This window comes from Mya arenaria, chromosome 1 (genome assembly GCF_026914265.1).
Source record: "Mya arenaria isolate MELC-2E11 chromosome 1, ASM2691426v1".
In the NCBI taxonomy this organism is placed as follows: Eukaryota; Metazoa; Mollusca; class Bivalvia; order Myida; family Myidae; genus Mya; species Mya arenaria.
Window position 1 is genome coordinate 35,760,906 of NC_069122.1, and position 72,089 is coordinate 35,832,994.

Sequence of the window (72,089 nt, forward strand, 5' to 3'; positions counted from 1 at the left end):
GCAATAAGAAACCCCAGCCTCAACTCATTAGCGATAAGGGGGTGATTATGAGGACATTATATAAAACAATCAGAAATCGGGAAATGAAAATCGGAAGAAGTATGAAGAGGATATAACGGTGACTAGAAAAATAAAAATAACAATTATTGTGAATGAGGCGGTAGAGAAGGAGCCCACAACTTCAATCTCTGAAAAAAACACCTTTAAAATGTAGGAGAGCAAAGCAAAGAATGAGAGAAAGAGCCCACAACTCAAGTCTCTGAACAGAAATAGCGCATAAAAGAGAGGAAGATCCCACAACTAGAGTCTCCAATCTATGCACCAGGAATCTTAACAAATCTGAACAAAGGGATGAATATGAAGCAAATAAATTGACATGAAAAAGAAACATGCACGGAATGCAGAAGAATAACCGACAAATTCGAGCCGACAACTCGAAGCGCGCAACAATAAACATGTATATATAAACATTTATACAACAGGCAAAGAAGTGCGTAATTTGAAAAAGGCATCAAAAGAAACACTGATACACAGCACGAATAAGTAAAGCCCATAACCTCAATGGGTAAGGCATGTAGGCGTTTAGCCTTGTAGCATTGGTATGCGGATGTATTTTTTATAAGTCTAGATTTCCAACGCCCCATTTGCTGAATTTGCGATTCCGAAAGGTCCTGTTCGGCACCAGGCGTTCCAACAACAGCGAGGTGATTGGTTAGCGTTTGTCTGGTGAACGACAATGATTGTTGTTACCTAGAAGGCATTTCTTGACTTAAAATTGATGCATAGGAACACTTAACTTCAAGAGATTGTGAGCGTTACCAATCGCCGACAAATACGTTAAGGTCGTAGATGCAGCCAATTTGGTAATGTAGCAATGTGCAATGAACGCCAGGATAGCCCGTTGAAGAAAATTATATGTTTGTGGCAGATCTTGAGCGTCTTTGGTCAGGAAGTTATTGAAGGTAGCCAAAGCTCTGTTGTATGTTTTTGCCGTATAAGCTGCCAAAGCATTGTTGATCAGCCCGTCTGCAAAGGACAGGTAACTCGAGTGGCCGAGGCCAATTGGCACAGTTTGGGCCGCATGAAAAATCTATGAGACAATCTTCTGATTCGTAGTTTACCGTATAAACTAGAGCTATTCGTTACACCTTTGAATGTATAATAAGCCCTCCGAGAGTTTAATGAGAAGAAAGCGAGGAACTACCCTCGCAATGCATTATGTGATTTTATTTGACGGCAACAAAGTCAGAAAGTTGTAAGAAATGTTAAACGACGCAAAAACACTCACATTGAAAGTTGTTTGATGGTAGTTTACATCGTGATTACTTTAATTCAAGTAATTTAATATCACACAAAGCAATTTGTTTTTGCACATTGGATTCATCAGTGTCAATTAACACATATTAACTTTTTTACCCAAATAGTTCTGGTGTCGGTAATGTGGTTATTTGAAGGTCCCGTTTTTTTGGAAAAACAAAATTTCGTCTAGCAAAAGTATAAATTAACTTTTTAAGATATGTTTATCGTGAAGAACCAGTTTCAAATGTGTGTTAGTTTACTTGTTACTTATTTTATGATCTTAGATAAAAACAGAGTCGCTTTTCAGGACTCGCAATGGACACAAGTCATTTGCATCAAATATGATGTCAACTTTAATGCTTTGAGTGTCGCTCTATCAAAGATGTTATCTCATTCAGAATGTAAAGAAAAAAGAAAAACATTTAAACCGCATCTTTGTTCTTAAGGTGCTATTTCAAATATATATTAGCCTTATGGTTGCTCCGGGATATGGAGTAAGAGGAGTCGTAACTTCAGATATGCGCCCCGCTTTACAGAACCGGAACAAATGTGGTTGTCTATTTTATTTCTTGTTTATTTCTACGACGTAACGAAATAGCTTTTCAATCAAAACGAAATTTATTACGTTATTACGAATAAGTTATACCTGTGTGTCGATATAACAAAATGATATTTCGTAATTATGAAATCAAATTATTTATTGTGAAAATAAATATGTATTTTTGCCAGCTAAATGGCTCGGTACATTTCAGGGGCTTTGTGAAATCAGTCCCAATTAAGCATTTATTTATGAATTTACAAAAGCTTTATCTAATGTTACTATGAAGTTCAATTAAAGACATCTATCAGTTATATTGTCCTATATTTAGATTTAATTATGTATGCACCAAGTGCATGTCGACCTGCACTCAAAAGACTATATACAGATACTAGCCAACATGCAAATGAGATAAGGATGCACTAGTTATTGTCCTGATTAAAGAGCAGTTTGCTGGGGCTCATTCACAAGAACGGACGGAAAATGAGTAAGTAGATCTGCTTCTTCTTTCAAACTAATGTTTGTGTCATTGTATGAAATATATTGTCGAAACACTACAACGTTACCACAAGTAAACACTTACGCCTCATCGGGGCAATGTAGTTAATTAATAATACTCAGAAAATGACATTTTGTATCAAAATTATGCAATAAGGAATGGTAGTTGTAGAAAAAACGTAGCGCCGGGTATCTTATGAAACTAAAAACAAAGCACTTGTGAATAACTTATGTAATGCAAGCTATTATTGATTTAATGGTCATCTCCATTCATGTTTAATAACTAACAATAATAACAATAATAATTCAAATGGCATATTATTATTTGTATTCGGTCATCATTGCATTTAATACCTATCTACATTTGAAAATCAAATATATCAATTAGTTTGTAAATTATTCTCGAAAGGCATATAAAGTGTGCTAGAAATAATACAAGATAATGACAATTAAAAATACAATTGTTTTGGCGTTTACATTTGTGTATATGGTGTTCATATGTTTGTGTGCCTAATTTATTATCGCTTGCCTTGTGCCCCTACACAGAGTTTATTTTCGTGTTTTTCGACAACTGCGCTTGTCCCTGTATTTTTATTGTATTTAAGATGAATAGGTATTGCGCAAACGCGTATAAATCATTATTGCTTCTGCTCCGTATAACAATATATCATGCCTCCAACATGATGGACACAACGCCATTGGTCCAGGACTGGTCACGCTGTGACTCCGTATTTTCCATATTAAGTCACATATCTTTAAATAGTACCAAAATGTCGTCTATAATCCGATTTCGATTCTGATGAATAAGTGAAACATTTTCCATACATGGATCAGAGTTAATAGTTTTCGACTTAATATATACTTACTCGTACCTTGTTGTTATTGATTAATCTTAATGTAACACATCCCTTTGTAATATGAATGTTGGTCACCTTCCGGATAAAATACAGCTGATTGAAAGCGCCTAAACATGAACGACAGAATGCTAGTGGTCCAGGATTTGTCAAGTGGTGACCCCATATATTTTCCATTTTGTGTCACTTAATTATATGTAGCCATAAATTGCCTCTATTTTCTGATTTCAATTAATAAAGGACACATTTTCCATAAATTGATAAATGTAAACCGGTTTTTCACATGATATAAACTTTACGTGGTAAGTACGTAACCATACACAAGATATAGGGTGTGCAGGAAACCATATTCCATCTATATGAAATATTTTTCCCGTATATCAATATCGTGTCACCTCTTAACCCCAAAACCTCGCAAGATGGTATCAAACGATTCATTTATGAGTATAATTCATTAGCAGGAGAGTGTGTCGCAAGTGGGTATCGTAAGATTCTATTCGAAGTCTCATTCATCAGCTGGCGTGTGTGTCGTACGTGGATATCGAGCGATTACTTTCTTAGTCTGTTTCATCAGCTGGAGAGTCGGTCAAAAGTGGGTATGTATTCAACGATTCCTTTCTTAGTCTCTTTCATCAGCTGGAGAGTATGTCGTACGTGGGTATCCAACGATTCCTTTCTTAGTCTCTTTCATCAGCTGGATAGTGTGTCGTACGTGAGTAGCCAACGATTCCTTTCCTAGTCCTATTCAGCAGCTGGAGAGTGTGTCGCACGTGGGTATCCAACTATTTTTTTCTTAGTCTTATTCAGCAGCTGGAGAGTGTGTCGTACGTGGGTAGCCAACTTTTTCTTTCTTAGTCTTATTCAGCAGCTGAAGAGTGTGTCGTACGTGAGTATCCAAATATTTATTTCTTAGTCTTATACAGCAGCTGGAGAGTGTGTCGTACATGGGTATCCAACAATTACTTTCTGAGTCTCATTCGTGAGATGGAGAATGTGTCGGTCGTTGGAATCTCCCTATTCCGTCCTAGTCTCAATTATCAGCTGAAGAGTATGTCGCCTGTGGGTATCCAACTATTCCCTTCTAAGTCTCATTCTTGAGATTGAGAGGGTGTCGGACGTAGGAAACTCACGATTCTGTTCGAGGTCTCATTCATGAGATGTAGAGTGTGTCTGACGTGGGTATCCAACTATTACTTTCTTAGTCTTATTCAGCAGCTGGAGAGTGTGTCATACGTGAGTACCCTACGATTACTTTTGAGTCTTATTCAGCAGCTGAAGAGTGTGTCATACGTGGGTACTCTACGATTACTTTTGAGTCTTATTCAGCAGCTGGAGAGTGTGTCATACGTGGGTATCCTACGATTACTTTTGAGTCTTATTCAGCAGCTGAAGAGTGTGCCATACGTGGGTACCCTACGATTACTTTTGAGTCTTATTTAGCAGCTGAAGAGTGTGTCATACGTGGGTACCCTACGATTACTTTTGAGTCTTATTCAGCAGCTGAAGAGTGTGTCATACGTGGGTACCCTACGATTACTTTTGAGTCATATTCAGCAGCTGAAGAGTGTGTCATACGTGGGTACCCTACGATTACTTTCTGAGTCTTATTCAGCAGAGAGTGTGCTGTACGTGGGAACCCTACGATTACTTTCTGAGTCATATTCAGCAGCTGGAGAGTGTGTTGCACGTACGTGAGTATCCAACTATTCCTTTCGGAGTCGTTTTCGTGAGATGGAGAATGTGTTGCTCGTGGGAATCCCACGATTCCGTCCTAGTCTCAAATATCAGCTGAAGAGTATGTCGCCTGTGGGTATCCAACTATTCCCTTCTAAGTCTCTATCTAGGGATTGAGAGTGTTTCGGACGTAGGAAGCTCACGATTCCTTTCGATGTCTCATTCATCAAATGGGAATGTGTCGGTGGTGCGTATTCAACAATTTTTTTCTGAGTCTTATTCATAAGATTAAGAGAGTGTCTGACGTGGGTTTCAACGATTCCTTTCTGAGTAGTTTTCATCATATCGCGAGGAACGAAATGTGCCGCAAGTAGATATAAATCTTACTGAGTATTGTATGTTCTTAGCGTTTATTAATACTATCTCACTTCTGTTTTTGTCTAATATGGATGGACACCACAGTAGCGCGTAAAATACTTGCGAACTTGTAAATCCAAGTAGACTTGTGCAAAGGTTCACGCAATATCTTTTGAAGAGGTGAATTAATCAAAAAGATCTGATTTTAATAAGGAATATCTAAATGTAATGATATTTGGCTTGTTGTAATAGAAATAAAACGAATACAGTTCAATGTGTCTTTGTGCGAATCAAAATTTGATGATTTTAATAGATTTTGCTAAAGATTACTATTCTAAACCAATCGTTGTAATACTATGTAACTTTGATTATACATTTCTTTTATAAATATGTATCAATATAAACGAGTCTGTTAAATTAATATTTCTACAAATAGGTTGATTCGCGAAACAAAACAAGATAATGAAAGCAATTTTGACAAATCACCTTTGGTCAGGACCAGAGTCTGGATTTTGACCTCCGAAAGAGCTTGACAAATTCTAAAATACTATGATTATTTTTATTGTATTCACCTACACAACTCTATCCCCCACTCTCTTGCTCTTTCTGTGACTCTTGAACGCACACGAAAGGTATTGTGTTTATGATTTTTATATATCTCCAGAGGTATATGTATTTGCCATTTAGTACTTTAATGTTAGATTACATTAAGTTTCATTAAAAAAAAACTGTTTTTCTATTATTATTTTGGTATTTTTCCAGATTTGTTTATAATATTGGAGAATTTTCTATTTTTTTCTGCGATAACTGCATTACCAGTTCTTATTCCTTTCTACATTTCGCATTTCTTTTTGTATGCGTTTGTGATTTCAAGAGAAATGCGTAGTTCATTTCAATAATTATAATATTAAATATGTATTTATGCTTAAATTTGTTCTTTATAAATGGACTGTAAAATTGCAATGCGCGCGCGCGTGCGTGCGTGCGTGCGTGCGTGTGTGTGTGTGTGCGTGTGTGATTTAATTTAATGAAAAACTGTTTCGATTGTTTCAGAAGTATTGGTTTCATCGTTTATATGTGTCGTCGTGCCGGGTGGTAAGAGTTTTTTTTTATTTAGAGTTTTATTATTCATCTAAAATATTTTTATAAATGATAATCGAATTTATCTAAAAAAAAGTATTTGTTTCCCCCCATATAAAAGTCATTTCTCTCTTTAAATACACACTTCCAAGTTTAATGTTTCAAATATAAGTGTCTTATAACGATTTCATAATGCTGCGGCAGAGAGTGGAGACTTACCAATTGTCCAGTTTGGTGACTAAAAACGAAACCCACATAAACCAAGGCTGGGAATTGAGTCCAGTGGTGCGCTAACCACGGAAACAACAGTTTCCGAATTACAACTTACACGACTTTATTGAACTGTGTACGATTTTATTCTTTTTGCAGTGTTTGCACAAATACCATCGCAAAATATCTTGAAGTGTCGCTTATGTTACAATGCCACGACATTAGCCAACTGTTCCTCGATTATGTTTTGTAACAATCAAACACAGGTAATATATCGTTTTTGTTAGTCAAGGTTCATATTTTTACAACGATTGTAAACCAAGTTATCAAAAAATTGTATTAATCACTCCCGATGGCACGGTGTTACACGAGACACGAGAGCGTGGTCGCGTGATGTGTGTGTGTGGGGGGGGGGGAAATGATAAGCCGGAAGAACAGCACTTGTAGGGCTCGTTGACCATTAACCAAACTCACTAACCCCAGCCCGGGAGTCGAACCCGGGACACTTTAGTGAGAAGAACAGAAGAGACGAGTGCGAGTCCACTTACAACTACATGTACCTTCGTTTGGTCACCAGGCAACACTAATTCATATTAATATATGTAGGATACTTTAATACCTCTTGGTAAATATTATACCTCTTTAGCCAGTCAGGGGGGGTGTTGACACCTGTTGCTAATGAACAGTTTTCGTCAATTTTCATGAACAACTATCGTGTATCGGTGGATGAATTCTGTTCTTCCAAAGGCTATCGTATTCTTAATATGCATCTGGGTTGGGATAACCTGGAAATATAGTTATACCACCGAGACGTTATGAATTTGTGGTCATGGGTAATAAAGTCAAAATTTAAATGCATGCAATTCCATGTCGGAATGTATCTAGTCAGTGGCGAAGGAGCAGGCGTAGGTCTTTTGCGCGATAACGCGGAGCCTGCCAAGCACAATAACACCTACTGGGAGTAGTCCAAGGTCTATATCACCTACTCCGAGCATGCTTAGATCAATAGCGCCTACTTGGAGCAGGCCCAGGGCTAAAGCGTTTTTGTCGAGCAGGCCGAGGCCTTTGGCACCTACTTAAAAAAGGCCAAGGCATATGGCACCAACTTTAAGCAGGCCAGGCCTATATCGCCTTCAAAGAGCGGGCACAGGCCTAAAGCACCTACATGGAGTAGGCCAATGCCTACAGCGCCTAAAAGGAGTAGGCCCAGGCCTATAGAATATTTGTAAAGCAAGCCAAGCCTTATACGGTCTTAAAGAAGCAGACCCAGACCGATAGCGCCAATGTAGAGCTTACCCAGGCTTGAAGTGCCTACGTTGAACACGACAAGCCAGCCTTTAAACACCTACTTGGAGCATATATGAAGCAGGCCCAATCTACAGAAAGCGCAGGCCAAGAGCACCTTCGTTGAGCAGGCCTAGGCTGAAAACGCCTACGTGATGTAGGCGTAGGTTTGAGGGGCCAACGTGGAGCTGGTTCGGGCCTTACGCGTTAACATGGAGAAGATTAAGGTCTAAACTGCATTCTTGGAGCACAACGAGGTCTAAAGCCAATGCCTGTATCGCCAACATAGAGTTGGCCTAAACCTGAATCACCTCCATTTAGCAGCCCTATGCAAAAATCGTCTACGTGTGGTAGACCTAGGCCTATAGCGCCAACTTTGAGCTAGATCAGACCTTAACCGCCAACATGGAGAAGACAAATGCTTATAGCGCCTATTTGGAGCAATGCCAGGTCTGTAGCCTTCAAAGAGCGAGCCTAAGGCACCTACACAGAGCAGGCCCAGTCTAAAGTAGGCCCAGGCTTATAGTGCCTACTTTGAGCATGCCAAGGCCGATAGCGCCTGCATTGAGCAGACCCAGGCCTCGAACGCCTACTTGGTGCAGGCCAAGGCTAATAGTACCTTTGCGGAGCAGGCCCATGCCTATAGCGCTTACTTGAAGCGGGCCAAGGCCAATTCCGCCTTCTTAGAGCAAGGCCATGCCAATAGCCCCTTCTTTGAGCAGGTCAAGCCAATAGCATCTTTGCGGAGCAGATCCATAACTATAGCGCTTACTTGAAGCAGGCACAGCCCTATAGCGCCTAGTTGTAGCAGGCCCAGGCCTAAAGCGACTTCGTGGAGCAGGCCCCGGCCTATAGCGCTTAAAATAGCTACACTTGCTATTTATTGCTATTCAACTACTGCTTTATTTATAATTTAATGTATTTATTATTTGTTATTGTTGTTTTTTGACGTCATTTGTCTCTCGTCGAATGTCAAATCGTGCCTCTTAACAGGGTTGTCGTTAATTAATTCGCTACTTGGCTTGTATCTTTTGTTTTCCGGATATGTCAGTGATAGTTCTGAAATTTCTCAGCGAATGTTGTTGTAATGTTTATATTCAAAATGTTTTTTTTTTCATTGGAAGGAATGTTACATGGAGGAAGTGATTACCTCGTCCTCTACCATTGTCTACTATGGAGGATGCCGTGCAATTAGCGTATGTGTCCCTGTTTACTTTAACACTTCAATTCGGTTTACACAACAGTTTACCTTACTAGTTTATCTCATTAAACATGCGATGTCTCGTTACATTGTTTTAAACTCGACCTTTCCTCAAACTCGGTACACGATAACAATGTGCGCTACGTCGTGCTCGATACAAGATTACGTTCTGTGCGGTTCTTCGTGCCCGGTACCCGATATTTCGCTATGCGCTTTTTTGTGCGCTAATAAAATGGTATAATACCCCTATAAGTTACCTGTCGCAATTACTTTTCTACTTACACTATAACTTTAACGTGCAGATACCTGTAGTTATGGTTTCAATTGTCGTTTGCGAAACTTCACTCCGCGTTGTAACGGTAGGCTCTTCGGAAAACATGTAAAACACCTTTCTCTGGTTGAATAGTTGCCATTTATTGTTCATTTCGTACAATCTTTTTCAAACCAATCGGCGTAGATAACACATACCATGTTTCTAAGATATCCAATACAAAGTAAATCTACTAATACCTGGATGACGTAACGTACTAAAATAAGTCTACACATACCCTAATTGTCCGACCTAATTACTATTATAGAGATGGATAAAGTTAAAGCCAGACAACTAAGATGAAATAAAATCTTGGGTTTGCTTTTCATATAACATGTCGTCACTATAAAGAAGAGTAGTTTAAGGTATTCACGTTATATTGGGAATTGTGCATCTTCCCGCATTTTCCCATCAACATAGTATTCGATTTAATAGTGATATTGCATTGTCATAAACGTGATGAAACTGTTTATACTCAACATTCAAAAGACAGCCACAGTGCCGTACAACATATGTAAAGACTGGATATGATATAACTACTTATGTTTAAAAATATAAACAAATCAAGTAAACTAAGATCGGAAAGCAGCCACTGCCGCATTCTTCTGCAGAACCAAGGAGTTCCAGATAAACAAGTGTTCCATTTAAATGTCATCAACATTGGCAACAATGTGTTGCTTTTAAACCTGAACTCACTCTTCGTGGCATTTATTTAGGATCACAAGTTTTTCAGTATAACTTCTTTTTAAGGAATCAATCAAATATGTCAACCTTTGCATAAAACCAATATTTCAATATATATTATATTTGAAACTTTCTAAAAATTAAGTTGATATTAAGAAGCTCGGCGCCGACTCATTCTTAAGATGACCACATATAATTGCTAATAACAAATATATCTGGGGCTTGTTTTCTTTACAAAATGAAAATATAGCGGTTTCATTTTGCGAAATGTTTTTGGTTGTCAATGAGACATTTTTCATGAGTCGGTTTAGCAAACGAATCACATTTGTTTTATTTTTAATATGTTTCCTTCAGCACTGTTCAGCTTCGTCGACGGCCATTGGAAAACGACAAGGTGACTTGATCTCATGCTCGGAGTATGTATTTTGAGCTCTTTTTACAGATATTTACTATATGACCTTTTGTATTGTTGTCCTTCTTGGCAAGGATGATTTCTAAATCAAAATCCAATATTAATATACACTCTTTCACAGTTCATAACATTATTTAAAAGTAGCAAATTCAATTGGGAAATACTTGCAAAAATCACCTGAAATACATACGTACGTATTCGAACACTCTAACTAAAGACAGTTGCCTACATTATTGAACTTCTTTATAAGTACTCTTGGAACCACCATAAAATGTGTTTTTGAAACGCCGCATTTGATAACTGATTTATCTCCGTAACGGGGACATGTAAGACGAACCGTTATGGAAAAAACATAAAAAATTAACAAAAAAAGACAACATGATAATTCAATTCCTTTGCGTATTTTCTGGGTTTTGCTTCGACAGATATCATTGGAAGAAAAATCAATTACCTTTAAGGCCTACTTTGATAGAAGTTACCCAGTACAGGGGGTCCAACGTGAAATGTGTTCGCCGAATTTTAAGTGAGGGAAATTGTGTTAAGCCGAATAAAATGGCGGCGTTGAAAGGAATTTTGGTGTTTCAAGGATGTATTTTCACCTGGTAAGTAAGTTATATCACCTTTTTCGCAATATAGATACGCCTACCCGGAGACCACACGTGTAAGCGTCTCTCGGTTTTTTAACCTATGTTTCTATAGGCCTTTACAAAAAAGTTATTGAATGTGTAAGCTGAACGATTGATTGTTTACAAAGTGAAAATAGAAAATTGCGTGACTTGAAACTGTGTTTTCGGCCCAAGCTTACTATTCTTGTACCTGTTTAGCTATTTCTTATTGAATATTTGCATTATTTATCTTTTCGACCGCTACTGCACTTACATGGGTATTATACGGCCAATTTGTTCATGTTTAAACACCTTTTATGTTGGGCGACGAAGTTTTATGCACTTAAAATTCGGCGAACACATTTCACGTTGGACCCCCTGCAGTAGTTTACTGAAATATATGTTTCAGGCAATTGTTGTTTAATGATCATCAAATTTTAGAACAATTTGAGAAAGAAACAGTGCTAAGAGATAATGTTAACGCGCTTTGCACATCCTTAAATTGCATTTAATTTCAAATAAAATTCTTGCAGTACATTCAAAATATATTACTTCCCTTCAATTGCTTCTCTTAAAGATTGTTATGTATATTCTCAATAGCTTAGGCCCCACTTTCTACAAACATCTAAAATCCCTTATGACAGGATTAATACTTGCTTATTTTTTTGTTTTGGTATAATCAGTGCAATGTTTACATATTCAAGTGGTGTTGGGTTTTACTTTAAAAGGAAATAATCCTTGAACAAATCAAGTTTAACTAACTTTTATTTAATACGATCAAGATTAAGACATAAATTTGGTTTAATGAAATAAGATCCTATGGTTGTTTGCTTAAGAACTTGGGGCCCAGTAGTGAGTTTTAAAGTGGTAAAGGTGTCTGTTAAGATGGGGTGTGTGAAACGTTTTCAAAGTATTCTTGGTAAAAATGATTTTAAAATAGTATCGTTTCGCAATATTTTGTTTTAATATCAATATATCGTTTGAATGAAAAACCGTTTAAAAAAATATGCATACATGTGGATTAAGATGTTACATTAAAATGAAAGTGGGAGCACTAAGACACGACCAAAACAGGTCAGATGTCATATATATAAAAATGTCGAGAACCTAATTTGAAGTCGCAGTTATAAGAGTATCTTTAAGTTTTTTTGACAGTGTGAGTTCCATTTTTATCAATTTATTTTATACAGTTATTCTTTATAATACTATTCTTTCAATGTTGTATATATCCTGGCATTGTTTCTAGTAAACGTTTAATAAGCATGTCCATTTATATTCGTTTTTTTATAAAATAAAAGCAAGATTTTATTTTTGTTTGATGAAAGATAATAACAAAATATTAAAGAATGTTCTTATATTCTTTTCATCTTATTCTGCGACATAAACGCAAGTTTCTATAGACCTCGAAATAGCCATGTAAAAGTTCTGTAATTACTCAATACCACAAAATGTGTTCTTCACTAAATTTCAGTGAATCTTCAGGAAAGAAAGCTAAGCTCATTAATTAAATGTCTACAATTGGAAAGAAATGCCTTTACCAGCATGGGAATGGTGTGGCAAATATATTTTGCTAAGTAATAAATCACATCCTTGAACGTTTTATATCATTCTAAGTTCAATTGTTATTAAGCTAAATAGATCTTATAACTGTTTGTTTTGCTCTGTGTTGTGCATACGAGTTTTCATGTTCGTTTTCTTGTTTTGCCATATGCTTTGTTGTCTTGCTTGCAAATGGGGGTCAAGACTACAAATACAATTCGAATACTTAAAGGAAATGACCAATCTGCGGCATGAGCCATTTGGCCCTTATTTATGAAACCAATCAGCATATTTAAATATTATCTCATTTCAGATGTTGCAAAAGTGGACATTTATGCAATTCTAAATTGTGCGGTTTAATGAGTAAGTATAGTCAAATCTTGAAAAATGTTCCATGTTGATCGTATATATGTGACATACGATGAGCATTCAATATATAATGTAACTGAAGCCAGCTCATGTATGATTAAGATTAATTGTAATGACCTCAATTGTTTTGTTGAAAAAAAATGGTAATAGAAGGGATCTATGACATCTGTATTATTGGTTTTAAAAACTAACGGAATTTCGTCAGATGTTCTCATGGAAAGTTGATAACGTTTGTAGACTTTGACAAGTGTCACGAATGATAAAAATAGTGTAAAAAATGTTTTCAACAACAAGCGCAGTTATATATGTAGTCGTCGATTTTTTGTTTCTTTGTTTACAAGCATGGAAAGTTAAGCAGTGATCATCATACATAAGAATAAATACAAAACATTATCTACGTTACAGATGCCTCTGATGAAAATGTATAAAAAGTTTGAAATATTTCAAATTAACACATACAATGAACATGTTTTTACTACGAAATTCAACTGCTTCAGTTATCTTCACCAGGAGTGTGTGCATATCTGTCAGTTTAATTTCTTACATTAATTTGGTATATCAAAATGACATTATAATTTGTCTGTACAGAGTGTAACACACTTTGTCGACAGAATAGCATTTCTCAGTTGTTTTGCAACATTTCTTCAGGTGCAAAAGCATTGATTCAGTTGCATAACAAACAAAGTGCCCCTCTGCCAGGTTAATGCCCATTAATATAAAACTAACAAAAGGGGCAAACACAGTGGCAACACAAAGTATGAACACAGTTTAGAGGCACGGATAAGGGCCTGAAAGACATTGCACGAGTGGCAATAGTACGAAAAACATAAACAGACCAGACCCTCATCATAATAACTGTATCACTGAATTATGAGATTGGTGCCTTGGAATAGTCAGTGGATCACGAGCTTACTGGACCACGAGATTACCTAGGGTTACTAGATCAAAATATGCCTGGAGTTAAAATAATTTATATCCGCATAACCTCACAATTGATCCAATATTAATTAACAATTACAAAATAGTTCATATAGGCCAAACGCATACGGGGTGAACTTTGAAACAATGAATAACATAGTTACGTGCCCTATGATGAGGCGCTGGCATTTCTTTACCTCTAAATTAAAGGAACATTAAACTGGTTGGAGTTAATGGCAACAACAATATATATTTCAAACCTAAGTAGAACTCTACAAAATGTTGACTTTAAGGATATTATAAACAATACTTCCATATTGTGTTTAGTGTAGCTACGAATTGAATTCCCTATCAATTCAAATTCAATTTATTTATTTATGGGATAAATGATTTAAGTTTATAAACAGTGTTTTCCCAATGATATATTTATGGGATGTCTGACAGAACGGGGTAGGGCAGGGAGGGATGTCCACTCCCATTTTATGACTTTTTTAGTATTTTATTAACATGGTACAATTTGCCTATTTTTCATAATCTTTTAAGGTAAAAAAGAGTAATTCAAACGAACTCAAAACGATCCGAAAACACAGTGAATGCAAAGTAAATGCAATGTAATGACTTCTAATAACAGTTTTAACCAGGAAACGTCTACTTCCATCCGTCGTCTGCTTCAGATCTCCGTTGCTTGGATGGCTGTGAGAAATAAGATTCTAAAGGACTTTATTCTAGGCTTATTTATTTTTTATTTTTCATTTTGACCTTTTGAAGACGAATTGCCAGTATTTGGGAACATTGACTATCGCTTAGTTATGATTTTTATAAGATTTTATAAATTTTGTATAAAGGTCAACAAACAAATAATTAAAAAGATCATTAGGCAAACTAATTAAATCTTCATTCTTTGATTCAAATTAATACACACATTTCACATTCAGTGCGCTGCGCAAATTAATCTTTTAACAGACAAACTGAACGCAGCAACGCTCATAAGTCTGACAATAAATGGATTGCAAACTTTACAGCATTCCTGCAGGTAAATTAAAGATTCGTTTCACGGATTACTGCATACTTTTATGACATTTAGAACACTTGAATTAAGCATGTCGGAACAATTAAGGCATGTCGGGATTTCAGCTCTGCCTCTGAGTGCATGTCGTTGTAATTGTTCATGATTATATTGCCCATTTACATTTTCCAATATTCATACACTTTTAGATATACCACCAACCGGTAAATCGTCAATTATATTAACCAGATTTAACTGATTATGATACCATGCGTATTTGGACAACATGTTCTCTATTTAAGACACCACTGTAAGTGATCAATGCTACTTCTGTTACTCGGCGGGCTCACACCAAGGTGACATGACTAATCCAAGCGAATGCACTTCTTTAACAACATGCGATGTAGACCAGGTATGTTTCGATTGGTTAAGGTAAATTGTTCGTGACTGATTACATGTAATATTTGGTAATATTTAAAAAATGTTTATAGGCAGCGTTCCATTCATGTTAGACATTGTTGTATAAAAGATTATTCAGGAGTAATTTTAAAATTGTTAAATAGCAATGACTTGGATAAAGTCATTTTAATATATTTAAATAGCAATAACTTGGATAAAACTTGTTCGATATTCATGCAAAACAATCTTTGGCTATAAATGCATGCGTAAATGCTATTAAACCAATACTTTCCGACTTTCATTATTTCAATTGCAGCACAATGATACAATCCAAACCACAGGGACAAGCCCAGTAGTCAAACTGTAAAAATAACAAAGGCACAAGTAGGGATCCAAAACAACAATAAACTAGAGACACATATAAACGTATGAACACCACCCACACATAAATGCAAACGCTACAAACAGACAACATCAAAATAGCTTTGCTGATATTTAAGAAATGGTACCATGACCTTTGACCTACTGACACTTAATTTCATTTTTCAACTGATTATAGCCTATGTTTAAAGACTATACATTCCAAGGAGGTAAAAAACATATTAATTGGAAACGAAATCACACATACCATTTCTAGTTATGGTCACCACGACCTTGTCTTTTGACGGTATGAACCTTAATGAATAGGGGTTATAGACTGATCATGACCATTGTGCATACCAAGTTTGGTGACTGTATGTAAAATGTCGGTCACAAGTAATTGATATAAAACAAATACTAAAATATAGCTCAAAAGTTATATGAATAACTATAGAAACAAGTCCAAATTCTAAATTTTTTGTCATAAATCCCGTTTAATGGTGCAATATGGTACAAGGCCAATGAATAGAATACAACACAAATAGTCCTAAAGCATAAACATGGAACAACACCACAAAACTCCACAAACAACACAATGCATATATACTATATAAAAAACTAAGGATGTTTTTCAATTTAATAACTAACTTCCTTGGAATGGTCAGCAAAATGTAAATTTACTGGGGTTTTGAAAATTCAATTAAATAAAAAACAATATTTTCTTTTAATAGAATATACTAGCAAAATAAAGTTATTTTTGATATTATTGTAGAAACATTCACCACAATGCAGCAATTAAGATAACACATAAATTGCCAGGTAAAGTGATCCCATACCCCATTCTACCCATATTTATACTTCATATGTTTTTTTTAACAGATGCATCCCTTATTTTTACTTTACGCCAAAGAATGGCAAATCCTGGACCCACTAACCATATTGCATAATAAACATATTATTAACATCGTTCAATAAACGTCATTTCGTTGACACTAACTAATGTCATGGTTGAACATTGTCTGTAAAATATATTTTGTGCAAACCGATTGAGAGAAACCCCTATGGCTTTAATGGGTTAGTGTTTTGTATGTTTTGCTAACAGTAGCTGATACGGTAGGAGTTTCGCTCATCATATTTATGAATTCACACACAAACAGGGGACAATATAAACGTTGAGTGAACTGTTGAATAATTAAACTTATATAAAAACAATATGAACAAATTCAAAATACAATGCATTAGCAACTTGTTTCGACTAACCGAGTATAGTTTTTTCTAAAACCATGATATGAATAAGTCCAAATGAGTTGATAGCTTTTGGTATTTTCCTTGACATTAGTAAAGAAATTCGATGTCGTAGAAATGCAAATGCATCATTGCATAATAAAACGAGACATTCCTTTATTATTCTAATTGCACTGACTACGCAAGACAGTCCTATTAAATATTCCTATGTTTAATGTTTAACTGTAAGAAAACATGAATTATATAAATAAATTAAAATATGAAAAATATATAGTACCCGAGATCTTCTATGCGCATTACATATTAAATTGAACTACAATGAAACATTATCCCCAAAATATATTTTTTTGTGCAAGTACTGCTAAATTACCGCTATAATTTATTATTTTATTGTTGGTATTATATGCTGTGTTTACAGACATTTTATGTTGTGAGTTGGTTTTCACACCTCCTTTCAATTAAATATAAAAATAGATAATTTACCTGAAGTTCCCAAACATTAGTAACGCTAATACCTTTTAAAGTTTCATTTTAATATACCTTGAAAAAGGATCTTAATTTCAGAAACAAATGCTATCATATACATCGGTTACAACGGATCATAAACGGACATGACTGGACTTAATTCCTTTGGCCTTATTAGACCAAAAACTATCGAAATAGGCGTTACAAAGGCAGTTGAGCACACAGAATTTGATTTCCCTGTCACCGGCTAGTGTCAAGTATTTAAGAATTTAAATTCATTTCGGGGCGGCCATGATTTCGATCTTAAATGTCCCGTTAAAATTGCAATATCTTCATGGGTAAATTGCCATTGTGAGCGGGGCATTCTAGATCGCATTAAATGACCACTTAATAAATTTAAATCTTTATATGTTTTCTGTTGAGTTGCAGTTTTTTTCTCGAAGTCGGTACCGCCTTTTTTAACCGCATCCCGCAAATGCATGTTTAATATTACGCAGAAAATAATCCTGTTATATTCTCTCGCTTTTTTGTTTTTATGTATCTTTGAAAAAATCTGCTTCTATGTATTATATAATAACAGCTCCTACGTTTTTCAATGAATTTTGTAAGGCGCTGTGGGTTCGCACAAGGGAAAAACTTTAAATTAAAAAGATATTAAACGTTTTTATCCCATCCAAGTTCGTAAAACATTTGTTGTATTTTGACATTTTGCGTTTCCTTATGTCCAACTGTTCTTCTTTTGTAAGTTTACTACGTAATTGTATATAATTTAAAGTTTACCGCCACTCGAGTTGTACTCGTATCACCTTAATTTTCACGACAATGAGTAAAAATACTCCCAAAATAAATTAATGTTTAGAGTGAGCCAAGCCGGGTAAAGTAAACAACATTGTGCTGACAAATCGTTTTCCATCATTTTCATTCTTTGCTTGAAAATCCCCAACAAGTCTTGTCGATAAGGTTTTATACAAATCACTGACATTCTTTTATTCCTATGTCTTGAATTTCACAATGCAGTTAACTAATCAATGAACTCTAATAAAGAGGAAGAATTTTCTTGAATATGCAAATATCACGATTTTTGATATCGAAATATATGAACAGTGTTAAAAATGTAAGGAAATACAGATTTGCCGCCTAATCTGTATTGTTTTCAATGTTAACGCCAAATAAAAACGCCTCCGTATTAGTCTACACTGGTTTTAGTATACTAGCACAATTTCCTTAACTATATTCGCTTTTGCCTCCCTTTTGAAATTTAAAAACACATGCTGTTCCAGCGTATCAATAAATGGCGATTACTTTCTTGATACTACACTGCGTCCATTGTGATCAAAAAGGATAAAATTGAATTCAATTGCAAACGTTCCATTGGCCGCACAACGAAAATTGGCCCTGGCTGCATAACTGATAATGGACGATTCATGCAAATAACCGCGGGACTCGCTACTTACTTGTTTTCTCTATTTATCAGGCCTGTTTTGGGCAAACCAAGCATCATCCAGGACAACCTACGAGCATCAGATACGGATGTTTCAACTTTGAGGTAATCAGTAAAGTATATATATCCATAAACTCCTGATAACGATTAAGGGGATCTGTTTATGTACAAAATATTCTTTGCATGAGGTGGGTTAACATGACTTTGTCTCATAAAAAAGCATTAGTTCTGGAAAATGATATCCCTACAACAAATTGTTTTATTATCATTTAAATTATTATTAGTAGTATCATTATTATTATTATTGTTATTATTGTTATTATTATTATTATTATTATTATTATTATTATTGCAAAAATATGAATTTCAAACGTCTTTGGCTCGTAATGCAATACAAATTCAATATTTTATATGTATGTGGTGTTATTCAATTTTAAATTCTAAAGAAAATTATTCTCTGTTTATCAGCGCATGATATGTTCAATTGACTATGTGGCCATGTCACGAGATTGTTACGTTACATTTGGATATCGCATTAAGTAAGAGTTCTATCAATATCTTAACGAAGCAATCCAAGGGTAAGTGTTCTTTGCATTCATTTATTGAAATACATGTTGATCAATATTTTTTCTCCCAAAATGGAGATAACTACTCAGATAATATTAAAAGTAATTTAATATCACCAAACAAAGCAACCCGTTTAACGTGTGAAACATAGCCTTACAATCAAGTTAAGCGGTATTTGCACATCAAACTGAAGTTCCAGCGATCATTTTGAATTAATCGGTTAAGAAATATTTAATATCTAATAATTATATAGAGATATGTAATGTTGTGTTTTTGTCATCAGGTAAAGCCGAATAAGCTATTGGTGTTACAATGAAAACTTTCTCAAATTTTACTTTACTAGGTAATTGAAGGCAATTATAGGCATTAACTAATAGAAATACACCGATTTCTTTCATGTTTTGCTCATTGAAAGAACAACAGTGATATAAATCAATAAGATATTTTCACTGCAAATTTAGGAGAAAAAATATCAACTTTAAGAACTACTTTTAAAATCCATTGTAGTAACGTCCCATTGATTAAAACTAAACACTTCCTTTCTGAACCAGAAAATTTGAAATTTGAAATTGAATGTTCGAAAATTTGCTTTCATACAAAACAATGTGGTCTTCACTGTATACCTGGTTAATGAGCCGTCTTTAACCAAATCATACTGGTCTCTGACAATGACGGATGACTCAATACTCATGAATCATCGAACACACTCTAAAACTAATGAATCTTTTTTTATCCAATGATTATCCGCAAAAGATTTGCTTACATGTTCGACCTTTAAAATTTCCATTCAGTAGACGGTGCCGTAGGTTAAATATCATGTATTAATGACCTTTTTAATTTAAAAGTACTTCCGTGCATTAACTATTATTATTTGGAACATACATGAATTACTAATAGTTCATTGAAAAATGTTTATTAGATGTGCGCACTATATAATCAGTGAACAAAAAACTATTACAAAAACTATCAGTACACATTTTCTCCATGAACCTGGAATCGAAAAATGACGTCTACGTCATCAGCTATAAAACTGCGTAAGGGGCGTCCCAGGGGTAGCAGCGTAGAAAAAAAAAAAAATAATAATAAGAATACATATGAAACTCTGCTGTAGGATAAAAGAAACAGAACAAATGTTGATTTCAGTGCAAGATCGCATTTAATCTTAATCATTATGGCTTCGCCACTCGTGAAAATATGTTTTACGAGATCACTCGTAGAATGAATTGCCCTCTAACACTGAAACAACAAATATCAACTCTATAATATAGATAATAAAAAAGTAACACTCTTTTACTTTAAATATACTAGCAAGACAGTAGTAGAAAAGGCTTGTACTAATTTGCACCAGTGTCTGATGATATATGTGTGAAAAATGAAGTTTGTATTTACAAACGGATGCTTATTTTTTTGCCTATAATGTTCTTGCACGAGCAGTTAAAACTTGCTTACCATTATTATTAGTTATAAATGTATGTGAGCATAAATATTTGGTTTCTAAACTTAACCTAAGGTTCATATAAAAGATAACAAACACATTTATATTTAAATATAATACAACAGATTTTGTTGAATGGTTTCTCATTGTGTTACGAAATGTAGCTCCGTCTATTACAAACAATGAATGATATTTTCAATTCATGTGACATGCGATGGTTTCTTATTTTTCTAAACTTTAAGCACTTAAACAGCCGTATGTGAGAGAGAACGTACGCAAAAGTAAAAAAGGGCCTCTGACTTGACATTTTACATAACGATTATTTTTTCATATATATCATTTTTATCGATTTAATTTTTGAAAAAAAAAATGTTATGGTAAATAGCTTAAATAGACCACAGTAAGATATGTCCATAAATAGCCATAAACTTTTTTCTGTTCGAGATTGATTTTTTATATATATATTTTTACATTAACTGAGCCATATAACAACTTACAATATATACAAACATTGTTCGATTTGATTGCAATCCTGAAAAGGCAGTTGGCAATAACAAACTCCTTTTTTATACAGTTTGAGCATTTCCTTTAGGTTTTAAAAAATATGCAATTCACAATATATATCTCAAGAACCAAGTGTTATGTCCCCTTTCTTAAACTGCTCTGTATTTCGGTCAAATGGACAGGAAGACTATTTTCCTTGTTTGTTTATTTGATTTTATCAAGGTTTATCCGCGCCTATTGGTTGCATTATGGCTTGACACCGCCGTAACGTCATCATGACTTAAATTGTGGTTAAGTGTTAAAAGTGGCATGACAGAAGTGACTGATATTCGCAGTAACATCCAGACATTAGAAGACTTGAAAAAAGAGTAATATACAAGAGATCCGGTTGAGATACCCTAGCTTTTTGCGAATAGATACCTTAGTTCTGTAACGTGCTCGGTGAAAAGTACCGATACATTGGATCTAACTTTCCTGGGTTGAACAAGTACTACATCTTTTCCCCAGTACTATCGTTAAAATGCCGAGCGTCAGTTAAGGGAGCTACTGTTATTGTATTACTTAAATCATTTGCACCAGGATTGCGCATATAAATGCATTTTTAAGAGGTATTAATATTTGAATTGCATATATGGTCTTGAGTTATACAATCAGGTCAAGAGTGGCCTGTTTTTTTAATTGCCCTCTGCGCCAAAACTTATGTAGGATTTTCCTTAATCAAATATTTGTTTCAGAAAGCAACAGGCAATTGTATAATATTAAGCAATTTGTCCAGAGAATATCTTAAGGCTAGTTATTTAGTTTGTAAATTAATACTTTATACCACCACTTCTCGGATTATTAAAATTAATTTCGCTTGTTGATAATTGTTCACAAGGGAAGTCGATAAATTTACTTTTTTGTCTCACATTTTCAGGGACAATATAAAATGACTAGGCTAAGTTTGCATATAAGTTAAATGGGCCGGCATTCATTTGCACGATTGTTATTGACAAGCTATGCTCCGCCTACTTGTTAACTCTACGTAACTTTATAGCCAAAGCTATAGAGAGCACTCTTATAAACTGCACAAAATAATAATTAGATGTCTTACCTTTGACCAAACCAAAATATAAACTTTTTTATCCAATTGCCTACATATATGTCAAAAATGGATATATAACTAGCATGTGAGTATGGCCAGGAGTCATTGGCAAACATTATTTTCTATCATTGCACATGTATGTTGCAGTTATGCCGCGATGTGATGAAAACGGCATTTGACGATTTAACCCGATGCCTTGCACAAAATGCCAATTGTGATACTGATCATTCGGGAGTCTGAAACGTTTGCTGTAGAGGTGCAAGCTGTAACTATGGTGATTGTCATGAGATAAGACGTAAGTCGTTCACTGTCGTGTGAAATTAAGAACATCATGGAGTGGCCATGTCCTCTTTTTTATAATGATTCTTGTTTCTATTCTACTAAAAACTTTTATTGACTATAAAGTTCAGCGCTATAAGTTCCGTTTTTTGTTCTTTGCTCTGTATCCGATGTTGTAATGCATGACTGAATAGTTGAAATTAAGAAATAAATATTGTCAAAGATTTTCTTATTTGTATGTTTACCTTTAACTATTTTCAATTCAATTAATTGCTTCGGTATATTTGTATGTTTTCTGCACAATCACTAAACCGCAGTGTGGGAATAACATCTCTAACTGCACGTATTTAATTCAGAAAATTGTTCCAAGTTCATCCAATGAATCGATAATATATTTGGATATCGAAGGATGTAAAAGAAAATGTATTATCTAATGCATTGCCTTATGGCACGAGGAACAAGTATGCTTTCATCCCCGATATGTGAATGAACAATCCGATTAACAGTCATACATGCTTTCCAGAGCGACTGTTTGACGAGTACAATCGTGGTGTGTTTAGTTTGGACACCCTGGAGTCCACGTCAGATGTAGCAGGGTAATACATGCGGAGCGGACTTTTAGACAGTGAGGTCGCCGTTCAGACTACTGTGAAATGCATTGCGTGTATTGCAATACATTGAAGTAAGGTTATGTTCTCACCGGTGGTTTTTGTTTCTGATGTATTATAATATCTGAAGACACTCTCATGAGCCTTATTGTGTCACACATAAAGGCCTAGTTTGAGGAAAGTCTGGCTTGCATATTACCAGCCACCCAAAGCTTATTTGTCCCCCTGGGATGCCACAATTTCCGTGTAAATGTTTATTGGCTAATTGCTATTTAGGTGTTTTTTTCATAATTAAATACGCACCGGTTGTTCAATGAATTATCAAATCAATGGTCCGAGATCTGAGGGATGGTTAAGGCAATAAGCATTAAGGCCAATTAACAAACGACTGAAATATTAGATATTGTTTGTGCTTTTTTCATTGGGATGGGAGGGGTGCTACTTATGGAAGTGTTAATCAATGCATTTGACGTTTTGCTTGAACAACACTTGCGGTAACTAAAGGTAACTTTAGTAGGATATAACTGTTGATATGCAATGAGGTCGATTAAATGGATCAGATACCTTTAAATTGTACTGTACAGTAAGCTTTATTTCGTCACAGTAGGAACTTCTAATTATGCTTTGTAAAAAGAACAGAGTATAAGCCGATATAAAGAGATGTGACGAAACAAGGACAACGTGGTATCGCGCACAAAAATAAATGAAGCGTTTACTGTGCAAATCTGTGCCGATTTAGGTTGTATCTTCGGACATTACCATCAGTTCACATGTGCTTGACTGACATGGTGTGATTTACATTTATGTTTTAATAGATGCTTCCGAAATCTTATAAATCGAAATTAAACAGTAGGCACGAAACTCCTACATGTCTATGCCAGTTGTTTATATCTTTACTTTTATCTGAAAATCACAAACTTTCATAACTCTCCAGACTTAACCGTTTTGCAATACAGAATAGCGATAATCTACGGTACCCCGAATTTTGGATACACACATTGATTTAATTAAATCATGTACCCATACGAAAGTCAGCTGATGTTTAAATAAATAGGTATTGCGACTTTACCCCGGCATATCATAAGTATTTATCATGACTGCTCGGGTAAGATAGGTTCATCCAAACCCGAGCGTAGTTTTTTTTGCGGAAACGAGGTACACTGCGCGAGGGTTTTGCCATGGTAGATGCTTTTATTTCGCACCTCAATTATATATATATAAAAGGTCTCTCTTTCTTTGCCGGAACTCACTGTTGTGCGGAGTGAAAATAATTTGCGTATTGATATGTGATGATTTGTGGTTATCATAGATATGCTTGCACTTTGTGTACAACGTGAAAAACATTGTGGATGCCATTTGAACTAGAAATGAGTTATTTGGAATTCAAATATTACCACAAGACAAGGTTTCTATGGTGCTACAAGGGACAGTTTAAAACAAGAATGAAACTTGCGTGAAGACAATAATAAGTAACCCCATACGTGTACTTCCTTTATCTTTGCCCGCGTGCAAGATAAAAATATTCCAGCATTGGCAAATATTTTGATCTACTTATATTGGGTGAAAGAAGACTTTTTCTCATTGAATGTAAGTTTTATATACAGGTGTGCTTATTAAAGGTTCTTGGTGTGCAAACATGGTTTGAAGGACACGAACTGAAAATGTTTAATAAAATCAATTGCTACTTAGCTTTGAGGGTTCATATTTAGCAAGCATGATTCATATATCAGTTGCAACATGTGAAACTTTTAAGAGTGAGTTGGGCAGTTTTTACAAAAGAAGGTTCTATCAGATATTAAATCAAGAAGCATTTACAATTTTCCGGAAATTTCTGAATTTCTGTGGTTTATTATTTGTCAATGTTGCAACAGACCTTTTTTCTGTTTAATACATATGTGTTGCCACTTAACCCGGCTTTTGCAAATGCATAGATCAATACAGGTCTTGATTTGTAACAGAGAAGTACAAAACTGTGCAAAAATCAGTAGTTGCAATGACATTAGCTAGCGCTTAACTAAAATAAAAACTAACATGAAACTAAAATAGTTATTTTAAACATATTTTATTGCATGACGATACATTCACACATTATATGATTATGATAACAACAAAGAAACACAAAACAGTGCAATTTAACAAAGCTTACGTTCATATAAAAAGGACATGCAAAAGGATTGGGCCACGAGTTTTATCAACATCAGTTACGGCCCTTTCCCACTAAAATAGTTAATTTTATAAACAGAATAAAGTAAACATAATATGTATAATCATTTCAGCAAAATTGATTCTCCTTGTGTTTTTCCCCTGATTGTAAAGTTCCGGGAAACTCGTAAAAAACAATTTCTGATAGCAATCATTACTGCAGGGCTAATTATTACAATTAGGAAGTGACTAGTCGGTGTTCTTTTTTGTTATTTTGTAAATCGATTTATACATTTTATGAACTCCCTTTAGATACATGAAAAGAGATTATAAACAACATAAATATATTGTCCCTACACAGTTATGTATATCCTTGTAAAAAGCAAACCGAAACATTCAAAATGTAGTTTGTTCTTATTTTTTATATATTTTCACTCGAAACCAAGTATAATAGTTTTTGTAAACAGTATGAAGACAATGAGCGATTGAAACTTCTGAAGTGCTATTAAATGCATGAGTTTAGATATAATCATGCAAGACTCTGATCACAAAGTTACACCGACAATTTTTAAAAACCAAGAATTTTCATCTATACACTTTGGAAACGGTTTTAAATGTCACAACACTGAAAAATTAAAAACAAGTAATTCAACATACCTGAATACACTAGAAAAACGTAAATTGGATGACCGTAACCACATGCATTGATAAAACTACGCAATCACGCGTAAGAGCAAATCAATGCGGAAAAAATTAACAATCAAAACTACATCAAGTAAATTTAACATGTCCTGAAAGATTTGTAGACTGTCGGCTGAAAGTCATTTGGAAAGCGGTATTATAGAAACGCGACTAGTCGCTGGATGCGGCACATTGAACATAAATACATTAATACACACTGCCTGCGTAGCAACCGAACTATTTACGTGAATGTGGGGTGTCAAGTACATGCATATGCATTTTTAAAGCGTTATTGCGTTTTTCATGACAAAATAGTGCATGATATTTATAGTATGTTTGTAATTTGATGAGTTTAATTGAAAAAGATAATGTAAATATCGCATTTACATACGAAGACATTTTACTCTACAAAGAATAGTTTGCTGCGCCATATTTTTTTAACCCGTGTGCGATATCCCAGCATTCAAAACTGAACTTATCAAGAAAATATCTTATGAATGAAAGCTTTTCATAAATAATTCATACGCGGTTTTTAATGCCGTTACAGAGTCCGTAATTGTAAAATAGCTTTTACGTTTCCATTGAAATTTATTCAGCAGCAATCGAACCAATTTCAAGCAATCATTTATCAGTGTGGTATCAATTAGTATGCCGAAACTGGAAGTGTTTGCGATAATTATTCGGATTCAAACTATCACAGCGTGTCAATGTGATGTACAGTCATTCTGTACAAATACGTGTAGTTTTTGCAGTTATGGCGGTGTCCGTTGGTTATGAGGAAATGAAGTTGATCTTTACTTCAAACACCATCGTCTACAAAGTAACCAAACCGTATGTAGTGCCATTGCTTTATCAACAGTCGAAGCAAAAATAACATCAATGTATGCGTTTTAAAAGGATAAATTTTGATGAAGACAATCCAGAAATGACCAGAAGTGATTGATTTCGGACACGAAGGTAAAAACTAACTACAAAATATACATCAGGTTACTTCTTTCAAATCACAAATGATTATTTTGCTATGCTCTAAACAGTTTATAACTTAATGCTTAGTACCAGGATGCGGTCTAGGATGCCTTCCTTATATTTATGATTGAGAATGCTTCTTCAAATTCATGTTTTGCTTACAACTGGTTTCTCAGTCCTATACCTGCACTCTGAAAGAAAGGATTTATAGATATTTCAGAAATTATTTTTTTTGCTGGAAAAGAACTTGACACTCTCCCGGACTGATGCGACATGGATTCCTTGAAGAAAATGGTGCAAAAATTCTAAGTGACAGAAATTTCTTAGTAGAAACGCGACATTATATGACAAATACTCCAACTTGGCAATGAACATGGAACTCTTAAAAAGATTCATATAAGAAAAATGACATCGTTTGATTGTAACCACTGTTTGATAAAATTCCTAAGATCTGGCGTGGCAGTATACCCAGTGCGGCGGATATGAAAACCAAAAAATAGACCAGGTACATCCAGCTTGTAAACCCCCAAGCGTTGAAATTGACCCATGTACCGATAAGGTATTATAACCATGCTCTAATACAGTGCCATGTATTAATATCAATGCTTGCAGCAGCGAGTTATAAATTCAGAATTGGCGTTTTTTGTCCTCACCATACATGGTTGAGGACCACTAGCCGATGCAACACAAAGCATTGTTTAATTTTCCATTACAGTGCAGTATTTATTGCCGTCGCGTTCATTACACGACGTCTTCTAAATGAATATAATGAATAGGAAATACATTTCAAAAGCTGTGTCTTAAACGTTTGAATCTGTTTATTGAAAACCTTAGTTAGGCGTTTCTTTTGAAAACTTCTACAAAGTTAAGTGTTTTCATTTTCCTAAGATCACATATCAAGTTTAATTGCAAAAACAATAAAACAGTTGTTGAAATGTACTTTAATAATTGCGATTTGAGATTTCATGTATATAATTGTCCCAGTATGTATTATTTGAAATAATAGAAATACCATATACTTTTATGATACTTCTTTAACTCTTTCTGACGTTGATTCAAACTTCTACGTCATAACATAAATTCAAGTACGTCTCAAGTACGCCATTCAGTGTCTAGCCATAGTGTCAGGCTCAACGTTTAAACGTTACATACGTAATGCTTGATGTTAAATGAACTCTGAAACAAGCAAATCAAATGTATTAATTATTAATGTATTTCGTTCAAATATGTTGCGGTATAATTTCTTTAAAAAAATAAAAATTATTATACATACAATTTCAATACATTTGTGCCAAAGTAAATATAATGACACAAGATAAAGTTATTTACTACAATACCTTAAATCGTTGTCATTGCGATAGGCGATAGTACAGCTTAGTATGTATTTTACACAATGATTTTCCATTACATACATTTTATTGGATCATTTAAAGAATTATTTTTTATATAACGTGGTTTTTCTTATCTGTACGTCAACAAATGTCCTGGCATCAATAGTCAAGACGATGATGGATTCCAGATATGAAAAGAATAACAACGCATGTAACAAAACGGGATCACCGAAACTGAACAAAACGGAGTAAGTTGACGTTTCAGTAAAATGTCGAATGTTTAATACACATACTATAACATAGAGATTGATAAATTGTTTACGATCGAATGCTTCACGTCGTAGTATGAGTTTGCATCGCTGTTGTCTACGATGTGGTTGACTTCAAGGTATCCAGACTAAACAATCCCTGTTTATATTCTTCAAACAGGCGACCTGCACGTGGGATGAAATATCGATAGTATTTTCTATATGCATATTTCAATTCAGCTTTTTACATTTGCTTTTACGCATCGAAATATAACTTAAACGCTCTCCATTTCGTAGTATATATGATTTGTACTGATAACTGATAAGACGCTCAAGAGGAATAAGACCGCTCTCGAAAATTGTCCATTTTGATTAAGAAAATAATATAATGAATCCCGGTCCAGAGGCATTTGATTGCGCTGGTTATCATGTGACTAGTATATCACTCCATTGGTCTAACATTTATGGTTATTTATATAACATTGCTACGGCGTCACGTCAATAAATAATATGTAGTAAATATGCTTCAATTTTTTTACACATCCCTGTAAGGATGGAAATTGGTTAATTAAAATAATTTGGATTGAAAAATAATAGAAACTTCACTTCCATGAATACTGTTTGACTAAACAATGAATAAACATTGCCATATCTGATGTTGTCTGAAATAATTTAGATATATTTTATATATTATATGCCAAATAAAATACTTCTATATATGTCTGTATTCTTATTTGTGGAATACGTTACCGGTCGGTTATCGATTAAAAGATTCTGCAATCGAAAATCGGCGACCGCGGTCGTTAACAAACTATTTTTGATGGAACCCGATAGTGTCCGATCATTTTATTGCAATTTCAGGTAAACAAAGGTAGTGGAAAGTCGAAATTTTAAAATTGTAAAAATAAAAATGTTTGTTTTGATAAAACGTTGTTGATGAATAATAATACCTACGTTAGTGGGGTATCCATATACATTGAACCTATTTACCAAATAGGTAAACTGACAAAAAAAGAAAGAAAAACATGCAAGTATTGTCGAAATCCTTTTATAACACATACATACGTTTTATCTGATCGCAACTATCGTGGTTGCAACCGTTATCTCTGCAGCAGACATTGCAAACGCCATTATTGTTCTGTGCACAATCAGTCTTCCCGGCACATCTCTCTAGATCTTCGAAGGCAAACCTCATTAGAACTTTGCATGTCTGCAAAATGAAACACGTACCACTAAATATGTGTTTTATACTTATTACTTTATCGTACGCTTTCCGACGGTAAATAGGGATGTATTATAATAAAAACAAACTTTGTTTCAGTGTAAGATTACAATTTTTTTTAACAAGTGACCACGAAACTAAATTATAAATGTTGATGTTCACTCTGTGAAATGTAATGCGCTTTTACACTGAAACAAACAATTATCCTCAGTATACGAAATACTTACAGACTTTCAAGCAAAACTGCAAGCTATGAGGGTTTACTCTCAGAAACAATTGTCAGTCATGGGAATGTTCATTTGGGTTTCCAAAATCATATGTGTATGCATATATACATGTATATTTCAAAAGGACTGTATATTTATATGTCGATTTAAGGAATCCGACTCACTAATAAGCTATTCTCAAATAGTTCCATTAACCTAGATATTCAATTGGGATGCCTTTAGAACCCTGACAAGTATAGTATGATTGCACAGTTTCTCATACTGATTTCATTACTTATATGTAAATCATGAAAGTAATTCATACATAAAGGTATGTCTGTATAATTTCTCTTTATGTCAACTGAAATGTGACGTAAATAACATGCATATTTCAATAGTTTATGGCTAATAGTTCGTTATTTCATATTCAATGAAAAGTATTCATTTTTCTTTTTCTGCACAAAAACGGTTTAAAATTACTCAAAACTAATATGGGGTTGCCAGGCGAAGAAATATCGAATATCTTTAAACGAACATGTAAAACGGTTGCCATTCTAGGACAATACTGAAAACATTGGTGTAGTAAAGTTTAGTTCTAGGTTTGTACCTGTCTGTCGTACAAATGTATTACCTCAACGTTTTGGCATCCAGATCTAAACGTCAGGGGACCGTCGAAGTGGTAGCGATTAGTAGCAAAGCATGTCTAGAATATAAGAGAATGTCTAACATATGCAATTTAAAGCAACAGAAGACATGTTCATTACATAACATAACAGGTTCTTGTGGAATTTAGTGAGGATGGCCCCGGCTCTGGCGCTGTCCATACCGTCTGGTGCCAAAGATGTATAGGGTTATGGGTGCCGAGAGGAATGTTAAATTTAGGTCACACTACCATCTATGCCATGCACGTCGCTGATTATGAGTCAGTTTTGTCTAATTTGCACTACGAGTGAGTGTTTTCTTTAGATGAAATGTGACCAGCTATAATTGTTGCCGTGGAAGGCCAGTTGTCCACATACTTAGTTCAAAGAACCAGTCAACTTTTGTGTAAGCTGAAAACGTGGAAAGAATGTGGCATATGGCCTTTCGTTCTGCTTCCGCTGAAGGGTTTGGAAGGAATTTATCACATGTGAAAGCCAACGTTGCTGTACAACACTCTTCGGGAATCGGAAATTGACAAAACCAAAGCTTACTCGTCTCTGCTTCTGTATTATTGTAGAGGAAGTAAAATTCGAACGAATAAAAGCTAGTTTCAAAGCAACAGGTTCAAGAAATGTATTGAGGTTCACGGACTGATAAGGATCAGTCGAACTTGAGTGTGGGATATTAAGGTCAAGTGTATAAATTTGATTACTGGTAAATGTTTAATAGGCAGCTAGGTGGGCTAGCTAAGATCCAGTTTGATACGTTTATTTCAGGTGACCCGCGATCGATTCATTCAATCTATAAATCAAGGAACCAGCAATCATTTGACTTCATTTTTTGCTTGATGTATTTTAAATCATAATTTTTATCATTTGGTACTAGATAATTAAAGGACTCACATTTACGTTTACGAACAGCGAATATGTGGCCAGGTAAAGGCCCAATAAAAAATAGTATTCAAGAAGAAAGTAGAAAGCAGCCATGGCAATCAATTTAGATTTAAGGCTTTAGAACGTTCGATTTCTCAATCATGGCGAACAGAGAGGAACATGTCACAACGGTACGTGGATTTACTGAAAAAAAACACGTTTTCTATCGTTGAAGCCCGTTTTTCCTAGAGTTTGACTTTCAAATTTGTCATTATAACAGTTAGTAAATATATTCTAAAATTATTTACTATATATATGTGCAATAAAAGCGGCATAGACATAAGTTAAATAACTGCATCATGGAAAAGACTTATATTAACGTTGTGACAAAGACATTGTGTTACTTATTGCATCACGGGATATGTATATAGCGACAATGTAAAGAAAATTATACCTTCACTATTAACCATAATTTCATGTATATATGTACGTTGTAACGAATGATATATGTTAACATATTTCATTATGGATCATGAATATATGTACATTGTAACACATGATACATGTTTACTAATTGAATTGTGGGATATGTATATCGTTGAAATGTAACGGAGGATATATGTTTTGAATTGCTACTTGGAATAAGTATATGTTTAGATAGCTACAACTTCCACTACCACTACGACTCCCACTACCACTCCCACAACTACTATCACTACCACTACCACTGCAGCTTCTACTACAACTACCACTACGACTAAAACAACCACTACGCCTACCACTACCAATGCAGCTACCAAAACCACTATCACTTTAACTACAACTCCCACAACCTCTACCACTACCACTACAACTGCAACTTCAACTACAACTACCACTACGACAACAGCAACCACTACGCCTACCACTACCACTTCCATTACCATAACCATTGCCACTACAACTACCACTACCAAATACAAATATTACTTACACTACAACAACCACTACCACAACGTCTACAACTACAACTACTACTGCGACTTCACCAGACATTTCCACTACAAGTACAACTACAACAACCACTACCATAACCACTATCATTATAAGTACCACCACAACTACTACTACGACTTCATTCACAACCACTTGAACTGACACTACCACCACCACTTTGACTACCACTACAGCTACCGCCACCACTGCCTTTACTTCAACCACTACAACTATCACTTCCACTACGACCACAACTACCACTCAAACAACATATACAATTACCAAAACCACTAAAATAACCACAACCACTAAGATTTCAACTACTACAACCACTACAACTACCATAAGCACTACTACTTCATCTGCCATTTCCACTTCCACTACCACAAGTACTACTACCTTCCAGTACAACTTAAAAGGTATAACTTTAAAGTTGTAGTTTCATTATCGTTGCTATAATTTTTAAAGAAAGAAAGAAAGTCAAAAGGTATCGGAATACGTTAAAATACGAACTTATGAAACAGAGGTCATTTTATTCTAGATACTCTCGAGAAATCTGCTTGTATATGGATATTTTCACCCAAACACCGTTTAAGTCGCTTTCTAGTGTTTCTGAATTAGACAAACTTTGGAACAGCTTATACAAATACAAAAATCCCTCATAATTATAGCATTTACCTGTAAAGACATATGCTAGGTGTGGGGCTCAAACCACGATCCTTTCACTATATCTTGCCTTTCAAGTCATCGGCAAGAAAAGAAGCATGATTCAAATAGATTTTGTTTTTGTTTTACAAAACAACGAGCGATTACTGAGTATAAAGTTACCTTAAGGGCCTTCCACAGTGCAAAAGTGGGTTGGAAAGGCCAAAAATTAAAACGGTTCATGCTTTAATTATTTTTGCGAACGTTTTTTTCGAGATTTCAACAAATCTTTTTCGAGAGTTAAACAAACACTCTTTGAGACATGTTTTTGGGTAGTAAAGAATTGGTCAAATTTAACGGAAGAATAATTTATCAGATTTCGGCTAAAAAAGCATACACAAATTTCGGAAAAGTCTTTCGATACTTTGTTTTTGTGTCAAAATGCCAAAGACTAGCCAATCAACAATGTCTTGTGGTTTCTTGATGATAAAACTTCAAATAAGAAAGATATTCAATGGAATAATGAAAAACCGTGTATTAATCCATTTCCTGTTTACAAAAATGCGAATATATTTCTTAAAATAGCTTCAATCACCACAAAGCCTCATGACATTGTTGTTTGGTAGTTATGACAATTTGGACACAAAAACATAATTATTTTTGTGTTTTAACCTTTCCAGAAGAAAATGTTTATGCTTTTTGATTTGAAATCTGATAAAATCTTGTTTAAAAAAACCCTGCTCAACTCCTTATTATATGAACTGATATTTCAGGAAATTGGCGATGTAAATATTTCCTTATTTTGTTGTTAATTTCTTCGAATTTGATCGAGTCCGAGTCGGTTTTCACGCTTCATGCGTAAATAAACATGCAGTTTAAAGCACTCTCATCCGTCGCTTGTGAGTGAGATAAAAATGTATTTGACAAGCTATGTCGTAAAGAGAAATAGACTAGATCCTCCATACCGTTGCTTCCTGTCCTCAATACGATCATGGGATTATCGCAGCTTCGATATGCTTTTTCAAGAAGTTTGTTACATTGTAAACTCTTCTTTGTATTACCTACCAGTTGTAATTTTACTTCTTGTAAGTTTCAATTTCCGACCACGAATTTATTTTTTAGTGTCATTTTTCTAACTTTCTGTCTCCTTTACTTATGTATAAGTATATTTCCGTGACGCAATCAATCATATCTTGTTTTATATATCGGGCCGGTGACCCATTGAATACAAACAGTTAAAATGTATCATCGAAATGTATCATTGAAATGTATAGTGAAATAAAATGTATACATTACACCTCGTTTCAGCTTTTGGAAATATCATTATGTATACATGAATACTAAACGTTGCTCGAGAACTTTATTTCCTCCATAAATCAAAGTTCTATTATATATTTTAATCATGGCATTACAACAATTGGTAAGAAATATACGGTTTATATTCATGTATGTATAGGCAATTCGCTAAATGGTCACTACTCAAGTATTTTGTACAAACCTCAAATCTATTACATGTTGTAAATGTGACGCATTGATTCGGATCCCTCACGTCACCTTGATTGCCGGCTACAGTCGAATCACAATGGTAGCACTGGGAAATATCTGGAATAAAAGACAATGACATGCCGCACAAGCGTAGGGGCTTCGGGAAAACCAAAGAACATCCTACACAGCGCAAAAACATGAAGCGATCTTATTTAGTCAATGATTTGTCACAATCGCCTATGGCGGGACCAGTAGTCAAAATATCAAAAAAAGAACCCTGGGTAGAGGCCCAAGGTTAGGGTCCGTACGACACTTAACGAGAGACACAAACATACAAACACATCAAACAGACCAGACGACACTTAACGAGAGACACAAACATACAAACACATCAAACAGACCAGACGACACTTAAAGAGAGACACAAACATACAAACTCATCAAACAGACTAGACACAAGGTTGGGGTCCGTACGACACTTAACGAGAGACACAAACATACAAACTCATCAAACAGACCAGACACAAGGTTGGGGTCCGTGCGACACTTAACGAGAGACACAAACATACAAACACATCAAACAGACCAGACGACACTTAACGAGAGACACAAACTCATCAAACAGACCAGACACAAGGTTGGGGTCCGTACGACACTTAACGAGAGACACAAACATACAAACTCATCAAACAGACCAGACACAAGGTTGGGGTCCGTGCGACACTTAACGAGAGACACAAACATACAAATACATCAAACAGACCAGACACAAGGTTGGGGTCCGTACGACACTTAACGAGAGACACAAACATACAAACACATCAAACAGACCAGACACAAGGTTAGGGTCCGTACGACACTTTACGAGAGACACAAACATACAAACACATCAAACAGACCAGACACAAGGTTGGGGTCCGTACGACACTTAACGAGAGACACAAACATACAAACACATCAAACAGACCAGACGACACTTAACGAGATACACAAACATACAAACACATCAAACAGACCAGGCACACATCAAAACAACTTTATCATTTCATGGTTGGATCACTGCGCTGTAGCAGTCAGTGAAACGCGAGTCCAAACAAACTTGATTTCATATGAAAAGAATCCTTTACCGTAAAATTTCTTTCATTTGCAAAACAATGATTCAAACACAAATTGGCTGAACGTTCGTATTCTCTCTGTTAGTTATTTTACTCGTTTAAACGGAATTATGGTATATACTAATAGACTTACTTTGCATTCCACAAAGGCGAGAGTTGCAATCTGCACTGCTGTCACAACATCTGTCGTACAGTATTTTGAAAATTATTAACAGGGCCACAAAGCAAACGCCATCGCTCGCCTGTTTCTTATATTTAGATATACATTGAAGATAGTATCATTCGATTCCTGTACATATTATCCTTAAAGCTGCACTCTCACAGATATACCATTTTTACAACTTTCTTATGTTTTGTGTTGGAAAACACTTCTTGCGTGAATATCTGCAATCCAATGATGTAAGATTGCTGACAAAAAATTAGATTCAATTTTTCATATTTCCGTTCGAAAATTAAAGTTTTATGGCTAACGGTTTAAGAAAAATGCATAAAACATAAATTTTTGAACCTTTATATAAATATCTGCGATTTAATTTTTGTCACCGGTCTTATATAACTGGTTCCATGGATTTTCGCAAAACATTGGCTCGTTGCATGACAAAAAATGACAAAGTTGTCAAAACGTTCAGTCTGTGAGAGTGCTGCTTTAAGTCTTGATTTAACATATGCAAATAATAGCTTTTAACCTTTGAAAAGTAAAAAATGTCCACCTCCAAGACTTTTAAAACTAATTTCTATGACTTTCACTTAATATTTGAGCCAACGGTTATAAAACAGTTATGTTAGTCATCAAAAGCATTGTACATCAATGATTTTATCTTTGTTTAACAACATTAATTTAAGTCCCCGTTTGCAGAAACGTTGTTGGACTGAATTTAACTAATTATGTTAACTAACTCTAATAGTATTGAAACGAACGGTGTCCTGTTAGGCGCAATATTGGTGTCCTTGTAAAATGTAATAAGAAAGCAAATTTATATTATGTTTAGGCTTTTCGATTATATCTGATTTTTATGTTTGTTTGTGTGTTTGGATTCCATATTCCCTACAAAAGACGAACGTGTGACAATAGTCACAGAAAATAATCCACGACATCAGAGCTAGTATTCAATATTGATATTTTTCTCACCATTAGAAATGTCTCAGTTATTCCATTCAGCATATTGGGTCAGTTAAATAAAGAGATCAATCAAATCACGTAGTTTCTAAGTTCCACACGCTGAGTAGTAAGGTTCAAGTTCAATGTAAGTTACTTTTTGAATTCAAGTTCAATGTACGTTGCTTATAGAATACGGCCCCAGCGCGCTTTTATCTAATTGGAAGTTAATTCATCTTCCATGGGAGTAATAACCAGATATCCAGGTCCGGCTGATTTCAAGAAATATTGTCTGTACGACTCGTTTGGCTTGATAAGCATTTTTATGTCACGTGATGATATGAACATGTAAAGCAGATACGATTAATAAAACGTTTCTCAGATCTATTACAGCGATCATCTTTTAATATAAGCACTCTTCAATGGTGGTGCAACTATTGCTACAAATAATAAACATAATTCAATTGTAAGCATGTACTAGTCATGAATGAAAGTCAATGCCGAAGAAATGACAGATATGACAGATATGTCAAAAATAGGGACAAAGTAGTAAAGATGCGTCTAACTTTCAAGAATAAAACATCAACCTTACTACTCAGCGTGTGGAATACAGATAAAACACATAAACAAACATTAAAATCAAATGTATTCGAAAAGCTTAAACATATTATCCGACATTACATGCATGAAAGTGGCATTCCAGATATAAACATTGAACAATTGCAGTATATATATATGTGCCAAGGTGAAGCGGATATCTTTGTATATTAATGATGGAAATAGATTTATGAATATTAACTGAATTTTCACTAACAATTTGAATGACTCATTCAACGTTTTTGTACAAGTAACAATAGCTGTCATGTCACGTGAGATATGCCCCCGTTTGGGCTTTGTCGGACGGAGAGCCATATTAAGAGTGCAATATATATTTTTTGTATAACATATATTGATCCAATAACGCAACAATATTTTCCTTTTGAATTAAAAGTTTGTGGAGAAATTTAGGGTTATCATCAGTATTCCTGCAAATTTGAGGATAGTAGGGCCAAACATACTGTAGCTTTCAAATGGAAAATAGTTTTGTGCTAAAGGTCATTGCGATCGTGACATTTGACATACTGGCCGCTAACAAGTGGGAGTCATCTGCTGTCCATGACCATCCTCCCTGCTGAGTTTGAGGATAGTACAGCGAAGCATATGCTAATTATTAATCGGGCATGTTTTTATGTTTAATTCACCACACATGACCATTGACCTACTGACCTTAAAAAGGAACATCGGTCATCTGCTGGTCACAAATAGCCTCCCTCATAAGTATGAAGACCTTAGGACCAAGAATATTCTTGTAATCAAAAATACAAGTTTTTGCTGCGATATTGGCCTTTGACCTACTGGCATCATTATATATTTTGTTACAGTATCTGCTGTTCATTACATACAGACCAACCTGCCTACCAAGTTTGAGGTATATATAGGGCAAGCTTTTTATGTTCAAGTCATTTGACAAAATAACATCAAAATGAATAGGGGTCATCTGCTGATCAAGACCCACCTCGCTGCCAAGGTTGAGGATCATGGGACAATAACTTGTTATCAATAACACAAGCTTTTTATGACATAGTTCAGAGCGACAATGGTCTTTGACCTACTGACATTCAAATATATTGATGTCAACGGCTGGTCATGGCCAACCTCCTTTCCAAGTTTGTGAATCGTAGAACAAAGCATAACCTTAATAATAGGACAAGGCTTTGTATCTGGAATTACCCAGACGGTGTTCTTATAACCACTGACCTCCAAATCAATAGAGAACCATAGGGCCAATCAATCGCTTTATCGTCATTTAAGTACTTACTCAGAACATGCTATCACCTCACCCGCCAACTGTCGCTTTCCAATCACATTAGTCGAGGGTCTGCATTGCTTAAATAACAGAGCGAATTTGACGTTTGAGAGGACAAATAACGAACATGATTTGCAAAACTTCCAAAACAATTGTACAAAAGCAATAAATTTGTATGTATTTTTCTATCATTAATCCCGAACGTGCCAAGAAACTCAGCCTGCCTAATTTGAGTTATCTAGTGTCTTATTAAAAGTGTCAACAATTATAAAGTTCCTTACCTGAACATACTTTTGAGTCCAGTTTTAAGTTCAAGATAATACTCAAAATTGTTTTGCTATAAGGTTTAACACAATCATTTAAGCCATTTGAGCCATTGAACAAAAGCACAAATAACAGTAAAAAGTGATCCACCATCTGTTATCAGTCTCTTTTTAACGTATAACTCCATTAATATCCTAGAGAAATTTGCTAGAAAAACATCGTGTTCATGAATTAATAATGCGGTGAAATCTGGACGTTTGATTTAACGCCTGATACACACATAAGGCAATACAGACATGGAACTAAAAATTTAATATTAGTATTCATACATTACGAAGTTTCGCTGTCCTATTTTCGCACCGTATATTATGTAGAGCAATCGAAATAAAATAAGGTAGTTTCTGACCATACACTTCAAAACACCCGCTATAAACCTACAATACCACGCGTCAATGCTTCGTTCAAACTGAGGTGTTCGGCCGATATTCATGGAGAATCTTATATCCTTTCCTAACCTAAGTTGTCCTCCTTAATAAAGTATCCCTCTTATCATATTAAATTACTTTGTGATATATGAAGTACATTGTTTTCAAAGATTTTATTAACAATTGATACTTAAGACTCTTTTCTCTAAATTTGACGATGAAACTTTAAGGAGCTTAAATCAAGATAAGAAATGACTTTAAAGTTTTGTGAATACCGGCCCTTGTCTCTTTATACATTAGGTGTGTGCGTTGTGCAATAATGAAGGTAAATGGGTTTTTTTAAATGTTGTGAATGGTTTGGGCTAAAAAAATATAACTTAAATATCCTACCTGTCGTGAACGACATCCAGCTCTATACACGGTTTCCGCATTTTGAGTGATAACTTCGTCTATGTAGCATTCCTTCAAAACAGAAAAGGGGTCAAACAAAGTCAGGACAATCGATGCATAATCAAGATTATATCCGCGTTGAAATATTGGTGTTGAATTTGCCGGATTTTGCTTTGCATGTTACTCAAATGAGTTTAGGCGTAATGTAACTTTAACGCACCTCTATGCGTTTATCACATACTACACTCGTGGTGCACGTGTCCAGCGACCTCGCGTTCAGACATCGGCGACACCATAATACGTCTTCTGCAGGTATTGAAGCCAGCACTGGAACATACAGGAAGTGAAAAGATTAATCGCATGTGTAATATTAATTCTGTGTATGTTGTTGCAGTGTTCAATATGCGTGAAAAAGACTAATTATTTGACGCTTTCAACGACGCGTGTGTTTGCTTTTACAGCACACACCTTTATATGACATCTCTTTGTTTATAGTTTCGTTTCTTTCATGTATTACAACCAACACTGGAACAGGTCAGTCTAATTTCCATTTAGGGTATACGAACATAAAGTTATGGACAATTTGGCTGAACTAATAGAATTCAATTCTTTATTTAAACTATCCAAAGAGTAATATGGAATAATAAATTATGGAAACAAAATGAAAATACATTATTTTATAAAGGATGGTTCCGTAAAGGTATAAAATTGTTTGAACATATATACGATTACAGAACCCACTCTTGCTACAAATTTGATGAAATTAGATTTTTATATGATATTCATGAACAAGATTTCCTAAAGTACCTTACACTTATTAACTCTATACCAGCAGCCTTTAAATTGAAACTTAAAGGTGAACTTTCAACCAGCAGCCAATTGTATAAACAATGGTAAATAATTACCTCGGTAAGTAAAACCACCGGTAAATTCCGTGGTAATATTACCATGGCGGTAAATGAGTTGTATAAAAGAAATTACCAAGGCGGTAAATTTACCAGGGTAAATTTTACCAAAATGTCCCATAATGCAATAGAGTGACGTCATTTTCCCGCACAGCTGTCAGATTGGAGGTATCTTTTTTATAAAAAAAATGAATGTCCACATTCCATTTTTATAAAAAAAAAAAATATCTAAAAGGCAGGTTTAATGACAAAATTCATCAAATCGGCCCAACAAGTTACATGGTAAATATTCAATAAAACAGTACAAAGTATTTATAAGCTACTCCCGTGGCTGATCAATAAAACACATGTATGCAACACTGCAAGGGGTAGGTTTATTCTGAATTCAGGGGTGTTACTCTTTACTTCATACAAAACGGTCAACGAATACCGTAGAAAAATGCGAACATTATTGCAATGATTTGCAAGTCATAATGACACAATATATCTGAATAATTTGAAAACAGAAATTAACTGACAAGAAATTATACTTGCTTACACAAAATTCAAAAAATATCTTTGAATGGCATCTTCCGTTTTTCTCACGCTGACACCTAAGGAATTTATAGTCAGTTTCAACTTGTCATAGAAATGATGCACTGAGTTTCATAGAATTGATTCTCATTAAAGTGATCAATAATTCATATCTTTAATCTAATATGTACCATTGTTTCAGTATTCCATGTATTTGTAAATTAAAGCTGGGGGTCCATTGCTATATTTAAAACTGAATTATTGCTGAAATTAAGAATATATATGTAAGCAAACACCACTGATTCTTTTTTGTGTCAATATAGACACATATTATAAATGTACTTGATATTTTATATATCTCCTATGTGAAATGTCATTTCTTGAAGAATTCCATTTATTAAATGCTGCATCCAACCACTGTGCAAATTCATAAGATTGTTAAACTACATGCGACATTTGTACAATATATCAGTTATGTTTATTATTAATGACCAAATGATTTATATGTTTGTATAATTATGTTCCTACCCATAGGCTTGCAGTAACCTCAACTTGGCACTAAAAGTGCAATCATGTATAATTAACTTAATAAACTTATTTTTAGTGTCTGCTTATTTATGTCATAATTGTTTCTGTTTAAAATAGAATGAAACATGATCTCTTCAGTTATTGTCAGCACTATTTAATAATATTTTTAACTATTTAAAAAACTTAGCTGTCCCATTGTGGATGTCAAATTGAAGTGTTAGAAGTACTTACTCATATAGTCACCATATTTCATTTTACAGGAACATAAAGTCAATATACAAGGAGTGTAACATTTATTTTCTATTTTCATTAAACTATAAATGGTCTTAAATTCAAAATCAAAGTCGATTCTTATGTAGATACCAATAACCAGAATCAGCAATGTTTAACAGCATATAATTCACTAGCGGCTCCATGAAGTTCATTTTGTGATGTTTTCTTGACGGCACATTTGTCATATAACCTTGGTCTTCCACTGGTAGCAATCTAAAGATAAGTAAAATTATTTTGTAATCATTAAAATTATATGCTGTCTGTGAAAATCAGCTTCATATCTTAAATGGCTGATTAATGAATATTGGGTGCGGATATGGAAATATGCATATGAGGGGGGGGGGGGGGGGGGGGGCGGCGTTCCCTAGAGGCCAATGTTTCTATAAATTTGAAAGGTAAGTTAACAAGATCGTCGGTAAGAGATGATGGCTTTCACAATAAACAAACCAGTTATTGATATTTTGCTTTCATTCAAATGACAGTACAGTATACTGATAATTACAGAAGAAAAAAACAACCTTATTTTTACCTCACATGCTCTTGGTGTCTTTAATCATGTGCCTGTTATATGTTCTATCATCACACTGGCTCTGCTGGCTTTCGCTGTTGAAAAGCCTAAAATGATTATTATATTCATTATCACAATTATGAAATGGTTGTGTACAATTGAACATAAACGTGTTAATCACAGAACTGTATATGTAACAGTATAATTTATATACATTTTAACAAACTCAAAAAATCATACTTGGGTATGTTGTCATACCACAGCTGTTGTTTTTATCAAATATACAGTAAACTTTTATATTATCAATGTACTTTACAGTATTTGGTTAGCAGTCACCCCATTGTGTGCCTCTATATATAAAAGAAAACTGTAGAAACAGACTATAGTCAGTATAGACTGAGGTATATTTCATAGAAAATGACGTCATAGCTGTCATTTACAGTATTGTTCAATGTTTACAGGCGGTTCAATTTGATTGTAAATATTAATGTGCAAAATACTCAAAATATGTGCAAAGTGGGATACATTTCAACAAAGTAAGGTCGAGACCTGCAATCAAGTGTTGGTCTCGAACCATTGCATTGAACTTTGAAAGATTTTGGAATTATTTAAACGCGAAACAAGGTAGATACATTCTTAAACTTATGTCACTGTGTTTGTACATGAAATTTGTTCGTTGGATTATTTATAATGCATTTATTTGTTCACACAGTGGTTATTGGCGATTTCTTACCTCTGTATTCCTGTCTTCTATTGATATGGACGTAATGGAACAGTTTTCTAAGCACGAAGTTTTAGTTTGTCTTTAAAATCGACAAAATGAGTTGTGAATCGAGCGTTTGTTTATGTCTGGTCGGCCATCTTGATTCTGGTAACTGAGACGGTAAATCAATTTACCCACCTCTTGGAGGAGGGTAAATATTACCGCGGTAAATAGCTTGGTAAAATCTTAATTTTGTTTTATACAATTGATTACCGCCAATTTACCAGGAAAATTACCGCCGGTAAAATATTACCCTGGGTAAATCTGTTTATACAATTGGCTGCAGTTAGCAACAGCAAAATTAACTGAATAAAATACAAAAATCTTGACAAACAAACAAACTTCTTTATTCACTACAGTAAAAATATATTTTCAAACCACTATCTGAAATTAAATGGCAACAACGTTTTTCCAAACATAAGTGACAATATACCATGGAAAACTATTTACAGAGAAACGTTTACAACGTCAATAGACTCCTCCCTTTCGAAGTTTTCAGTATAAGTTTCTGTTAAGAATCATACCAACAAATAAATATCTGTATATATGATGTAAATTAAAAGAAACCAATCTATGTGATATTTTTAACACGGAGATAGAAACCATAGAACACTTATTCTGGGAATGTCAGAAGATACAACCACTATGGAATGAACTAAATAATTTCATTACATCTAAATCAATGAATATTTGCATTACCAAACAGAAGGCGTTTTTAGGAATTCTTGCTAAAGGAAAAAACACCCTCATTTGTAATTTCCTAATTCTGTTAATGATTTTTTTATATTCTCAGTAAAATATAAAAAAAGCAGTACCAACATTTCAAGCTTATAAACAAAACTTAATACTGAAAGAAAAAATCGAATCGCAGATCGCACTATCGAACAATAAATATGAAACCCACATAAAGAAATGGCAGTGTTTCTACTCTTTATGAAATCACAATACTTACACAATCCATAGGGGAGAGCAAGAATGTGTGCGTGTGTGTCTGCGTGTCTGCGCGTGTACGTGTGTGTGCGTGTGTGCGCGCGAGTGAGCGTGTATGTGTGTGTGTGTGTGTGTGTGTGCGTGCGTGCGTGCGTGCGTGCGTGTGTGCGCGCGCGTGTGTGCGCATGTGTGTATGCACATATAGAAAATGCATAGTATTTTTGTTTGATATGAATTTGTAATTGAACTGTTTGATAAATAAATTCTATGCAAAAAATAAATGAGAAAAAAAAAGAGTATATTGAATTAAGTAGAAACAATTTTGTGTAAATCTTCAGGAAAACACTGATGCCATACGTAATGGTAGTGTGCTGTTGTCACATAATTGAGCTAAGCGTAAACAGTGATATATGTTTCTGTTTTAAACCATACGGCTGCAATATTTGCAGAAAATTATGTCTTTTCTGAGTGTTTTTAGTATTGTATGATAGGATCTAAGGTAATGTGTAGACAAAACAATTCATTTTTAAAATGATGCGATATGGCATATTCAAAGCTATTGCAATATAACACTTGTTTTGCTTATACCGATGCAGCTAATCATTTTAAAGTATTTCCAATTTGCTTTACGTTTGCGTGATATGCCAATGCGACTGAAGTGAGAGCACGGCTTTTACAGTTATAAATGCGTTCATCGTGATGAATCTAAATAATATGGCACAAATTGTATATTTTTGTACGAAAAATGGCGATTACCCTACAGTGTGAATTCGAATACTGCAATTATCCCTAGATGAGAATACGAATACTACGATCATCCCGTAATGGAAATACGAACACTGCGATTATCCAACATTGAGCATACGAATACTGCCATTATCGTAAATACGATTACTGCGTTCATCCCAAGATGGAAATACGATTACTGCGATATCCAATAATTGAAAAATGAATACTGCGATTATCCCTCGATGGAAATACGAGTACTGCGATCATCCCACGATGAAAATACGAATACTGCGATTCTCCAACAATGGGAATACGAATACTGCGATCATCACACGATGGAAATACAAATCCTGCGATAATTCCACGATGGAAATACGAATACTGCGATTATTCCACGATGGTAATACGAATACTGCGATTATCCCTCCCACGATGAGAAAACAAATACTCCAATAATCCAACGATGGAAATACGAATTATGCAATAATTCTACGATGGAAATACGAATAATGCGATTATACAACGATGAGAAAAATAATACTGCAATTATTCCAAGATGGAAATTCATATACTCCTATTATTTAAGGAATGAATAGTGGGATTGATGTCTTTATCGGAGTATAAACGCAGTTGGTGTGGTCAAAGTTCGTCGAGTCCGTGCTCCATGCTAACTTTGACCAGCCAAATTGTGTTCATATCCCCGATAATAACATCAATCCCGCAATTCATTACTTATATTTTTACCATAAGTTTATCATTTCATTCAAGAATTTAAAAAAAATTACTTCATTTCTTTTAGGAAATTTCTTTTAGGAAAACCTTACAGTAATTCTTTCTCAGCCATTCTGTAAATTGACCGGTCCGCCATTAACCGGAAACAATTTATCAAATGACGCCACAATAACGCGGGAAGAGATCAACCACTTGAAATCATTTTTAAACGTAGTAATAAAATTGAAACACTAGTGACAACAATACATTGAATAAATCATAACTTTATACTATCTAACATGTTGATTTATTTTTTACTGCACCTTCTGACATAATGCAAACAATAAAAAGAGCAACACTTTTCAGAACATATTCGAATATGTTGCGTTCATTGCCGAAAGGAATGGAAGTTGAAGTGTAAATATTCTACGATGAGAATACGAATACTACAAGAAAGTTTGGGAGTTTGGACTCAATCGAAGTGCAAGTTTTATTGTTAGTTGTATGTGTAAGGGTATATTAAATATGATTTTCAGTATTTCAAACATTAAGATGCATTGCCTTAATCGCTCACCAATCCTCGAAACATTGTTTAAAATAAGAATGTCATGAACACACCCTTCGTTTGAAACGTTTGTTATGCGGTTTGAACAGACCAATTAAACATGCAAGGAACGCAGGATACCTGTACCTTCAAAATAGAGAAGGCCATTTTACGATACTGATCTGATGTTCAAATAACTTAGTCATTTCATCCAGCCAATGGGTTTTATACTCATTTTTGATATCTTTTTAACCCGACACAATTTTGGTGCCATGTTTAAATCTATTCTTATATGTAAAATAAATGGCAACAGAACAAAACAGTTATCGCAGTTTGTAATGGTGTTCTTTATTAAACTGATTTCGGACGGGAATTAGCTTATTTTGCAATCCCTCAGGGCTAAAACCGCGTACTTGTAAAATTATTATCAGTATAATGTTAACATAATATTTCTGTACTTACAAACCCTTTCAAATGATACCAATACGAAATGGGCTCAACAGGCTTCAAAAATCACATAGTTGTATCAGATACTTTACAATAGATAAAGGCCATGTTAACGTTACAAAGTCTCTTAGTTAAAGTGAAAAAGTTCAGACGCCCTTTCACAGTTGCTTTGAATCAAATATAATAATAAATAGCTAAAATATATATGTAAGTGAGTACTTAAAGCAATGACCTTGCCCAGATTTTGAATGGTGTACCCTGATAATGACTTTAGTACGGAGGCGTAGATGTGACATGTGTGAACTAATAATTTTCTTCGCCACGAATTATTTACTCGTACCAATGACGTTATCTCTAAGTCTTGATCACGACAAGCTAAGTCGTAGGAAAATTTCAATCATGTTGCCTCTATGCCACAATACTATTCACATTTATATTTAAAAAAGATACAGATACATAGCTTACCTTGGGGCACGACTAAAACCACAGCAAGAAGAATCAGACCTGCGAATAACAAAACTTCAAAAGACTAACTATGTTATAAATGGAACTCGATTTTCACTGAACTGGGCGTTAAAAATAAAAAGTTCTAAAGAATATATTAGGTCAATGATTCTATTATTTCTTACAAGTAATATACCCTGTATGCTCCATACAAGTAACATGTGGTACAATGTTGTATGTGCCGGAGAATAAGCTTTCGAACCCGAATGTTTATTTCTTACAAGTAATATACCCTGTATGCTCCATACAAGTAACATGTGGTACAATGTTGTATGTGCCGGAGAATAAGCTTTCGAACCCGAATGTTTATAATTCCGGGCTTCAACTATTGCATCATGACAGTTTAAAGGGATGTTCCCTAGTGTGTTTGTCTGCCTGATTGTATTCTAGGCATTGGTTCTCGCACATTGTAAGTCTAATGGGCATGTCCTTGTAAGTTTCTTTTTATAATTTAAGTTATCCGCTCCACAACTTTGTGATGTTTTAATGCCTGTTGAACCCATATTATTTTATTTTGATGTGAATGGATATGATGTAAAGTGAAATTTAATGTTTAAACCAGGTCGAAAAGTAATTTACAATCAAGAATTTTAGACCAAGGAAATTCTCAAATTGGTAATCTAACTCCGTATTGCAGTTGAAATGAAGAAGCAAAATAAAAACGGCAATATTATCTGTTTAAACTTTTATTTATCTTATATATAAATACTCAGCAAGTTCTACCCTTTAATATTATACCAAAGGTATATGAGGTCTCTAGCATTAGTGACATTTATTCAACGAAATCAAAAGCTTACTTGTACATCGGATTTCTTAAAGTGTCAAACGTTAATTAGGTTACATTTGTGTATAATGTGATATGCATAAAATGGCGAGTTAAATAAGTTATATTTTAAACTCAAGATATGTATAAACGTTCATAAATATGTAAACATATGTCAGAGCTCTCTTCATTTTTGCCGAAAGGCATTAACGATGAAATTGAAATAAAATAATTTCAAGCTTGAGCTAAGAAGGATAATTTCAATTTATCATACCAATCGAGCTGCATTTTGATTCCAAATTGAAAATATTTCTAAAGGGAACATAACTTACCCATTGTGTTGTCGTCGATCTAGACACCGTAAATGGCCGCAATACGTGATTGTTTCTGTGCCCACTTCGGACTCGTTCAGTCTCTTATCTGATAATGACCTTAAATTTACACCAGGCTACAGGTCAGGTGTTAGATTTCACAAAGATACAATACATGGCCATATGAAAATATTTAATGACAACGGTTTTCAATACTGAAATGAATAGAATTAAAATAAAATAAATTGTAATTTGCTTTCATGGCGCCAATTACCAATTCGATCATGTCCAAGCGGAAACTGTCCGCCAAACATAAAGATATCCATAGTATTGTGAGTGCATGTCTTTTTGTGCGTACTTATATTTGGTATAATGTGTATGTACGTATTCCTATGTAAGCTGTTAGATGGGTATGTTTGTATATATGTCGGTGTGTACATGGTTGGATCTCTATGTATGCAAAGCATATCAGTTTCTACTACAGCCATAAATTACGTATTTTATATGTTTGTTTGTTTTCAAAACATATCTAAATAGCATGAATCTCACGATGTCAGCATAATATTACACTATACAATATATCAGGTAGTATATAATGGCATGTACAAACATTGCATATGATACAAACAATAACAGATGATCACAACGACTTACAGTATATGCATATGCAAAGTTTCTTCTGACATAAACATTTCCACCATATACACATTATTGTAGTCCACCTAAATGACCGTCACTGAGTCTTTTGGCGATTATTTGTTTACTATGGCAGACTCGAGGTCACAGGGATACATATGAAATGTCAATATAATAAAAGATTATCTCTGATCGCTAATTATTGTAGCTACACATTGTTGCACCAATATTCGGTATTGAAAACTGTCTCGAGTCTGAATCTCTCATTCACAGATATGTGATGATGTGTAAACCAATATTGGTGTTAGAACAAGTTACTGTCTCGAGTCTGAATCTCTCATTCACAGATATGTGATGATGTGTAAACCAATATTAGTGTTAAACAAGTTAAAAAATTGGAGCGTATTCATAATAAGAAATCTGTGAAGAAATATTTTATCTTTACTATACTGAATTTCGGATAGTACCCTATCTCGGACATAAAATCAAATCAGAATCAGTTCATGCAATGGTTCAGATGATCTCAGCGAGAACACAATAAATACAACAACAGTAAAAGTGAAAAGAAAAGAACAAAAAGAAGAACATACCAGAGACAGAATAAGAACCAACATAACATAAATAATTGCTGTAGATAAAACATGTCAAACTGATATTAATAACAAAGGTGTTCCAATTACTTAATTCGTCAAAGTGAAAACACGAAGTCCGGTCATTTAATCACCGATCTGGTTACATATGTATGTCTTTTTCTTTATGTTTGTAAATAAGAATGAAGGTATCAGTATGCACGTGGGTATATGGGTGTGAATATATTTGCTTGTATGTACGTGGGTATATGAGTATATATAATGTGTGTGTGTGGGGATGTGGGAATAGGAGTATATATGTATGTGTGAGGATTTGGGTGTATGACAATGTATGTATTTGTGTGGTAGATGATAATGTATGTATTTGTGTGAAAGTGGGTAAATGAGAATGAATGTTTTTGTGTGGATGTTGGTACATGAAAATGTATGTATTTGTGTGGATGTGGGAAAATGAGAATGTATGTATTTGTGTGGAAGTGGGTAGATAATACTGTATGTATTTGTGTGGATATGGGTAGATGATAATGTATGTATTTGTGTGAATGTGGGTAGATGATAATGTATGTATGTGTGTGGAAGTGGGTAGATGATAATGTATGTATTTGTGTGGATGTGCGTAGATAATACTCTATGTATTTGTGTAGATTAGGGAAGATGATAATGTATGTATTTGTGTGGATGTAGGTAAATAAGAATGTACGTATTTGAGTGGATGTGGGAAAATGATAATCTATGTATTTGTGTTGATGTGGGTAGACGATAATGTATGTATTTGTGTGTATGTGGGTAAATGAAAAGGAATGTATTTGTTAGAATGTGGGTAGATGATAATGTATGTATTTGTGTGGGTGTGGGTAAATGAAATGGAATGTATTTGTGTAAATGTGGGTAGATGATAATGTATGTATTTGTGTGGATGTGGGTAGATGATACTGTATGTATTTGTGTAGATGTGGGTAGATGTTAATGTATGTATTTGTGTGGAAGTGGGTACATGATTATGTATGTATTTGTGTGGATGTAGGTAGATGAGAATATATGTATTTGTTTGATGTTGGTAGATGATAATGTATGTATTTGTCTGGCTGTGGGTAGATGATAATGTATGTATTTGTTGGATGTTGGTAGATGATACTGTATGTATTTTTGTGGATTAGGATAGATGATAATGTATGTATTTATGTGGATGTAGGTAGATAAGAATGTATGTTTTGAGTGGATGTGGGAAAATGATAATGTATGTATTTGTGTAGATGTAGGTGGATGATAATGTATGTATTTGTGTAAATGTGGGTAGATGATATTGTATGTATTTGTTTGTATGTGGGTAGATGATAATGAATGTATTTGTGTGGATGTAGGTAGATGAGAATGTATGTATTTATTTGGATGTGTGTAGATGATTATGTATGTATTTGTGTGGATGTAGGTAGATAATAATGTATGTATTAGTGTGGATGTGGGTATATGAAAATGCATGTATTTGTGTGGATGTGGGAAGATGAGAATGTATCTATATCTGTGAGTGTGGGTAAATGATAATGCATGTATTTGTGTGATATGGTTAAATCATTATATTTGTATTTGTGTGGATGTGGGTAGATGAGAATGTATGTATTTGTGTGAATATGGGTAAATGAGAATAAATGTATTTGTGTGAATGTGGGTCGATGAAAATGTATGTATTTGTGTGGGTGTGGGTAGATGATAATGTATGTATTTGTGTCGATGTGCGTAGATGATAATGCATGTATATGTGTGCATATGGGTAGATGAGAATGTATGTATTCTGTTGATGTTGGTAGACGATAATGTATGTATTTGTGTGCATGTGGGTAAATGAAAAGGAATGTATTTGTTAGAATGTGGGTAGATGATAATGTATGTATTTGTGTGGATGTGGGTAAATGAAATGGAATGTATTTGTGAAAATGTGGGTAGATGATAATGTATGTATTTGTGTAGATGTGGGTGGATGATACTGTATGTATTTGTGTAGATGTGGGTAGATGTTAATGTATGTATTTGTATGGAAGTGGGTAAATGATTATGTATGTATTTGTGTGGATGTAGGTAGATGAGAATGTATGTATTTGTTTGTTGTTGGTAGATGATAATGTATGTATTTGTCTGGCTGTGGGTAGATGATAATGTATGTATTTGTTGGATGTTGGTAGATGATACTGTATGTATTTTTGTGGATTAGGATAGATGATAATGTATGTATTTATGTGGATGTAGGTAGATAAGAATGTATGTTTTGAGTGGATGTGGGAAAATGATAATGTATGTATTTGTGTAGATGTAGGTGGATGATAATGTATTTATTTGTGTAAATGTGGGTAGATGATATTGTATGTATTTGTTTGTATGTGGGTAGATGATAATGAATGTATCTGTGTGGATGTAGGTAGATGAGAATGTATGTATTTATTTGGATGTGTGTAGATGATTATGTATGTATTTGTGTGGATGTGGGTAGATGAGAATGAATGTATTTGTGTGAGTGTGGGTAAATGATAATGCATGTATTTGTGTGAATGTGGGTAGATGAGAATGTATGTATTTGTGTGAATGTGGGTAAATGAGAATGAATGTATTTGTGTGAGTGTGGGTCGATGATAATGTATGTATTTGTGTGGGTGTGGGTAAATGAGAATGAATGTATTTGTGTGAATGTGGGTCGATGAGAATGTATGTATTTGTGTGAATGTGGGTAAATGAGAATGAATGTATTTGTGTGAATGTGGGTCGATGATAATGTATGTATTTGTGTGAATGTGGGTAAATGAGAATGAATGTATTTGTGTGAATGTGGGTCGATGAGAATGTATGTATTTGTGTGAATGTGGGTAAATGAGAATGAATGTATTTGTGTGAATGTGGGTCGATGATAATGTATGTATTTGTGTGGATGTGGGTAAATGAGAATGTATGTATTTGTGTGAATGTGGGTCGATGAGAATGTATGTATTTGTGTGAATGTGGGTAAATGAGAATGAATGTATTTGTGTGAATGTGGGTCGATGATAATGTATGTATTTGTGTGGGTGTGGGTAGATGATAATGTATGTATTTGTGTGGATGTGCGTAGATGATAATGCATGTATATGTGTGCATGTGGGTAGACGAGAATGTATGTATTTGGGTGGATGTGGGTAGATGATTATGTATGTATTTGTGATTGAGTGGGTAGATGATACTGTATGTATTTGTGATTGTGTGGGTAGATGATTATATATGTATTTGTGTGGATATGGGTAGATAATAATGAATGTATTTGTGTGGATGTAGGTAGATGAGAATGTATGTATTTGTGATAATGTGGGTTAATGAGAATGTCAGTCTCATTAAAATCATATCGTGACGTTCACTTCATTTCATTACGTTATGTACGATTTGAGAACATGACGTTAGAGGTCACCTCAAGTTAACCTTTATAACTTGCATATGCATAAGCAGGTGCACTAAATCATGACCAATGATAACGTTCGTAACGTATCAGGTTTGGTTGAAACTTTAAATGGCGTCGTTGGTGACGATGCTGACCCGGGATCTCCCTGCCCGCTTTAACAATTTCTTTCCGAAAATCAGTGACTGTTAGCCTTTGATAAATTAACGAAGCGTGAAATAAATAACAAGGTCAAGGATTACAGTTAAATTGAATCGGAAAACGACAATATAAAGTTAATTGGATTAAAGAAAGTTATATAATGCTTTTAAACGAGAGCATATCGTGTAAATGGATAAATAACATTATTAATTAGACCCATAGATGATACACCACTACAAACCTGATGTGATGTTTTGAATTTGACAATGTAATACAAATTTGCGAGCACGAGCAACATCATTGTCTAGATTCCTGGACCTGAACTTCGTTCTCAGACGTTAATCACGGTGATTGACCATTTAAATGCTGAAAGTTAGTCATTATTTGCACATTTCTATGCTTACATGTGTTCATATTGATACATTGTTAATGTTATATGTAAACACCTAAGTATAGCATGTGTAAACTATCATCTATGCTAATCATGTTGCACAGTAAATGTTACTGTAGTAAGTTTTAACTTGACTTGTATTTAATTGTGTAAAGCTCAGTCGTTTTTTTGGTTATTTTTACGAGGGAAACCCCTGTGGTATAAACTGTTTTTACTGCATTGCAGCTGCAATATTTTGGAACTTAGAAGAGTGAGGTTCATTTAATAAATATTTTTTTTTTTATATATTATCTTTTATTAGGAGAAGGATGTATCATCAAACAGGTTTTAAGATAATATGAAAAACCCAGTAGCCTGGGACCCTCTGCATTGGATTAAAAAATTCTTCTATTTTTCAGAGAATGCCCAAAAATATTTTGATTTAAGAGTAAAGACTGTATCAGGTGAATAATATGAATATTTTGTGGGGTATTTCATTTAAGTTATACTTAGAAATGTGAATTAGGGTGTTATTGTTTATGATTATCATTCTAAATATCAATAATTACATTCGACATAATTGGTTTCGCCTTTGCCAACCCGACGTCAGGTTTTGATATTTGGGAAGTGTTTCGGCTGATAAAATGGAAGATTTTAAAATCTACTTCATCATCATATTCACTATAATTCAGTAATCACATCATTCGAGCGGAGTATTCTCGCGATGTTGATAAAATACTGAGCGCACATAGCAGTCGAAAAAGCTTTTTCCAAAAAAAACCAACCTTCTTTTGTTACAAGAAACAACAACCTTCTTTTGTACACATCTGATAAACTGGTTAAAAGCAGTCAACAGTTGGGTGTTTAGATGCTTTCACCACCTAATCTTTTTGTACTAAATTAATTGAGGCATTATATTTCACTTCAGAGAAATTTCTATCATATTTCGATTTCTTTAATAGTTTATACATGTAATGGAACAATCTGTAAAGATAACATCGATTCTCTTTCAGCCAAAATAGGTAGGATGAAGTGACTTGATTATTTTCAAACGTCTGTATCTAACTCGGTGATTTGATTAATTATACTTCAAATATACAGGAAAAATAAATGAGATCATCGTATTCTGGAAGCAGTTTATTAAATAAAATAGATACCCGATATATGTAGCCTTAGTGTTCAAAACTATATTTTGTCCAGTGGGATTGCAGTACTTTTCAAATCTGGTATACATTTATTAAGGTAAATCAGCATTCAGTAGTTATTGATTTAATGAAGTGAATCAGTAGGACTGAACAGAAGCTGGGTCAGTTGACAAAATATCATCTCAAACACTAAGCCGCTAAATGGTGTGTCTGTCACATTAAGACATTTTATTTTGGTAAATTCAAACTAATAAACTTTAACCATAACATAAACATAACATAAAGAGACACATTTAATACAAAAATTAACAAATAAAATAGTTAATGATTGTTGACAAACTGTATTCATGTGCAGTATATATAGCTAATGAAGTGAATGTCACTGATCTGTATAAATGATCAAATTCATCATAGCTGATCATGTTTAATGTGAACTTCAAATATTTTGACTCCTGTTTTCTTTTTTCTTAACATATTGGTTTACATAATGGTTGCTGTTATGAGGCAGCCAGAGTCCCAGTTGTTCTGCACTTCCATAGTGTACCTTAATAATGAATTGAAATAATAGTTGAATAAATAAATTCGTGATAAATGCTAAGCTACAACAATATTGTGTTTTGGATTCTAAGAAATAAAAAATGTTAAGTCATCTAATATGATTTACTTTAAATTTCTTCACTGATTTCCCTCTTTGACAGAGTGAAAGAATAATACTTAACAAGTATATTTCCAGACTTGAAATGTAATATCATTCAAATTTTTACATTTTTTTTTATCTTTACACAAATATTGCAAACACATGGAATCCAAAGATGCTTTTATCATTAACTTTAAGTAGTATTATATCTACCTATTTTCTATTCCTTAAATAAAATAAAAAAAAGTTTGATGAAAATTTTAATTGAATATGTATTCACCTGTTCTGTTTGTGTCTAAGGATTACCATATGGATATGGTTAATACAGGAACACCTTCTTCTCAGACTTTCAGACAGCTGGACTTCCTGAATTGTTCAACTAAAAGCAATAAGTTGTCAAAAAACACACACATTCATTTCACTTCATGTCAATGTAACATTAGTTAGTAACTTGTTCTGCACACAAGAACACAAGTACATAAAACATGTATTCTTTAAATAAGCAGTGAAATTATAATTACTTAAGGAATTTTTAAATTAATCTACAACTGCTAGTACATACCAATAAACTCTGCTTGTATCCTGGATGGGGGTCATCTCGTTTCAAATCCTTTATGATATCTGTATTGTAGGATATCCGGTTGGGGAAGAGATCTCAAAGACTCATATTTAAACTGTAAAAAACAAATACATTGTTATTAATAAAAATCAGCTCATCTATTCAATAGTATTCATCTATGACTGTCATAAATTATTACCATTTACATTATTATTACAATATATTGGCGAAATAAACACTTGGCCTCCATCAGGGCGTGGTTCACACATCAACTATGATGATCTGCAATAATTTACAATATTAAAGTAACCTACGAGGTTAAATATGGCGGGGTGAGGCTCGAACCCACGACCGCCGGAACTCTAGCACGACGCTCTACACAACTGAGCTAACCGGGCGGCTGGTTCTTACACACACACAATACGATTTTGTATTTACGTTTCATAATGCGGTGGTTTTATCAAACTGTTCATTCCAATAATTCTTTCCAAGCAGGCCTTACAGAGTATCTAATGATGCAGCAGAGTCATAACATTTGTACATACGAAATGAATAAATAATGTAATATTTTTGGTGAAAATGAAAGTGTCAGTCAACTGGACAAACAGCAAGTTCGTAACATTTCATGGACATCAGAATAACCGTTAATATTATGGTATGAAACTATTCATATTTAATATTTTACTCACATTTATATATCCGCATCGTTTATAATAAGTCAATAGTTCGTAATATTATGATCATATTGGAATTGTTTTACTAACAAACAAGTTCAATTTTCTAAGACGCCATTTTGTTTTTTGGTAGTGCTAATTACGGGAATACTTCAGTAATCAATGACACGTAAAAAAACAGTTAAAAGAAAATACAGGATGGAAAGGAATATTTATTATAAACTTAATCCAGTAGCAATCGGTTTACATCTACAAGTGACGGATGCCGGTGTTTACCTCGTAAATAAACGGCTATTGCAGTGTAACCAGGTCTAAGTTTTAATATTGTGGTTATCTCCCTTTGACCATTCATGATTATTGAAAGTATAATGACCTATGTGACCTTTTGTGGTCATCAGGTGTGACCAGTTCTTTGCTTAGTTTTGGAGGGAATTTGAGGTCATTGTTCACCTGACTTCTGTGGTAGCCACTACTGGTAGGCACAGCTGATGCATTTTATATGATGTAACTTTCAAGACATTTCAAGAGGTTAGTCATGGTATTATTTCTAGTTCTTTATGATTGCAGTTGAATTGTTGTTTGTATTTAAATTGTAGTTATTGCATTGTTTTACAATTCAACATGGCGGCATATAAATGTATATTGTGTATTCTTAGCATGAAGATACCACATTCTTCTGTGCACTTATCACATTCTTATTTTTACAACCAGACAGACTAACACGGGCACAGTTTGGATGATGCAGAACGGAGAGTGAGTTGTAGTAATAGACTACCCGATCCACAATCGGTATGTAAAATGTATTGTTGCTGTGTTAGTTTTGTGCTTTATGTGTTTTATAGTTTTCTATGTATTTTAGCAATGATCACGGCCACTAGATTGTCTCAGCTAAACTATTCAATTGAGTTGAATAGTTGTTATGACTTATATTTTATTTAGAAGTCATTTTTTTTTTATTGATAATATATATGAATTACTATGTATTAATTCTTTATATTATGCTTATGATTTTTATTTCTGTATTTTCAGAGTACGTCATATTATACTACTCGTATTGGATATTATGCTACATTAAAAGTTGAAGTGTGAGCAGCTTTGAGTTTCCTTAGAACACCACGCTAGGATATATAATGAACCTTTAACTGACAAGCTAATCCGGAAATAGCAGCATCTTAAAATGGTGTCATTTTAATGGCATTTGGTATACAGAGAGAAAGTAGTTTCGGAAGAAACCCTGAAAGTTTCATCAAAACGACACCATTCCGAGCATACGAATTTGCTATTTTTTGTAAAATTGCCATATACTCACAGCTTAATTCGGCCATGACGTTTGGAGAAAACGTCTGCTTCGTGTCTGCCTTCGATGTAACGAGCAATTTCATTGGCTAGTGGAGAGGTCAATCTGAGGTGATCCCTTACGCGAAGTCCTCAGATCCACATAGCGTAACGTCGTGAAGCGTGTATTGGGGATCTGATTTAGATGAGATTGTGAGAATGTATGCATTTGTGTCGATGTCGGTATATGAAAATGTTTGTATTTGTGTGGGTGTGGGTAGATGAAAATGTTTGTATTTGTGTGAATGTGGGTAGATGATAATGTATGTATGTGTGTGGATGTGGGTAAATGAAAATGTATGTATTTGAGTGGATGTGGGTAGATGAGAATGTATGTATTTTTTGTGGATGTCGGTAGATGAAAATGTATGTATTTGTGTGGATATGGGTAGATGAGAATGAATATATTTGTGTGGATGTAGGTAGATGAGAATGTATGTATATGTGTAGATGTAGGTAGATGAAAATGAATGTATTTATGTTGATGTAGGTATATTAAAATGTATGTATTTATGTGGATGTGGGTAAGCAAAAAGGAATGTATTTGTGTGAATGTGGATAGATGATAATGTGTGTATTTGTGTGGATGTGGGTAGATGATTATGTATGTATTTGTGTGGATGTGAGTAGATGATAATGTATGTATTTGTGTGGATGTGGGTAAATGATAATGTATGTATTTGTGTGGATGTGGGTAGATGATAATGTATGTATTTGTGTGGATGTGTGTAGATGATTATGTATGTAATTTTGTGGATGTAGGTAGATAATAATGTATGTATTTGTGTGGATGTTGGTAGATGATAATGTATGTATTTGTCTGGATGTCGGTAGATGATAATGTATGTATTTGTTGGATGTGGGTAGATGATACTGTATGTATTTGTGTGGATTAGGGTAGATGATAATGTTTGTATTTGTGTGGATGTAGGTCGATAAGAATGTATGCATTGAGTGGATGTGGGAAAATGATAATGTACGTTTTTGCGTGGATGTAGGTAGATGATAATGTATGTATTTGTGTAAATGTGGGTAAATGAAAATGAATGTATTTGTTTGGATGTGGGTAGATGATAATGGATGTATTTGTGTGGATATGGGTAGATGAGAATGTATGCATTTGTGTGAATGTGGGTAGATGATAATGTTTGTATTTGTGAGGGTGTGGGTAGATAAAAATGCATGTATTTGTGTGGATGTAAGTAGATGAGAATGTATGTATTTGTATGGGTGTGGGTAAATGATAATGCATGTATTTGTGTGAATATGGTTAAATGATAATTTTTGTATTTGTGTGAATGTGGTTAAATAAGAATGAATGTATTTGTGTGGATGTGGGTAGATAATAATTTATGTATTTGTGTGGGTGTGGGTAGATAATAATGTATGTATTTGTGTGGGTGTGGGTAGATGATAATGCATGTATATGTGTGAATGTGGGTAGATGATAATGTATGTATTTTTGATTGAGTGGGTAGATGATAATGTATGTATTTGTGATTGTGGGGGTAAATGAGAATGTATGCATTTGTGTGGATGTGGGTATATGAAAATGTTTTTATTTGAATGGGTGTGGGTAGATGAAAATGTTTGTATTTGTGTGAATGTGGTTAGATGATAATGTAAGTTTGTATGTGGATGTGGGTAAATGAAAATGTATGTATTTGAGTGGATGTGGGTAGATGAGAATGTATGTATTTTTTGTGGATGTCGGTAGATGAAAATGTATGTATTTGTGTGGATATGGGTAGATGAGAATGAATATATTTGTGTGGATGTAGGTAGATGAGAATAGACGTATTTGTGTAGATGTAGGTAGATGAAAATATATGTATTTTTGTTGCTGTTGGTAGATTAAAATGTATGAATGTATGGGAATGTGGTTAGATGATGATGTTTGTAATTGTGTGGATGTGGGTAGGTGATAATGTATGTATTTGTGTGGATGTAGGTAGATGATAATGTATGTATTTGTGTGGATGTGGTTAGATGATGATGTATGTATTTGTGTGGATGTGGGTAGGTGATAATGTATGCATTTGTTTGGATGTAGGTAGATGATAATGTATGTATTTGAGTGGATGTGGGAAAATGATAATGTATGTATTTGTGTGGATGTGTGTACATGAGAATGTATGTATTTTTGTGGAAAAGGGTTGATGAGAATGTATGCATTTGTGTGGATGTGGGTAGATGATAATTTATGTACTTGTGTGGATGTGGGTAGATGATAATGTATGTATTTGTGTGGAAGTGGGTAGATGATAAAGTATGTAATTGTGTGGATGCGGGTAGATGATAATGTATGTATTTGTGTGGATATGGGTAGATGATAATGTATGTATTTGTTTGGATGTAGGTAGATGAGAATGTATGTATTTGTGTGGATTTGAGTATATGATTTTGTTTGTATTTGTGTGGATGTGGGTAGATAAGAATGTATGTATTTGTGTGGATGTGGGTAGATAAGAATGTATGTATTTGTGAGGATGTGTGTAGATGAGAATGTATGTATTTTTGAGAATGTGGCTAAATGAAAATGAATGTATTTGTGTGGATGTAGGTGGATGATAGTGTATGTATTTGTGAGGATGTGAGTAAATGATAATGTATGTATTTGTGTGGATGTAGGTTGATGAGAAAGTATGTATTTGTGATGATGTGGGTAAATGAGAATGTATGCATTTGTGTGGATGTGGGTATATGAAAATGTTTGTAATTGTGTGGGTGTGGGTAGATGAAAATGTTTGTATTTGTGTGAATGCCCGTATGGAACTCCTTTTTAATGGTCACAACATTGTAATTACCTCCCTTGGTGAAGGCTGTCGTCTGTAGCATCATGGAAACCCTGTCTTGTGTCAATATTTAGAACGCTAATTAATTATTTATCACTTTAAATTTCACCATAAAACAGTTTTCACGCACCTTTCATGAAATAATTCTTCACTCTCATTAGAACTATTTAAAGACCGATTCGACTATTAACATAATCTGAATCACTGCGGGCATATCCATGACAACCACGAAATATCGCATATCCATACGCAATTATTTTCACTAAGCATAAAAGAGTTCCAGCAAAATAATACATTTTTACTTATTTTGTTTAACTGAGGTGGGAGATAAAGCATCTACTATGACCGCTCGTGTAATATAGGTTCATCCCGACCCTCGCGCAGGGTATTTTGCGGAAACTCGTTTCCGCAAAACACCCTACGTTCGGGTCAGAATGAATCTTACACTCTTGGCCATGGAAGATACTTATAGTATGTATTTGTGTGGATGTGGGTAGATGATACTGTATATATTTGTGTGGATGTGGGTAGATGATACTGTGTTTATTTGTGTGGATGTGTGAAGTTAATAATGTATTTGTGAAGATGAGGGTGAATGAGAATGTATGAATTTGTGTTGATGTAGGTAGATGTGAATGTCTGTATTTGTGTTTATGTCAGTAGATGAGTATTTAGGTATCTGCATTTATTTTGGTAGATGAAATTTGATTCCAAGAAATTAATTTACCCTCAAAACGATATTAGAACAATGGTTTTCGCTTTAGTTGTTTAGGAAAAATTAGTACTTTTATATACACGATAAATTTAACAATTAATTTTCAATTGTGTTTTTGGGTTAAAAAAAATAAAGTGCCCTAGACTAAATCTTCTTCATTTCCATTTTTAACATTATTAAAACAATGATTTCAGCAGTAGTTTTCGGCTCATCATTCATTTGCATTATCAGAATAAAAATAATTAGTAATTCCAACTCTTTAATATTAATGTTTCAAGATAACATACGTTGACCTCAAATATATCATCCTCACTAAGGCGGCAATCCTTAGCAATTGGGGCGTAACGTCAATTAGGGCGGCAATGATAAGCTTGTTATACGCTCCGCAAATGGTCCAAATTTTTGTAAATAATTGAAATCCGATATAACAGGAACAAACTCCAAGCTGTAATATGTTCATTTTAAAGAGATTCGATACTTTTTAAAGAAATTTTAAAATAATCACGATAAAATATTTTTCATTCTATAATTCTTAGTATCAAGTTTCAGTTAATATTTTGGTCTAATGAAAAAAATGATACTAAGGCTTGTAATGCTCATTTCTTTCTTTTTAAAAAAAAAAAAGGATCTTATCTTGAGTGGTACCAGTCTAATGATTGTTCGGCTAGGATAAGCTTAACCTGAGTCAAGTACACACAGGTTTGTTCATCGCGTATACTAGAACTTCAGCAGCAGTAGTTCAGAAAATACAGTTGTCTGACAACATTAGTCGTGATGTGGCAGGTAAAAAAGGCAGAAAGAAACATTCTGATACGACAGAGGATACCTTAGTGTACAGTTTTTGTTGACGCGCTTGTAGAAAGGCATTTGCAGGCCTTTTCTCGATGTCAGCAAAACAATACAAAACACAAGTAGAATTAAACACCGTTTTAAAACGGCGGCATATCATCTTTGGAGGCGGGTTTAACGCTGTATTCTGCGTTGACCTCGCTGTTTTCTACATTGGCCTCACTGTTGTATTGCGTTAGCATCGCTGTAATCTGTATTGACCTCGTTGTTTTCTAAGTTGGCCTCACTGTTGTATTGCGTTGGCATCGCTGTAGTCTGCATTTACCTCGCTGTTTTCTACGTCGGCCTAACTGCTGTATTGCGTTGGCATCGATGTTTTCTGCATTGACCTCGCTGTTTTCTAAGTTGGCCTAATTGCTGTATTGCGTTGGCATCGATGTTGTCTGCGTCAGCATCGCAGTTGCCTGCGATGTTGTTGACTTCAAATTTTCCAGATTAAACACTCTCCCTGTTGATTCTCACTGTACAGGCGACCTGAAGCCGGATAAAATTAATTTAGTAAAATCTATATCTAAGGAGCCATGTCGCTTATACCCATCGGTATTTAAGTTAAACGATCTCGAATTCATAGTTGATATTGTTTTACCACTAAATGGGTTTAAAACCGCCCTCGATAATTACCTACTGTGTTTAACTAAAATATTCATTGAATGTAAATACTCGTGCATTTGTTTGTCATGGTTTTCACATTACTAATAAATCATTCCATTGGTCTAACGGTTATGATTATTCTTATAATATATATTCACTATCAGATAGGGATTGAAAATGGGTCTAAATTATAATCAACCATCGTAACATAACAGTTCGATACATAAACGCTTATATAATAAAAAAAAAAAACATTAATTGACTATTATATAAAAATATCAATTTTCGAATAATTGACAAAACCAGGATATAAAGTGAAAAATTGCATTTATTCAAATTAAATATATCGTTACAAACGAACAATGTACATGTCCGAAAGGAGGTGAATTAAACGCCATTAGAAACCTCAAGTCGTTCGCGATAAGAGAGTGACTATGAGGACATGATATAGAAACATCAGAAATCGATTAATGAAAATCGGAAGAAGAATGAAGATGATTTAACGGTGACTAGAAATATAAAATTTACATGAACGACAGAAATAATTACAAATAAAGTGAATGACGCGGTAGAGAAAGGGCCCACAACTCCAATCTCTGAAAAAAGCAAAACCTTAAATAATTTAGCAGAGCAAAGCAAGAAATGAGAGAGAAAAACCACAAATCCTGTCTCTGATCAGAAATAGCGCATAAAAGAGAGAAAGAGCCCACAGCTCCAGTCTCCAATCTATGTACCAGGAATCTTAAAATATCTGAACAAAAGGGGTGAATATGAAGCAAATAAATTGACATGAAAAAAAACATACACGGAATACAGAAGAATAACCGAGGTATTCGAGCCCACAACTCGAAGCGCGCCTTAATATAAATATATAAACATTTACACAACAGGCAAAAAAGTGCCCACAACTCGAAGTAGACAACAAAGGAAACACTGACGCACGGCACGGATAAGTTAGGAGGCCCATAACCTCAGATTCGTTTGCTGACCAAAATGGAAATTTCCACCGGGTAAGGCATGGAGGCGTTTAGCTCTGTGGCATTGGTATGCGGATGTATTTCTGATAAGCCTAGACTTCCAGCGCTGAATTTGCGATTCCGAAAGGCCCTGTTCGGCTGCCGAGGTCGCAGCGCCAATACGAAAACTGTGGCCTTTGTAGAGTGTAGTATCACATCCACAAAATATCAAATAACTCGCAGATTGCTGGAGAAGAATGTTTTTAACACTTGCGATCCGTCAGAAAAGGTAAAGAGGGGACCTGGGTTGAGTCTACGTAACTTAAAAAAGATGCCAAAGGGCAGGCACTGGACAAGTTGTAACCGGGGAGGCTTTGGCCGATATAAGCAACTTTACTGTTTTTCCGTGACTGTGTTTATAATTTTCCATGTGTAGTTCAAGCGCGGAGGGATTGTCAGCTGTGTAATGAAATGTTATGCGAGAGTTTGTGAGAGTAACCAATCGCCGACAAATACGTTAAGGTCGTAGATGCAGCCAACTTGGTCATGTAGCAATGTACAATGAACACCAGGATAGCCCGTGGAGGGGAATGATATGTTTGTGGCAGATCTTGAGTGTGTTTTGCCAGGATGTTATTGTAGGAAGCCAAAGCTCTGTTGTATGTTTTTGTCGAAGAAGTTGCCAAAGCATTGTTGACCAGCCCGCCTGCAACGGCCATTTATTTCTCAAGCTGTCGAATGAAATCGGTTACAGCACAAGGTTGTTAAACGGACAGCTCTGCAATAACTTGTGTACCTGGTCACGTAAAAATAGTCTGCTAAAATGTTGTGAGAGCCGGGAATATGTTCGGCTCTACAATGCACATTGTGTTGTAATGCCTTTACCACAAAACGGCGAATTAGTTTCATGAGATGTTGATCTTTAGAACTTTGTTAATATTATGCACAACGGCTTCATTGTCTGAAATGAAAACGATACACTTATTCTACTGGACAACCCCAAACACCCAAGGCCACCACCAGAGGAAACAGTTCTGTTACAGGTATGTGTAAGGTGTGCCATACTCTGTTGACCGGCCATACTCCTGCGAAGTAACGATCATTATAATATCCTCCGAATCCAATGTTACTTGCATCAATATATAGATCGAGAGCGGCCCAACTGTCCCAACGGTCGGTAAGCACCATACAAATGTCATTAAAAGTATCTATAAACACGAACCAGGGTTTCAAATCCACGCGAATGTCCAACGTGTGGCTTTTCTTGTGATGTGGCGTCTGAAGACCCATAGTTAGGTCAATCATGCGCCGAAGAAATGCCGGTACGTCAACCGCACACGCAAAATTCAAATGACCTATTGTCTGTCTGTGCAGTTCCTGTAATGTAGCTTTCGTCTTGCGGTAGAGAAAATCACGTACTTTTTTCAACGTTTTCAAAAAGCAGCATTTTAACCATGGCAAAAGAGTCGAACTCGATTCAAACAAATGTCATCGTTGTATCAGGTAAATAAGTATTTTCCTCCTGGATGGAAACTCTTAAAATGGACGCATGTTGGAGGAAGTTATTTAGGTGGGTAAGGCAGTGGTCGTTTGAAAGTTTTAAAACAAAGAGAAAGTCATCTTAAATACGGGTGCAACCGGAAGTACCAAGTTTGTTCGTGGCTATCCATTCAAGAGCGTGTGAGAATCGTTCGAAAAGGAAACACGAGTGGCTGAGGCCTATTGGCAGAGTTTTGTCCGCATGAAAACTCCCTTTTTTTCTTAACTTTGTGTTCATTTTTATATACTGGCACAAATTTAATTCACACACATATGTAGCAAACCTGAAACTAAGTCACTAATATATTTTTTAATTCAATACTAAAATTAACCAATATTAGTACTATTCAAACTGCACGCGGACTATATCGCTCATATATAAAGGATACTGTTTCCTTATCAATGAGATTATCCTTAAAACGGCCCCCGAGAATGTATATCCCGAAAGGGGGCTATTTGAATACACATTAAATAATCTTTGAAGCGGACTCAGAAATATAATGCCCCAACTGGTGTTACTTGCCAATCTATAAAATACTCCTTAAAAAAGACCCCAGAACTATATTTCCGCAAAGGGTGTTCTTGGCTAATCTATGATTCAATCCTTTTAGTCCTACCATGGCGTATGATGGATTTTACACTATTAACCCATGTGTTCTGTGAATGTGGATGCAATTGTAATAATATGCGTTCATCTAAATAATATGTGTGTCAATATTAGCAAATATCATCATAAGATTGTATTTCATCAATAACAACGCAAACAAAAAACAGTATGAAGAAAAAACAACGCGATAGACGCATTATACGAACGAGTGATTAAGTTAGACTTTGTAAGAATAGAATATAACACTTGACAATTACAAAGTAAAACAAAGGGGAATAACTTCTTTATAACTTTAATTACTTCATGTTTTTTGGTAATTTATCTAAATATGCAGTGATTTATATTCTGATAAATCGCCGTTTAAAGCATACCAGCCAATCTACACTGAACAAAAGTATATGACGCAATCACAGACACTGAGAGAGGAAGAAGGCGATGTCACTAAAATGTGTACGACCACGACGAACTTGAAACAACCCAATGTATGGTTGTGTTATTTTATTCTTAACGGTATTCGAATCAAAATAAAACACCAATACTTATGTGAAAAACTACAGAAACAAGCTCAGTAGCCAAAAGGTTAAACATAAACCCCGTTTTATGGCACAGGCCACAGAGTAAACGCCGAATTCAAAGAACACACAAACAAAAAGCCTACTTTACGCCACTTGATTTTGGCTTTCAAGTGGTAAATGTTCTGTCATTCTTGGTAGTGTACTTTTTGAAAACATATTTTAATTCAGAATAAGTGAAACAAACGAGCAAACGTTGTTTTTTTAATATTCTGCGAAAATATAATAATACGAATATACACAACTGGTTCAGAATAAAAAGAAATCTAGAACATTATTTCATTCCATTTAGAGAATGTAGTAAATTTATAGGTTAGAAAGGCAGCCATCGCTATTTCGTCGACCCATGTAACATACATGAGACCAACAACAGTTTCAACAACTGTTGAAGCGATCATTATAACATATTCTTAACAATCTCCTAGTGAAATTGGGCATTCTAATTTCGCGACTTGAATTGATACACACATTTTAATAAATATATTCAGGTTAATGAACTCAGTTTGTTAAGTTTATTCGCATAGCGATGGCACTTCCCTTCAGACATCAACACATACTCTAGTTTGTGGTTCAAAGTGTAAACTAGAGCTATTCGTTTTGAATGTATAACAAGGCGTCCAACAGTCAAAGTAGGGAGCGAGCGAGAAACTACCATCGCAATGTATGTGATTTTATTTGACGTCAACAAAGTCACAAAGTTGCAAGAAATGTGAAATAACGCATACATCCACATTGAAAGTTGTTTGATGGTAGTTCCCATTGTCAATACTTGAGAGCAAAGTAAAATTAAGGAACATATTCCAGCAGAAACGGATTCCAAACAAAATCAAGTGATATTTACCGCAATAATAATTGTGCCGTCAACATTTTTATAATAAAGCCTAATACCAATAGTAAAACAAACCTATTGGATATTGACTTGGGTTTGGGTGTAACCAGTTGTTAGCGAGCATGAATTGCTAATAGCAGCGTTTATTTCGATTCTATGTTATTCTTTTATATTGGTGTTAAGAAAAGCTAGGCAGCCGCCATTTTGTTGTACTTCCGGTGGCTGTGATGTAATTCATTTAAGTAATATGATATCGCACTAGGCAAATTGTTTTTGCACATTTGTTTCATCAGCGTCAATTCAAGCATTATAAAATTTAACGCAAATAGGTCTGTTGTCGGAAGTGTGGTTGTTCCCATTATTTTATAGTTCACGATTTTTTGAATAACAAAATTTCGTCTAGCAAACGTATATATTAATTTTAAATATATGTTTTTCGTGAAGAACCAGTTTCAAACATATGTTTCATTACTTGTTTCTTATTTTATGATCATAGATTAAACAAAGTCGTTTTTCAAGGCTCGCAATGGACACAAGTAAATTGTATCAAATATGTTGTCATATATAATGCTTTGAGTGTCCCCCTATTAAAGATATTATCTGATTCTAAAATTAAAGAAATAAGAAATACATTTTAACCGCAAATTTGTTCTTAATATGTTATTTCAAGTATATATTAGCCTAATGAAGGCTCCGGGATTTGGAGTAAGAACCAACATCACAAAAGCCTTATTTTATATTACACTGAAGTTCAATTAAAGACACCTATCAGTCACATTGTCCTGGATTTAGATCTAAGTATGTATGCACCAGGCGCATGACGACCTACACTCAAATGACTCTATTTAGATGCAAGCTTACATGAAGTGAGATAAGAATGCATTAGTTATAGACCTGATTGAAGAACAGTTTACTGAGGCTCAATCACAGAACGGATTGAAAATGAGTATCTTCGTCTTTCTTCTTTTCAAACTAATTATTGTGTCATTGTATGAAAATATATTGACGAAACATTACAAAATTACCACCAGTAAAGACATATGCCTCATTAAAGCCAACATCAACCTACAAGCAGTGAATGAGACTCAGAAAGGTGACATTTTGTATCATTTTTTTGCAATTAGGGATGGACATTGTTGGAAAAACGTAGCGCCCCTAGATTCCTTTCTGAGTATCATTCATCAGCCGGAGAGTGTATCGTATGTGAGTATCAAACGATTTCTTTCTGGGTCTCATTTATCAGCTTGAAGTGTGTCGCGCGTGGGTATCGAATTTTTCTTAACTGAGTCTCATTCATCAACTGGAAAATGTGTTGTACGTTGGTACCCATCGACTCCATTCTGAGTTTCATTTATCAGCTGGAGATTGAGTCATACGTGGGTATCCAAGTTTTCTTTTCTGATTTTCATTCATCAGCTGGAGAGTGTATCGTACCTGGGTATCCAACGATTCCTTTTTGAGTCTCATTCATCAGCTTGAAAATATGTCGTACTCTGGTATCCAACGGTTCATTTTTGAGTCTCATTCATCAGCTTGAAAATGTGTCGTACGTGAGTATTCAGCGATTCATTTTTGAGAATCATTCATAAGCTGGAGAGTCAGTCGTACGTGGGTACCCATCGACTCCATTCCGAGTCTCATTCATCAGATATAGAGTGTGTCGTATGTTGGTACAAATCGACTCCTCTCTGAGTCTCATTCGTCAGCTGGAGAGAGTGTCGTACGTGGGTACCAGTCGACTCCTTTCTGAGTCTCATTCATCAGTTGGAGAGGGTGTTGTACGTGGGTATACAACGATTCTTTCATGAATCTCATTCAATAGCTGGAAAGTATGTCGCAGCTGTTGTTTTCTGAGCCTCATTCATCAGCTTGTGATTGTATTGTACGTGGGTATCGAATGATTCCTTTTAGAGCCTCATTCATAAGCTGGTGCGTGTGTTTTACGTGGGTTTCGAATGATTCCTTTTTGAGTCTCATTCATCAGATTGAGAGTCTGTCTTTCGAAAGTATCCAACGATTCATTGCAGAGTCTTATATAACAGCGGGAGAGTGTGTCGTACGTGGGTATCAAACGATTCCTTTCTGAGTCTCAACCATCAGATTGAGAGAGTGTCGTACGTGAGTATCCAACTATTCCTTTCTGAAAACAGCGGGAGAGTGTGTTGTACGTTGGTATGCAACTATTTCTTTCTGAATCTCATTTATCAGAGTTAGGGCCGAATTTAGAACACTCATTCTCACTCACACTCAATGAGTTTATCCTCTGTAATCACATAACGGTCGATATATTTTCAAGTGAAAGGTATATCCGTATTCACATGTCTAATTGAGACTCAAGTGCTTTACGTGAATGGGACATTTTTGAGTGCTCGGCAAGGCCACTTGAACAACCCTCGAGGATTGGTTTTGAATACGAATTGAATGAGTGTGAGTGATAAATCAACAGCGTATATATCAGATATGTGGAACGAATAAGTGACATCCTCATTCCTATACACTATTTAAGAGACTGGGATAATCCATTGAAGTGCATGACCTTTAATGACGTGGAGTTTCAAATTTTCTAAAGGATGCGCCAATAACATATTTGTTTTCTTTCATGCTGATCTTGAACGCCAAGTAAACGTAATGGTTGCAATTCATTGATGGCTGCTAGAAAAGGCAGCTTAATGTACTTGAAGTTAGCGGCCTAGCGGCCTAGCGGCCAAGCGGGGTGAAGTTAGCAGCCTAGCGGCCTTGCGGCGTGAAATTAGCGGCCTAGCGGTCTTGTGTTATATCGGGCTTGGAAGTCTAGCGGCCTAAGTTTGTTCACTATTTCAAAGTAATTGTTCATGCCTTTGATTGGAAAACAGTGATAAATCAAATGAATATTTCTTATTCACACATTAACATATCGGCCTTAAATTGTTGATAGTCAAATCATTTTTACATGAGATTTCTTCTTAAGCAATGCTAAAAAAATTTTTATTCAATATTCATCTCTCTGGAGCTATTAACTTTTTTCAAAAGTCGATCAAGCAGTCCAGCGGCTTAGCGGCGTGAAGTTAGCGGCCTAGCGGCCTAAAATTCCCAAAAACTCAATCCAGCAGCCTAAAAAATGGGGGAAATGCTGATATTCGCTAAAGGATGTTGATGTGTGAATAGGAACATTTATCATTGTTGTAGAAAAGAACGCTCATAAAAAGTTTCGAAATAGGAAACAAGTTCAGGCCGCTAGGCAGCTAGGCCGCCGGCCGCTAACTTCAGCCCGCTAGGCCGCTTAATTCATGTACATGGTTATGCCCAACATGTTCATTTCAGAGCGTTATCAATTAATTGATATGTATTTTTCAGCATACATTCAGATGGATTATTATTATTATTATTATTATTATTATTATTATTATTATTATTATTATTATTATTATTATTGAAATTATAATTATTATTATTATTATTATTAACAAAATCCGGATTAAGTTTGCAAATCCGGAATTTTCGCAAACTTATTTTCTTTGTTTTTCACCCAATGGATTCCCATTGGAAAATGGCCTTCCCATTGGAAAATGGTTTTTCCAATTGGACAATCAGCCCAACATTTTTTGTTGGAAAATTCTCCCACATTTTCAAAAAAGGAATTAGTGATTAATAACAATCATTATCATTAATGTTTAAAATGTTATCTAGAAAAAGTGCGTTTATAGTACTTTTTATCATTTTTTGTAAAAAAAATCCCGCCGACCAATTTTTCCAATTGGATATTTCCCACAATTCAATATGGGAAAAGTCAGGAAATTGGAAAACTCCAATTGGAACATTGTCCCATTGAAATCTTCCAATTGGTAACATTGGCAATGGGCTTAATCCAATTGAAGGTTCTGGCAATAAATTTAAATCTCTTAAAAGAATACCTATTTATTTATTTAGGAATATATTTGAAGTTTTGTTTTATTGTTTACCTGTGTCCTGACATTGTATCCATCCAATTCCAAGCTAATACTTCTGTGCCGATATCTTAGCGATAAGATTAGTGACACAAATTCCAATTTTTAAATATCTTTACACTAGTTTCATCTCCTCAGACGCCATTTTTAATCGATTAAGTTGTGGTTACAAACGACTAAGAACTTATTCATTTTGGGACCAAAGCTATACTCAGTTTTACGATTGAAAATGTTATTTCGGTTGTCAGTACCTTTACACAAAAAATGTACCATTTTCTTGATTTTTAATGAAGATGTAATTAATTGATGGAAATCCATATGAAATGTTTTACCTAAGATAATAGTTTATTTCATACACACTGTTCTGCAGGGGAGCAGGACCTTTCAACCCCAAGAGGCTTTTCAACCCTTCTAAATAGAACACTTTTCAGTTTTCAACCCTTAGACTTTTAAACTCCTATTTCAAAGCCTTTTCAACCCCTACCTGTTTGGACTTTTAAACTCCTATATCAAAGACTTTTCAACCCCTAGTTGAATTATTTTAATAACCATATTAAAGACTTTTTAACTCCTAAACCAAAGACTTTCCAACCCCTATTATTTGGTTTTGAGCTGGTCCAAGCTAAACACCATTAAAAATGCTGGAAGGCATTTTAGAATGTTAACATGCATCACGTGCCCATGAAATGCCTTCCTCAAACAGTAATACTAGTATATGTTTTAGAAAAAAATATCGAACTGTACAAAAATATAAGGCTGTTGAATTTTGCATTACAAAATAAACGCTATTGGTAAGTAATGCCATGGTGTCACTTTACTACATACCCGGTAGTAGTATATAAGCCAGTCATCCTACAAGATAGCAGTGAAGCAAAAATACACATATGATGATTACTTGTAAATCATCTTGTATACGTGGAAAAAATTGAACTTGTTATCTAGCTGATTGTAAAAACACTTTGTCATTCTTAAAGGGACTCGTACCTCATTGGCACCAAATAATCATTTT

General features: G+C 34.6%; 1 protein-coding gene across 1 annotated transcript; it reads left to right on the plus strand.

The window, feature by feature from the left end:
- Positions 1 to 6,627: 6,627 nt before the first annotated feature.
- Positions 6,628 to 22,578, plus strand: LOC128226764 (uncharacterized). Its single transcript, XM_052936808.1, has 7 exons — positions 6,628 to 6,776; positions 8,919 to 8,990; positions 10,344 to 10,405; positions 12,859 to 12,908; positions 15,141 to 15,250; positions 18,782 to 18,853; positions 22,486 to 22,578. The coding sequence occupies exons 1-7, from the start codon at positions 6,753 to 6,755 to the stop codon at positions 22,576 to 22,578; spliced, it is 483 nt and encodes a 160-aa protein (XP_052792768.1). The 5' UTR covers positions 6,628 to 6,752.
- Positions 22,579 to 72,089: the final 49,511 nt, after the last annotated feature.

Coding starts and splice junctions, on each gene's coding strand:
- LOC128226764 (XM_052936808.1), top strand. CDS start 6,753: ATGTTTTGTAACAATCAAACACAG. Junction 6,777..8,918: donor TTTGTAACAATCAAACACAG/GTAATATATCGT, acceptor TTTCATTGGAAG/GAATGTTACATGGAGGAAGT. Junction 8,991..10,343: donor GAGGATGCCGTGCAATTAGC/GTATGTGTCCCT, acceptor TGTTTCCTTCAG/CACTGTTCAGCTTCGTCGAC.